Below are 72,089 nucleotides of genomic sequence, written 5' to 3' on the forward strand. Positions count from 1 at the left end.
TATATCTATCAAGCCAAGATAGTCCCAAAATGATAGGACATGAAGGGGTCTTGATAACATTAAACACAATATTGCTCTCATGATTTTCAAGACGTACCTTCAATGGTTTGGTTTCATGGATAACATTGCCCGAAGACAATGGTCGTCCGTCTATGACTTCTATATGGACAGGCTTAAGTTTCTTTACAAGAGAAATATTGTGAAGCTTGACAAACTCTTCATCTATAAAGCAAGTGGATATACCCGAGTCTAATAAAGCATCGACTTGTAGTTCTTGAATACCCAGATGTAAAGGTACCATAAAACAATCTGAAGGTTGAGCTGAGAGAAAGGGACCTTGATTAATTTTGAATGTTGAGATGTCCAGCCGCACGGTCCCTATTGTGGCTGGGCGTCCTTGTTTTCCTGCATGCTTGTACTCCTGAGTCTTGTTGTTTGAGGCTTCTGTTTCTTCCGACAATCTACAGCTTTATGGCCCGCTTCTCCGCAATATAAACACAAGTTTTGTTCAAACCGTCGCTTCCTTTCCTTAGCTGTGAGGGGTTTGAAACGTACCGCATCAATTTGCATGGGTTCAGGATCTGTGGAGTGATTCTCTGGACCTTTTGAAAATGTAGCAAATGCTCCATCATTTCTCCAGCCTGATCGTCTTTCTTGTCGTAATTCAAAGAGGCGGTTGTGACAAATAATTGCTTGAGATATAAGTTCTTCTAAAGTATCCGCCTTAGGCATGGTGATCAATAAGTTCTTGACATCATCTCTCAGTCCATATCGAAATTGTGTCATGAACGTCTTATCATTCCAATCAAGATCACATATAAGCTGTTGAAATTCTGCAGCATAGATTGCAGCAGAACGTGATCCTTGTCGCAGATTTTGTATCTTTCTTTCAGCCACTCTTTCTCGATCGCTATCTCCAAACGCAGCAGTAAGTCTCTCTATGAAAACCTCTAGGTCGTACAATATTGGAGAATCCTTCTCCAATAGTGGAGCAAACCAAGAGCGAGCATTTCCTGATAGAAGAGTATCTATGAAAGCAACCTGGGTAAATCCATTCGGATAACGAGAAGGATATAGGCGTAGGTGAAGCCGTACTTGTTGCACAGAACCTCGGAAGTTGGCTCTTGTTCCGTCAAACTTGTCTGGCATACTCGCTTTTGGTTCTTTCGTACTAATCCTTGAAGTATCTATAGGGGTCGTATGTGACACATGTCTTGCTTCTCTCAGTCGAATAATCTCTTGTTGTAGGCTATGAATTTCGCGTCTAGCTTCTTCGGTCACTAGATCAATTTGAGGTTCTTTACTTGGATTGCGAAGAAATGTAATCTCCTTTCATACACTATTCATAAGAGCTTGAAGATCTGCAAGAGTTGCCACTCTATTGTCTACTTGTGGAGATGCACTGTCTATGACCTGGTCTACTTCCATATTTAGAGAATAGATGGAAAAATTTTGAGAGAAGAAGAAATTGTTAAGTCTCTTGGAGAAAATTGTAGCACTACCTGTCACTAAAACCTACTCGGAGAAAAGAAAAGAAAAAAAACACTAAACGATTTCAGTTTTAGAGGAGGGTAATCCGCAACCTCTAAAAATGCCTCAATGCTTTCGAGAAGAGGAGTAATCCGCACTCTATCAAGAAGGCAAAGCTCTGAAATCGATGTTAACAGTCTTTTTTACTAGCTATGCTAAACAAAAAGAAGGAATTAATATCAGTCCAAGAGAGGGTAATCCGCAACCCTTAGAACGCTCAAGTATCTCCAAGGAAAGGGGTAGTCCACTCTCTGCCTCAAAGAACTAAGCTCTGATATTGTGATTGAGAAAATATCAGTTTAGAGGAGGGTAATCCGCAACCTCTAAAAAATGCTAGTATACCTTCAAGTAGAGGGATAATCCACACTCTACTAAGAAAGAACTAGCTCTGATATCTCAAGTTACTGTAGTCTCGACAAACTGTCACGGACACAAAATACAGACTTGAAATCTAATAAGAAGTTCAAGAAGAAGTGGCAGAACTAGATTAAACAGATGAGTACAAGAACAACACCAAAAAGGTGAGCTAGAACTCCAAGAGATGTGTTGTCGAGACTGAAGAACTCTTCAGCCTCGACTCCTATATATACTACTAGCCTATGGTTCTAAGGAAGCACATCAAGAAGCTTCCCAAGAACTATGAAGCTTCTCGAGCAACTACCCAAGAGCTAGGAAGCTTCTCAAGTAACTTCCTAGAATCTACTAGAATATTCTAAGAATCTTCTAGAGCCTTCTAAGGGAATCTTTAGGGAATCTTCAAAGAATCTTTAGAGAATATTTGAAGAATATTCTAAGAGAATATTCAAGGAATCTTCTGGAAGTTTCTAGAGACTTCTTTCTAGAAGGTTCTAGAAACTTGTCTCTAGAAAGGTCTAAGGACTATGTCCCTAACAGTTTGTAGTTAGATAATATATATGGAAGTAAAAGTGAAGCCTTCTTCAATCTTGTCAATACCTTTCTAGTTCTTAGTCTTATTTCAATAGTTTCTAGTCTTCTTATCTTTGGCAATAGCTATTCTAATTTAATAATATATTATCTTTGAGTAATTATCTATTCTTTTCTAGTAACTTAAGAATATATTGACCTTTTGGTTCTTTGTGGCTAATGTCTTTGGCAATTTTTTTAAGATTTGTAATAATTTTTTAGTTGGATTAAAATAAAATCTGATAGACTAATAGCAAACTTGATTTCCAACAACTATGCAAAATTTGAAAGCAATTGAATAGTCCAAAAGAAAGATATTGGCATAGAAATTAGCATCAAGATTAAAAAAGGATGCCAAGTAATATCCATTCAGATTATGAGCTATTTCTTCCAATTTGTGAGTTTTATCTTCTTCAAATTTATTATGCTTGTTTTTAATTAAAAAATTCAAAAAAAAAAAAGTTAGAATTAATAATTAAATTATTAATTTTTATAATTTGAAATCTATTATATGATTTTATTAAGATTTAATTAGGAATATGAAGGATTTGATTAGAATTTCATTAGGATTTTTGTGAATATTTCTTTAGGATTGATTAAGATTTGATTAGGATTTTTTAAGATTTTATAAATATTTTATCAAAATAACTTTAGAATTTTATTAAAATTTTATTAAAATTCTTTTAAAATTTCATTGAGATTTGATTAGGATTACTTAAAATTTTTTAGAATTTAATTAAGATTTATTAGGATTTATTAAGATTTTATTAGAATTAATTTTAAATTTGATTACAGTTTAGTTATGATTATTTAAGATTGAATAGAATTTGATTAGAATTTGATTAAAGTTTTATTAAAATTTTATTAGAATTTGATAGGATTTGATTAATATTTGATTAAATTTTTTAAATATTTAATTAAATTTATTAATATTTAATTAAATTTATTAATATTTAATTATAATTTAATTAGTACGTAATTAGAATTTATTAAGAATTATTTATGGTTTATTTAAAATTAGTTAGATTAAAATAAGATATATTTAAGATTTTTTTTTAAGATTAAGAAGATGTACTTAGGATAATTAGAAGCTTATTTAAATTGTTTAAGTTTGCTAAATGGTGTTTTTAAATATCTTATGCATTTTTTTTGGTTGTAAATCAAACTTCAAGATAAATTCAAACACTTCGACAACCAAATGCCTAGTGCATTCTTAAGTTAATTTTCACATAATAGGATAAAAAAATTAGATTTTTTTACTAAAACAATTCTATGTCTTTTAATAAATTCTTCATCTAAAAAACTTATTGAAACACTTCAATCAAACAAGATTGAATTTTTATGATTTTTAGGTCTTAAATAAATATCTATAATAAAATAAGATGAAGGTTCTAAAAATATAATAAGAACTTTGTTAGATATCATACAAGTTTCTAACTCTATGGTCTTTATTGTAGCTTAATAAATTTAATATCCAAGACATTGTCTTCTTTCACAATTATACTCCTTATCTTGTAATTGCATTCTTTAGATAATAAAATTATTTTCTTTATCTCATATTATAATCTATACAAAAGTTGATCGATAAGTGCGCCATCATTGAATTAGATATTAGTTATAAGTTTCCAAAATTGTGAAGCATTTAATAATATTCAACAATTTTTTTAATAAAAAATTCAAATCTAATTGATTACAATACAAATTATATAATTTTCTTTATACATGGATCAAAATTTTTCCAACAAAGCCTTTAAATTATTTAGTATTGTGATTGTAGAGTTGGATAACTTTGAGATTGAAGCTCAATCACTAGTTTTACTTAATTGATAAATCCTTAAAACTTTAATCTTATACCATTAAACTTCTTAGGCAAGATTTTTTTTAAAATTTCTAATACTTATGGAGACTCTTGAACTATATTTTCTATAGAAAAAATAATATGATTTGGTATAGATATTGAAGTAGCACCAATCATCTATATATCTTTACTTCTAATTAATCTTATTGTTCTTTGTAGTGGTGAATTGAATTGATGCTTTGCAAGAATTAACTTCTTTATTTGTTTCTACATTTGTGCTATTAAGTCTTTCATTTTAATAAGCTCTATTATAATAATATAATAATAAAAAAAATTAATATGACTTAGGATAAATAGAAAAAAAGATTTAAGAACAAAGAAAATTCTAAGAACAATGTTTATTTAGAAGTCGATAATCTAAAACTTCTAATATGCTTATGTCTTATTGAAAAAAGAGATACTTAACTTTTAATCAAGAAAAGACAAAAAAATATTATTGTAAGTATATTCTTGTCAATATGATAAGAACAAGAACTTAAAGAATGTAATTAAAAAAGAAATAATATTATTAGTTGAATGTAGATGAAAAATTAAATGGATATGTATTTATATTGCAATAATATAAGTACCATTAAACTTGCAAAAAATCTTATTTTCTATCCTAAGTCTAAGCATATTGAATTGCACTACTATTCAATAGGACATCATCTCTCAACTAATCAAATTAGCTAGAAGAATAATGACTTGTTTAGTTTGTGTAGTAATGGGCCATGATGCAATTCAATCTCAACAATCCCTTCTTTTTTGTACTTTATTTGGAACAAGGTTAGAATAGACATCTTTTTTTATACTTCAATCTAGATTCAAGGCCTCTATTTAATAATTAACTTCCTCCACTCTCTAAAATAATTAAAAATATTTCTAAAGAGCAAAATTTTATTATAGAAATGATTAAAAGATTGCAATTCATAGATAGACTATAAGATATAGTAAATATTTATTTCTACAACGTATTTTTTTCAAGGAAATTCATTCTATTGGATGCCTTCTCATTCAACATTTTTTTAATCAACAACTAATACACAATGTATAATGACTCCAGACTGCTAGTACTTTATTTCATGATAATAAGTTTCTTAATTGTTTATATCACATATGAGCATGGTGCAACATTGAAGCTCTCTAAATTAAGATCCAAGCAAAATATAATAGTAATAGATATAAGTGGACGTGCTAAGAGTATTCTTATAGAATACACTTAAATGCAAACAATAAAAGATGTAATATAATTAGAAACATTTGGTGAAGACTAGGACCAAGCTCAAAGCTTGAGCTTCCATTTTCCCTCCTCTATTTATATATACAATTGTTGTGTTAAGTCTAGAGAAAGAAAAAAAGATATTTGTTATTAAGAAAATTTATGTATATAATTTTAATAAGATATTTTCTATTCTTTTTTGAATACAACCACCAATTGCTTTTGTAATTGCAGTGTTAAATCTAGAGAAAGAAAAAAAGGATATTTGTTGTTAACAAAATTTATGTATATAATTTTAATAAGATAGTTTCTATTCTTTTTTGAATACAACCACCAATTGCTTTAGTAATTGCCGCATTAAGTCTAGAGAAAGGAAAAAGAATATTTGTTGTTAACAAAATTTATATATATAATTTTAATAAGATAGTTTCTATTCTTTTTTGAATACAACCACCAATTGCTTTAGTTATGGATATTTGGGATTGATAAAAGCTATCCAATTTGCTATACTTATTTTATTTATTTTATTTTATTTTGTTTTTGTATGTGTGTAGCTGTGTCTTGTTTTCTTTAATTGCAATGCATATAGAGCTTACTAAAGGCTTTTTTGTACAGAGTTGTATCTTGTCTTTGTTTGGATGGATTCTTTGATTTTCATTTGTATGTGGTTGTTGTTATTATTGCAATATATTTATCAATGTGGTCCATGATAATCAATCAAACAATTGATCCAACAAAGATGGCCATGATTACAATAAGAAAATTACAAATTTATTATTAAAATATAAAATTTTAAATAAATAATAAATAATAGAATAATTATAGTCTTTAATATAATTAGATTAAATTTTCTATAATTTTAAGCAAGAATTAAAATCTTACATCTTATTTTATACATACGCTGGGGACCGAGGAATGCCAACCTCCACAGAGCGAACCTCCGCATGCACATCGAACAAATAAATTCCAATGTTTCTGGTGGAGAGGGCGGCTCTCAACATGACCCTTGTAATCAGACTGGATGTTAGGCCCATGTCCTGCAATGGCTCAGCATTTCTTCTTTAAGTCTCTCATAAAAGGGTCTACGGTTTTAAATTATCGTTAATTATCTTTGTTGCGTTGAATTTGGATCCAAAATGTAAAGCCGTTTAGACGCAGGGGCACATCTTCGCTATAGAGACTCGAGGTTTGTGCTCATTCTAAGAAAAATGTTTTTCCCGGGACATCTCAACTCCATTTTCTGATCTCAAGCTGGTGAATCGTCGTGTTCAAAGGTTTCTTTCGGCTTTCTTTGAAATTTCTCACGGTGCCAGGTTATGATGCTTTGAACAGGTCATGAATGTGGTAACGCAAATAAACTCAGCGTCATGAAGTTGTAGCCATTTCTGTTCTTCCCCTTGGAGAACATCTTTCTAGTGATAAAGCAGAATCTCTTCGATTCCAATGTGTAATATCTCAGCAGGTATTGCTAGGATGTGCGGGTTGTAAACAGGGTATAACTTAGCATTCGGACTGATGCACGGATGAAATTGTCATTACGAGCGATTTTCGGATTTTTTGAACGAAGTACAGGATGGTGTGTAATTCGGGCGGGTCCGTGAATAGGTTTGAGATCAGAGCTTGAAAGCCTTATGCAAGGTATTTCAAATTGTGGTGGACCATCATCCACCAACAAACACTACTCGGATTTTGCATGAGCCGTATCTGCACAGACTTGTTGCCTGTTAGTGACGACGGATTCGGAGCTGCTTCAAAAGGAGCAGCGTATAGCCTGCCGTCAATCCTTCATTGTTAGAGACAGACAGGCGAGATACTTCGCTGGACCGAGATTGACCTCACAAGCTCTTTCAACAATCTGTATGAACGATATCCTTACTGGTCTTCTGATGCCGATTGTTGCAGTGAATCTTACCGCGTAGTGATTTCGCGGCAGAGACCAAATGAAAAGTTTGCTTATTAAAATCTTGAAGAAACACTTGGAGATTGTAAAGTACAGAGGGAGAAAGGGAACTTTCTGGTAGTTATCGGCTGATTGCGTATGTCAGGCAATTTTAAATGCACAAGAATCTTTGTAATGCGCTAAACTATTGTGCCATCCACATTGCCCTCTACATTGAAGACCTTTTACAATGACACTGCTGCATCATCAGAGTCCCACCTAGAATTTCGATTCCACATATTGTCATGAATAAATTCTCTTCTTATTCCCTATATCTAGTTCTTGCGTGGCGAACCTCAGCTTTTCTGGCTATGATGAAGAAAGAAATGGTAACCTTATTGCTGTAAGCTACAGACCAAAATCTATGAGACCGTCCATCTAGATTGCCGATTGTTGCAGTGAATCTTACCCCGTGCCTCTGGATTTGATGATGCGAACATCAAGGCGTGGACCCACGTTTCCAGCTAAAACTCATGCCCTCGTTTCCGATCCCCGAGCGGTGGGTGGATAGGGTGATCGAAGCTCTATCTGGTGATCTGTGTGCTCCCGAAATTGTCAGTATGTTTTGCCCTTGAAACGCGTGTCCAGCAAGCGAGAATGAGCGAGTTATGTTAGCGATGGTAGTTGCGCTGGGCCTTCCGAAGACGCAGTCAAAAGGAATTGGAGAAGGCAGGGAGAGAAAAACCCAAAGGACAATGATCATGCATTCAAGGCTCATGCATGATTCTTGGGAGTCGACTCTGCCGCCCTCAACTATTACGAGAATATTCTGACACCACACTTCTTTTCCTGCGCAGATTTGTGGTGTATTAGGTCACCAAGACTTTCGCAACACTCCAGTGCAAAAACGGTACCACGTGGCACTGTGAGTCTCAAGGTTTGAGGTGTGACCTAAGGAAAAATTAGCGATTTCACAACTCTCAGTTAGCAACGACGTTGTTGCATGGGAGCAAGGGAAGAAACCTTCGATTTAGTTGGAGCCTCGAACTGACCCCTCGAAAAAAAAAATCTATCCTGCTTTGTTTTTTGTTGCAACCTGTGGAATGACCCCATTGCAGATTACTTTTTTCTCCAGGCTTATCCGAAAGCTTTTCATTCCTCCAGAGTTGCCAATCGCCTGCCTTCAATCTTGAGCATCATCTTGTAACAAAATGCAGCACCACGGCGTCACGACATCCACGCGTGTTTCTTCCCTATCATTCCAGTTCCGGTGGCTTCAGATTGAGGACCACTCTCAGTCGGATTCCACGTCATGTCCCTGTCCTAGGACATAAAAGAAAAGTAAAGAAATTCTCTTTTAACCGAAGCAAACTAGCAACTGCGTAAAAATATTTCCACAATTCCATACGAGTGGATTCATATCTAGCAGCCTTCATAAGCAATTGTCACTCCATGGGTGTTGGCATGTACTTCTTGTAGCTAGCGTTCATCCTCTTGTGGATTTGGTGACTTATCTCCACGCCCTGCTTGACGAGGTAGGGACTCACCGCTTCTCATGCTATTGTTTAAGTGGCAGCCATCCACATGAAGAGGATGGCGAGGTTATCTCAGTCTGTAGAATGCTGGAATGGAAACGACAGATGCCACTCTTCCTGTTAAAGTAGAAATTGCCAATTTCGGCTGGTGAAGAATGTGCCATTTCGTTGTGTGATACGCCGAGGTGGAATTTCGAATGACGCATCTTCATCAACGGACAGTTTTCGGTAGTTCAGAAATTCATGAATCATCAACCGTTTCAGAAACGTCCTTCAGTTTCGGGAGAAGGGAAAATTTGTGAGGAGGTTTGGTAGTTTTAACATGAGGATATACGAATCATATTCATGCCTCCCTTTCATCGCCTGGAAGTATGCTGTTGTGGTGGGACTCCCTTGCAGCTTTTCTCATAGTGAAGGCTCTGCAACGTTACGGAAGTGATGTCGAGAGCACTTGTGCGTGGGGTTTGAACGTGTTGGGACAATTGCTGCTCATCAATTTTAACCAAGCTCCCCAGCTGAGGTGAGAGAATCGTTCTTTTTCATGCCTCGTGATCAATTCCGGAAACCATGTAGAGTTCCCTGCTAGCTCGTCGCCCTGTTGGATCGTACTTATAATACTCGTTCGGAAGAGAGATTGCTTGAAAGATCTGCTAATGATTGCTCTTCTGAGCGCGGGGTTAGCGATTTTGTGGCTGTACGTAGCCATCAGTCTGTTCAATGGTCACGAGTGCGTGAAGAGGAGTATCCTGAATCTGTGAATTACGCGAGTCTGCTCAATTGCTGTTAACAGAGTTGTTTGCTGATGTGTTTTCACCTTTCATGGTTCAGTGCTCGCAGAGACTATGAATCTTCAGTGACTTACAGCTGCTGTAATTGCAGGGGATTAGGGCAATTCGAGAGAGAGTGGGGACGATGACCTCATACGGGAAGCGGTCGTCCTTCGGGAATGTTTCCAGGCGAACATCCGACGCAGACAGAACCGATGGGTTTCGGTTAATAGAGATACCGTTCTCGCCCTTAGCAAAATGCTATTTCTCGGATGACGAATTTTATATTGCTCCTCGGGATTATGGCAGCCGGCAAGCCTACTTGCGCTCCTATGCCTTCACAAGAGCGGACTCGCCAAAAGCATCCAAAGCATCTCCAGAAAAGATGAAGAAACCTCTGTCACGCTTCAAGGCCGCGGCGTGGGCCGTGGTGGCGTGCAAACACCCGCCCTTCTCGCTGCGAGTTAAGGTGATCAAGGAGAAGATGATGGTCGAAATCTCGCGTTGTTTCAGCAATGGTGTGCACTGTTTACGTCCGTCTTGTCTGCGGATGCCGCACTGTGTCATGGCTAATTGAGACTCATGGCTATGGCCTCTTTGATCGGAAGCTTGACAAAGTTCCTTCACTGAAACAACAATTTCCGTTGTTCTAGCGTCTATTTGGGCCGTCTCCGTCGCCAGTTCCCGGTCGCTGCGGTCGCCTATACCAGTGCTCTTGCTGAAATTTCTTCAATGAAATGGATTGCTAGGCTCCCTTCGGCAATAGACTGCCTCAGAGGACCGGGGCTCCTGTTCAAGAACCCTTAGCTTCCTCGAAGATTGTAAGAAGGCAGTGTTGGTTAATTTCATCGCTGCTTGGACACTAAGACTTGTACATTTGACACTTTTGATTGCAAAGGTGATCTAGATTACCTCAAAGATCATGCTTTTGGATGTAAGTGATGTAAGTTCAGATTTCTTCCTGTTGCATCGAAAGTTTCCTTCCACTCTGCTTATGGTATCTTTACGTAGCTCCGTTGAACACGTCGTGAACATTCCATATTAAGGGACTCTACAGGGTTTGCTGCACATCGGAGATTATGAATAATCGCTTATTCTCCACAAGAGGAGAAATTCGATCACAATTGCCTTGTTTATATGTGGATCTGCTGGCCAATTGTTAACCAAACAGTTCGAATCAACCGAGCGCTTCGTAGCAACGACATTAAAACTCAGATCATATGTTCAGTTCGGAGCCATGAATGCTAATGTAATTTGAAAACAATTTTCACACTTAGTACAATTGGGACTTTGGTTAGTTGGAAAATATTGGGTCCATAAACGGCATGTCACCACTTCCCTGTGGGTAAAACACTATTCCTCAGAATATTCTTCTGAATAAACTTGTGAAATTTAGTTAGACTAATCCTGTCGAATTACCTAAAAGCACATATCGTTACGTAGTAACAACCCCAGACATTAAAGGAGATCGCATGCTTATCCTCTTGAGCATCATCGTAAAATTCACCAGGTGGTCTTGAATGTTCTTCAGGGGAATCAATCTCGAACTTCACATCACTGAGCGAGATGATGAAGTACCCAAGACATGCACTGCGTGAAGAATGGACATTTTTAAGTACAGTTAAATATTATCACTTAAGTAAGCATCGTGAACATTCATCATCACTAATCTTCCACAGATATTTGAACATGATTTCAGATTCAGTATCTAGAACACGCTATCCACGTTATAAATCGTGAACTCCTTGAAACTGGTTGAAAATAAATGAACTCTCTTGACAGGAAAATATATATATATATATATATATATATATATGTACATGACATACTCAAATTCTGTCTCAGATATTGAAAACTTGGTTCCAAGTTGGTGTTGAGAATTATTGAGACTCCTCACCTTTCACTAGTGGTCAGCAGAACATAACACAAAACCCCACAATGTAATAATTATCATGTGGTCCGAGGAGAATTCTACGTAACTTTGATCGTTCTAAGCGTCACTCATCCTGCAAACCACGGCACAAACTGTAAAAAGCTACCTTGTGCACTTCCTTTGAACTCCATATCCGGCCCCGTTTAATGTCACTTGGAATCTTTGACCTCACAAAGGTCTTCATGCTAAGCGTAGTGGCATGATGCTTCAAGAAGATTTGCTTATTTTCGCAAGATTACTGTCGAATCTGATACTTGTTGCACATGTGTACCTTAAGCATGGATCAAAATGTGGGCAAAAGCAGCAAGAAGCAGATAAGTGTTACGTTGCACCATTTATCGCCTCCATAAGCTGTTGATGACATCATTGTTGAAAAGCACTCAGGTATTTTATATTTGCATTGAGTTACATCATCAATTTTTTAAAATAAAAATGAATAAATTTTAAGAGTTCGCATCAATTATCAAGCGCACGCAAATCTAAGGTACAGTCAAGTCTGCTGAAAAATCACAGTAGGACAGGCTAGTCAACATCTGACAAGTGTCATGTTAGGTGTTTTCTTTTTCCCTCAAACATAATCACCAACCATTAATGGTGAAAACAAATAAATCCACCAAAGTTGCAAATCATACATATTGTTACAAAAATTGGATGAATATCATTCTTTTGCAAACAAGAATGTGGCAGAAACCAAACAAGGAGTACCTTGGGGGTCTTTATTGTATATTGGATAAGTCACAACTTTTGGTATATAAAATATAAAATACTCAACACTTCTCTTCCAGAAGTGGAACTTAGTTCTCTACTAAAATAAGACCTAATATATCTTTGAAAGTTAGAAACTTATATCTAGAGAGAGGTTTTGTAAAGATATATGCCACCATTTACTTCGTGGGACAATGCTCCAAACCAATTTGTCCTTTCTCCACACATTGCCTAATAAAATGATGTTTTATATCTCAATACTTTGTATGACCATGGTGTGCTAGATTCTTGGCAATAGCAATGGCATTTTAGTTATCTTCATAAATACAGATCTTTTTTAACTCACGAATGTCATAATCCCTGAATGCTTTGCAAAGCCACAAAATCTTTTTTGCTGCAATAGCCAAAGCTGTATATTCTACATTTGTTGACAAAACAAAAATTAAAGATTGCTTCTTACATAACTAAGTGATGATTGCATTGCCCAATATAAATACATAACCTCCTACTAAAAAGCGCATCTCTACATAATTTGCTCCACCTATTTCATTGTATCGACAAGTTACAAATTTCCTTCCTTTTTTCAATACTACAATACCAAATCTTTTATTCCTTACAAATAATAAAATATTTGTTTAATTCCTTGCAAATGCAAAACATATGGATGTGCCATATATTAATCAAAGTATTGACAATCAAATGCAATGTCATACCTTGTATCGTTTGTAAGGTACAATAATGAATCTAAAGTCTTTTGATAAAGCTTTACACCTTCTATCTCTAAAAGATTATCATTCTCATGCTCAATAAAATAATCTTGTATTATTAGTGTAGCAATTGCCTTTGGATCTTTCATCCCAAATTCTTCCAACTTTTGACCAATGTACTTAGTTTGCCTCAAATTAATAGTATAATTTTTCTTATATTATAAAAAATCAATGCAAAAAAAAATTATTAAGTTCATAAGAGTCTTTTATCTTATAGCAGTCTTACAATTCATCCTTATATTTCACAAGGATCTCAAAGTAATTATCACCAATAAATACGTTATTAATATAGATATTTAGTACAAGGATTAGTCTTTCAATATACATTATGTACATACAAGGATTTGATTTTTAGTGCTTTCAATGAAGATTCAATAAAGATTTATTCAACTTATCATTCCATCCATATTGCTTCAAACTATATAAAGTATTTAGTAATTACAGCACCTTGCTTTTGTATTTTAATGGAACTTTCAATCTTTTTAGAATCTTTATATAGATGTCTTCTTCTTTAAGTTTACCATTTAAATAAGTTGAGATAATATTAAATTGCAACATATTCCAATGAAGAATAGCAACAGTTGTAATAAATATATAAAATATTGGAAGACAAGCAACTAATATAAAAGTTTCTTAGTAATCAAGATCCTTCATTTTAGTAAAATCCTTTGCAATCAATTGTGCTTTAAAATACTCAATAGGTCCATCACTAATAAGTTTTTTCTTAAAAATCTATTTTGAATCCATAACCTTCTTATTATTGGATAAAAATAAAAATTTCCATGTAATATGAACTTTCAAGGAATTAAGTTCTTCTTTAATGGCATGACTCTATTTTTTACAAAAATATGAATTCTTAGTTTATTCAATAATTTATAGCTTTGCATATTCATCAACATAAATCACATCTACTATTTCAATTGGTAAGTCATAATTTCCTCAAATGAAATTATTATCTTTTTTCAAAGTAAGCAATGCATCCTATTACTACTTATAATATTTGTTGGAACAATGTTGAAAATGAGTTACTCTAGCTACAATAGGAACACTATAGTTGGAATCATGTGCAATATCTAGTAAAGATTATATTCTCTCCTTTGTTCCCTCACCTTGTTTTATAATAGAAGTGTGTTTAGGACCAAAAAATCACAAAGTCTTAACATTGTTGGATTCAAGAGTCTCAACTTATTTTATTGATGAAGACTTTGTCAAAAAATAAGATATATCATTAATTAAGAAAATCAAACCCATGTATGTAGAAGTAATAGATGGACATTTATTATCTTCTGAAGATGTTACACATGAAATTATTCATGTAGAAGTAGCAAATAGTGGTCACAATAGTTTAATAATATTTAATGTAATTAATTTTCCTTCTAATCCAATTATTTTAGGATTATCATGGTTAGAAAAATATAACCCTCACATAGATTAGATTTCTTGCAATCTCGATTTTTTCCATAGTTTAGTCCAAGGTTCTATTAGGCAAGTAGAAATCTATAAGTTTAGTATATCCAAACCTTTATTGGTAGGTACAAAAGCTTTTATGCATGCTGCAAATAAAGGGCCATCTTTTGTTATATATGCCATATCTATTCTTGATGGTGAGACAATATTAAGTGATATTCCTAACCAATAGCAAGATTTCCAAGACGTTTTTGAAAAGAAAAATGTAGATATTCTTTTAAAGTATTATTTTTATGATTGTACCATCAATCTTCAAAAAGAAAATCAACCACCATTTGGACCAATCTATAGTCTATCGCAAAATGAGTTGGCTATACTCAAAGATTACATTGATGAAAACTTGATTAAGAATTTTATATGCCATTTTAAATCTCCAGCTACTGCTCCTATCTTATTTGTGAAGAAAAAAGACAGATCTCTACAAATGTGTATGGATTATCAAGGACTTAACAAGATTACCATCAAAAATAAGTATCCTCTATCTTTTATTTCATGATTTCTTGATCAAGTAAATTAAGCAAAGATTTATACAAAAATAGATCTATGAGGAGCATATAATTTGGTCCTCATTAAAGAAAGAGATGAATAAAAAATTATTTTTTAAACTAGATACGGATATTTTGAATATAATGTCATGCCTTTTAGACTGATGAATGTACTAATTACTTTCCAACATCTAATGAATGTTGTCTCTCGTAAATTTCTTGATGATTTTATCATTTGTTATTTGAATGATATTTTATTCTATTCTAAGAATACAAAAGAGCATGAAGTTCATGTTTGTTGTGTATTACAAAAACTAAGAGATATAGGATTACATGCAAAGATAAAAAAAAATGTGTATTCTACGCTACTCAAGTTAATTTTTTGGGATATATTATTTTCAATAAAGGCCTTATAATAGATCCAAAGAAGGTCTAAATTATCATGGATTGAAAGATTCCAAAAATAATAAAAGTTGTATAATTCTTTTTGAGCTTTACCAATTATTACCAAATCTTTATTAAGAACTTTTTTCAAGTTGTAGCTCTACTTACACATTTGACTTGTAAAGACAAACTTAAGTGGATTAAAGAAGCCAAAGCATCATTTATTGCTTTAAAGAAGGAATTTACTTTTGTATCAACTTTATATTGCATCAACTTTTTTAAGGCATTCTTTATCAAAAAAAATGCATCAAACTTTGCTTTACGTGCAGTATTGTCATTAATGGAAATAAATGATAAACTCCATGCAGTAGCTTTCTATTTCAAGAAATTTTCAGCAATCGAGATTAACTATGAGATCCAAGATAAAGAACTTTTTGCAATTGTAGATTCATTTCAAGAATGGCATCATTATCTAGAAGGCGCTTCAAGTCCAATCACAATATATACAAATCACAAGAACCTTGAGTATTTCATGTTGGCACGTGTTTTGAATTGTCACCAAGCCCATTGGAGCATGTTATGAGTCATCAAATTGACTCACTTATTATTTTAGGATTAAAATATGTATTTAAAATTCTTTAAATCATAATATATAATAAGTAGTGTAGAAATCCTTAGAAAAATAGAAAATTAGAATGTTAGTGGTAGAAATGGAGTCTTAGTAAGTCTTGGAGGTAATTATCTTTGTTGGTTTAGTATTTTTATTCATCGTTGAATATTAAGGTTTATTATTAAGATAAATGTTTATATTGGTCTTCTATCTATATGTGCTACTTATAAAAACTATAAATGTTAGTAGTAAGAAGAAGCATGAGAAAGAACCTCATGTCATTTTAGTTATTGATATTAAAAATAAGATTTATGGTGGATTTAAATTAATTTTTATTATTATTAAAAACCACGAAGGTAGGAAAATGTAGCCTTATATGGATATTAGCATTATAGAAATATTATAGAATTTTTCAAAATTTATTTAGAATTTTTTAGGAATTTTTAGAGTAATTTTCAAGATCTTTGTAAAAATAAATTTTATCACTTTGGGAGCCTTTATAAAGAAATGGAGCAAGATTTGAAGGCCACATGAGGTTCTTAGGATAATTGGATGTTTTTGAATACCATGGTGAGGTCAAAATTACAAAAATGTTGGTCCTTCTAGTAGAAAATAGGAGGACTAGTAGCTAATATAGTCCATGTAGAAAGCGAAGTGCACAAGTTCCATATTGGTTGTAGCGCCTTGAAGGTAGTTAGGAGGATAAGACTAATGCCTCGTGGCATCTCTTAGAAACCATTATATACTACATGTGAACCTTGGTGAGGCTCGAATCCTTGATCTATAAGCAAGTTAAGTTTGAGATAAAATATTTTTACTTTACTTTTCAATTATTTACTTCATAACTTTAAAACTTCATAATTTACTCAAAATAATTTGGATTTACATGTTTCTTATGTCATTGGAAAGATATACTTTTTTCATCTAAAATTATATTTTTTATTTTTTAATTTTATTTTATACGAGGTAAAAATATATTGAACAGACTGTAACTTAGTTTTCAATGTTATGATTGCTTCATGTCATTTATTTCAATTGCTTTGTGGTTATTCTTTTTTTTTTTTTTTTTCTTATTTCATTCCACACCACCAATTACAAAAAACTCTCAATTGAGGCCATCTTATAACTTGGGTTGAAGAGTAAAAATTTACACTGATACATGTCATTATCAAGATTTGATTTCAAGATCTCATATCGACATGGAAAATAACAAGGTTTATTAGATACTCTTATTTTATACCAAAAGAAAGAGATGTATCTTTTGATCAATAAAGAAAAACTTCTTGAAGCTAGATCATTTTGATCTTCTAGAAATAAAATTAACAATGATTATTGATTCGATCTTTGTCAAAAAAATTCAATGAAGTATGTCCTATGATCCTCTTATTTATGATATCAAGAATCTTTCTTTTGAATCTTATGATGTTTCAAAGTTCAAGTTAGGGAACAATCTTTTCTATTTCAAAAGACACCTAAATGTTTCAAAAAGAAAAGAATATTGTGACGATATAATATGACTATATAATGAAACTATAATTAAAATTGAATTTTTAATTAATATCTAATTATCTTGATTCAATAATGATTCAAGGTATCTAAACATGGATTTTATAAAAGCCTCTTAGTTTATATTCTTATCTTAATAGATAGTAGGTTGAAGGTTGGTTAATACTTTTACTTTCTAGGCTATAGAGACTTTTTTACTACCTTAGAAAGATCATAACTTAATAAAATTAGATTAGAAGAAATAAATAATTAATATGGTTGATACTAAGATTAAGTTGAGGGTAGGGTTGGGCTAAAAAATCTTTAAGATAGGTTAAATTGATACTTAAGGATCGACCATTTGTGAATTAGGATTGAAATCAAACCTTTGGCTACTAAAATGATTCCTTAGGAAAAAATAGGATTTCATTTGAAGATCAAAGATTAGGATTTGTGAGTTAGGTTGGAGCTTGTTTTAAAAGTATAAGGTTGGTTTTGGTAGGATTTATTTGGGTTTTGCAATTATTATTCAAAATTAGGATTTGTATTGGCAACTTCAGATTTATGCAATGCAATTAAGGCTAGCACTCTCAGCTAGTTCATAAAATTGGAATCACATTTATAGTTCAAATTTTGAAAGTGTTTGTTTCATTAGGTGTGCTAAGTGTATGTAAAATTTTGTGATAATCGAACAATGGAATTAAGAGATATTTGGATTTTGATACAAGAACATATCGAAAGTTGGCAGTTTGGGGTTGGGTAGGGTCTCTATAATATTTGAAGTTTTACTAATTAAATTAAGGTAAAATTTGGCATGGTATTAGAAGATTTAAAGATCAAGCTATTTATTAATTTTGAATTAAAATTAATGGTTGGAAAAAGAGAAATCATTGCTGAAATATTTGCATCAACTTTCAAGTTAGCAGCTAAGTAACATCAATGTGGTTTTTGGGCATTTTTCACAATCTATGACTTGGATTGGAATAAATTCTTACTAAGTGCAGAAAAGACTTATAGTGGCATTTGTGTGCAAAATTTTGCTCTAACTAAACAGTTGGATCCTGAGCTACAATTTGCTAAAGCTTGCTAATTATGATTAAGATTTACAAAAAAAAATTGAAATTATCTAATTATTGAAGTAATAAGGCAATTGGAATTTATGTATAGTTGAGATTACTAAGAAGAATATTTTTGAGCACTTTATATTGAATTTAAGTACTTTTGAATTAAAATTAAAATTAAAATTGCATTCTTCTTATAAGGATAAAATATATTAGGATTTTTTTGGATATTTCTAAAATACAATCCCACCTTCTATAGCCAGATGCTCTGTGCATTCCAAAATAAAAAGATACGTAATACAACAATGTTTGCATGTTCTTCAAGCATATAATGACTTTTCAGCAGCATGATATTTTGATATAACAAGACTTTAGAGCTTATATCTAGAGATTTTTGGTGGCTACAAATATAAAAGGTTATAAAAGACTTTGTTCAATCATGTGAGATTTATTTAAGATCAAAAAATTCTTATCATAAATCCTATGGACTTCTCCAACCATTGTCTATACCCGAACAATCATAGTCTTTCATTTCTATGGATTTTATTATAGATCTTCTAAATTTAAGTTCATATGATTTTACATTTGTAATCATAGATCTCTTCACCAAAATGGCACATTTTATACCATGTACAAAATCTATTTCAAGTGAAAAAATAGCTAAGCTTTTTTTTGACAATATCTATTTCTATTATGGATTGCTAAAGGATATTGTACTGGATAAGGAGACTCAATTTGTATCAAGATTTTAGAGAATTATATTCAAGATTTTAAAGGTGGATATAAAGCTCTCTTTGACTGTTCATCTTCAATCTAATGGGCAAACAAAGCAGGTGAATTAAGTTCTGGAGCAGTATTTATAGTGTACTATTAACTATCATTAAGATGATTGGACAACTCTTTTACCATTGGTAGAGTTTGCATATAATAATTTGGTATATTCTTCTATTTAACAAATATCTTTCTTTGCCAATTATAATTATCATCCATGACTTGATACTTTTGACTTTTTAAAAGTTGATAATCTTGTGTTGGAAGATTTAGCAAATTATTTGTTAGAGCTACAATTAAAGACATAATTAAAGGAAGCTCAAGAACAACAAAAGACTAACGTACATACCTATTACAAAGAGCAATCATAATTCAATGTAAGTGATAAAATATATTTACTTTGTCATAATATTAAGACTACTCATCTTTGTGATAAGTTGGACTATTGTAAGATAAAATCTTTTTCTATTTGTGAATAAATCAATTATATTGTTTATTGATTACATCTACTTGAGTCTATAAAGATCTACCTTGTATTTCACGTGTCCCTTTTTAAGCTGTATAAGACAATGAATACCTCAAAAAGAAGATAAATACAACTTCTTCATATAGAAGTAGATAATAATCAAGAATTTGAGGTAGAAGAAGTCTTAGAATCAAGGCGATACTGCAATAGGTTAGAATATTTTGTTCATTAGCGTGGATATGATACTAGGAAATTCACATAGGAGCCATCAAAGAATCTTGTAAATGTAATAAAGAATATTTAGGTCTTTCATCAACAACATTTTTGAAAACTAAAATAAAGAATTGTAAAGATCCATGAAAGATGATGACTGCTCATCATTCCTAGAAGAGAGGGTAATGTCAAGGACATATACATTTATTCCAATAATTATTTATATGATTAGGTAGAAGTAAGTAAATATAGATTAATTTCATAAAGTCCTCTAGAGAAGCTTCTTAGAAGCTTTATAGACATGATTTTGACTTTAAATATATTTGTAGAATAGTAACTTGGCCAACAAGTTAATCATGTATTAGTAGGTTGTAGAATAAATTAACTTTGTGTAGTAGCTTGTGAAATAAGCTAATTATGTGGCGCATACATAGATAACTTACCTTACAAATTAAGACACATGGATAAAAAAATCAACACATGTTAGAGATCTTATAGAATATCGCCATGTAGCTCCTACTTAGAAAGAATATATGGAGGCAAGAATGAAGCCTTTTTCATTCTTGTCAACGCTGTCGTGTTGTAAAAATATATATGGTATAAAAAATATAAAATAATGTGTTGAAATAAAAGAATCAAGATTAGAAGAAGAAAGAAAGAAGAAAGAAAAGAATTGTGGTTATAACCACAATATCTTGGATTTTTACTGCATCTTGTTACAAGCTCAGGGATGATAGGTAGGCCGAACTGCTAATTTCCTGCTTAAACTCCCATTAGCAGTACCAAGTCATGAAGCCATGGCTTTCTATAGTGAAGTCAAGTGGGTTTGGACCCGCGTCAGCTTCAAAATAGCTAACAACTTATACCACATAAGCTTCTCTGACTTGGTAGTGTAAGTTGTAGTTCCCTTTCTTTTATCCTTAATCTAGTCTAAACTGCTTTATTCTACTTATTAGATTTTCTTCTATGAAGTTTAGATCTAATTTACTTATGTTTTTCTTCTACATTAGGTCTGAACCTAATGGTTGTGGGCTGAAATTAGAAGAGAAGTATAGTAGAAAGTAGATAGTAAAAATGTAGAATGAAAATCTATTTTTAAAATTGGATTTTTCCAAGTTAGTCAAAGGGATAAGGATGAAGAGGTGGAAAGATATGGGATAAGGTTCCTTTTGACCAAAAAGGAAGGAAGACTTGGAGGAAATCACGAAAAATGGACAAAACTCAAGATATAAAGAAGAGGAAGAAGAGCAGAGGAGGGAAGAAGGAGGATTTCAGTAGAACATTTTTGTGTGTAGAATGAGTTAGGAGAGGATTTTGAATGCGAGTATTTGTGGGTTTGTAGTAGACAAAGTGAAAAACAATTAGAGACAAATCTCATGTGATTTGATTAAGTATCAAGGGAGATATGGGTCGTCGAAGTTGCGGGTGTCTAAGACTAGGGCAGTGAGGATTAGTGAATTTCGGGGCCTTGGTTCTTAGTGACCACTTGGACTTTTAAGGCGAAATTTGTTGGGTTTTGTTTCTAATAAAGTTAAGAATACTGTATCCAAATCTCAAGTCCATACAACCTGTGAGCTAGGAGATACGAAGAAATGAGAGAGAAGGGGTGCAGAATTTATAGCTGCAGGGGGGGGGGGAACTTTGAAAGCTTGGTTCTCTTAGAGTACTTAACCTTTTTCAAAATTTCTTTTTGGGTTTGATTTCTTATCTTGTCTACTCTAACATATCCAAAACTGACTTTCATATATACTCTAGTTTAGGAGTTAAGGGGAATAATAAATTCGGAATTTTGAAGGCAGTGGGAGGAAAGAATATGTAGTGGATTTTTAGGGTCTTTAGGGTCTGATTTTAGGATTTGGATATGTTAAACGACGTCAAACTCTTCCTTGGTCATTTAGTTGCAAAAATGACCTGGTGTTTTCTATAGCAAGACCTCTGAACACGACAATGCCTTTTTAGTTCTTAGTCTTGTTTCAAGACTTTTTAGTCTTCTTGTTTTTGGCAATAGCTATTCTAGTTCAATTTTATATCATCTTTGAGTGATTTTCTAATTTCTTTCAATGATACAAGAGTGTATTGAGGATTTTCTTTCTTCGAGATTTATGTCCTTCATAATTGAATGCCTTTAGCTTTGAAGTAAGAACCAAGCTTACTATTCAAGAATTTAGTACTTTGATCAATGAAAAAAAAAAAAAAAAATCTTTCTTCTAATTCTTTTTTATGCCTCTATTTTTCAAGTCTAATGAGTAATATGTATTTGGTCATTAGATTAAGGACATGCAACGCTACAATAGGTAGAATATTCATCAATGTAAATAATTAACCATTTTTTGCCACCAAAGCTAGTTATATTGGAATAATCAAGGTCAAATACTATTACATTTAAAATACCATTAGTATGCTTGTACATATATAAGAAAGGGCTTTAATAATAATTTATAATTTACATATAGTTTTTTTTTTCTTTAATATTATTCATTTATTTTGCCTTATGTATTATATGCATTGAAGCATATACTAATACTTAATGTCATTAAATAAGTATATAATATTGGAGTAGAGAGAATTTGCCTCAAGAAAGAGCTGGGCTTCTAGCTGCCACTAAATGCTCAATCAAGTCTAAGATATAAAAGTACCAAGTTTATATATATAATATTTTCTCTTTTAGGGCAATTATATCAATACATAAGCCCAAGTACCAAGAAAACATCCAAATGTATGATAAAGTATCTTAAAACCTTATATATCCTTATGAGAAATATTTTTCAAATTTCAACAACTCATATCTCACGATCGGACCATCCAAAAAACCTTAAATTTTACATGAAGTACTAATATACTTTCGAAAACCACCACAAAAAAATTCAATTGCAAATTTGATACAGATCTTGAGATATCACCAAAACCCTAAAAGTAGCTTTAAACCTTAGCTTATATACACCAATGTGCTATTTTCTTCATATCTCACAAAATAAGTACTCAAATACCATAAAACTTTAATCTGTAGCTTCTAAACCTAATAAGTCACACTTATGGAAATTTTGAGTCAAAAATTTGTCCAGAAACTCAAGATATGACTCCAACTATTATTATCAACAAAATGACTCACTTATTGCTTTTGAATTACATGTGCTGTCTTAAATGCCGTATAACTCCTTCATCCAGACTTGGAATTCATTAAACAATATATGTAAAGTATAGCGAAAAAAGTGTTTTCTCCAATTCCAGTTGCCGATCTTTCTTTTCTCTCTGTATGCATATATTATGCTTCAAAGAGTGACAATAGGTACAAATTTGACACCTTAATTTTGAACACCTATATCTCTTTCATAAAAACTCGAAATCACACAAACTCTTCACTCAAATTATACCCAAAATCCTGAACTTACTGACCTTAGTCTTCAAAGCTCAAATTACTTTGAAAAAAAAACCCTAATCCCTAATAAGGCCTCAAACAGCCTCCTTGAAGCCATTGGGCATGCCCTTCAATCAATAGGAATGAAGATCCTCATTCCTTGCCTTCATCCAACCATGCCTTGCTTTCATCCCTCCCAATATGCCTCCTACTAGTTAAAATTTTCTTCTTTAGGCTTTAATCTCGTGTCAAGGCTTCATACTAAACATTTAGGTACTATAATTTTTTTTGAAATGCTATAATTAAAAAAAATAAAATTCAAAATAAAGTTTCTGAAATCTACTCTCTTTAAATTAATTTATTAACCATCCTAACATACATCAAGACTTATGAACATATTATATGTTTTAACTAATTTTTACATACTATAAGCAATTACAGTATGACAACGATTCAAAATAGATAAACTAAAAATTATCACAACTTCTTTAATTTCACAAGGTATAAGGTTAGTTTTATCAGTTAGCATACCTTGTACAAGAAAGTCACTTAAAGGCAAAATCTAATTGAATCCATTGACATAAAAATTAAATTTACAACCTTTCTTGCATAAAGTTATAATTGATAATAGAGTATAGCATGTTCCAAAATCCAATGGACATCCTTAACAACCACAAGAATGCATTTTCTTACAGGATCTAAAATTATAAGATGCATCTCACTTGAGCCTTTTGATTAACAATGTCATGCACTATTTGCCTATTTTACCATCAGCTTTAATATATTGATTCCTAGGATTAAAAAAAAAAAAAAAAAAAAAACTCTAAAAAAACTCTAAAAAAACTCTAAAAAAATCTGTAAAAAAAATTCTAAAAAAAATCTCTATAGATTCTCTATCCACGTATCAAAGATTATGTAATTTTTTTATTAAAAATATCTTAGTAATAACTCCTAATGACTTGTGGATTTTAGCCAATACATCTCACATATCTTTTGTAATATTGCATTTGTGTATATGAATTAATTGCAAAAGCTTAACATTTAGTACAATTAATGCTTGTGCTTTTGCTTCTTTTGATTCTCATTTTAATTTTTTGTCAATATCCCTAGGATATTCTAATGTTCCATCTACGTGCATGTAGAGCTTGTGGATGCACATCAAGTGCTTCATAACAAATGCCCATGTGTCATAGTTTTCTTCATCTAATTGATTAATGTGATGATCTATTGAAGAAGATGCCATTGCCAAATACAATCAATGCAATAGCAACAAATAACTTTAAAAAAACAATTAAAAAAATGTTCTATAAAAGGTAATATTTGGAAAGTAGTAATAGTATCAAGCTATATTTGAGCATAAGAAGCTTATTTTCATTGCCATCAACAAATAGAATTTAATTAAATAAATAAAAAAACAATATCAATGGCATTAAACTCCAACAGAAATGAAACTCTAGCAGCTCCAGCATTCCAATAGTGCTCCTTGGCTCCAGCACTGTGGCAGCACTCTTGCACTCCAGCAACACTCTAGCAATGCTCCAACAGCAACAAGGTTCCGGTAGCAAGTGGATCATCTAAAAGAAATATTCATCTAATTTTTTCATCCAAATTTTTGCCAAACGAATTTCATCTGCAGCCAAGGTTCTGAAACCATGTTACCAAAACCGAATGAATGTCACTTTGTTGCAAACTAGAATGTGGCAGAAACCAGAGAGACAGTAACTCTGAGATCTTTGTTATGTGCTGGGTAAGTCATAGCTTTTAGTACATAAAATATGAGATATTCAATATATATATATATATATATATATACATACAAACATAAATACAAACACAGGTTTAGGAAATAATATGTTGACTCTTACAAGTCTTGGCGCATGCACAGATTAAGGTGGTAGTATGCACGTCGAAGTATAACAATAATCCCTAAACGTCTGCCATGATCAACGAGTACTCATTTTCCTGTTGTAAGACCGAAGTTAGTGGTAAGCAGCAAAACTTTCGTACCCATTTTTATTGATTGCCACTGCCTAAACTCGGGCTTGGCCATAAATGCGATAGAGACATCAGCACAGCACTTTTAAGCTCATACAATCAGATTGAATCCCTATTCTCTATTTCACTTGGAATTGACTTTCCTGAAGGTGAGGGTTGACTTGCTGATGGATTTGACTCATTGTTGTACAGGATGGCTGAGTTTTTATAAGGCCCTCCTTCTACTCACTGATCAACTCAAGCTCTCGGCTTCTCGAACCACGGAGGCGCTCAGCGGCGGTGTTTTACGTGCCGTCCTCCACTTTGTAGCAATCTAGCAATGGAATCTACCGTCATCTGTACTAGTGCTCAACGTATAGGTTGTGAACCATGCTGTCTGTCAAGTTGTGAGTGTGTGTAACTGAAGTTGCGTAGAACCAGTCATCGATCTGCAGGTACTTGGACGGATTAATGCGTCAGTTCGCACATCGCCGTTGATCGTTAAAAGCGATTGAATCTCTCTACTCGTCTCTGTACAGCGTCTAGAATTAACGGACGGTGACGATCGAGGTAAGGACTCAGTTCCATTCAGGGTTTGAGTTGAAAATCGAGAAGGTCTGCTTTGCCGGTGCTCAGTTTCACTGGCTTGGAAGTGGCAGTTATACATACAGAGTTTTTTGGACTGTCCACGCAGCGCAGGTGGATTTGAAGAAACACACCGGTTTGGGTGGTGAATCGAAACTTAGTCGAGAGGAACTGGGATGTCAATAGTCTCTCTTTGTCGCTGACGAGTCCGAGAGCACCCTCCTAAGTTGGAGAAATCATGAATTACGGTACCATCTCTGGTTCTGCAGAGGCAGTCGTGAACGACGTGCGAGATAGTTGTAATACATCCGGGTGGTCCTTCCAGAGCTACCATGTCGATGATGATCGCCGAAGCTACGGGCATTCAGCACACTTGCTCACACGTGACCAAGCTCTTCGGTATGATGGCATAAAGTCGTCCACACATGAACTGAGTGCGGTATCGATCGTGATTACACCAGCGACTACGTCGTCAACGACATCGGCGGGTTGCCGTTCTCCACGTCCTCTCGCCACATTAACGTTGCCAGGACGATACCCGAAAGTTGATGCTTGGAGACCTCGATGCTTGCATGTTGCTGGACTCTAACTCACTTATTTCCATGTATCAATCGCATGATTCGCGCTCGGCCATTACTCGGGAATCGAAGTGCGTACATTTCATCAATCCACCTGAAGCGTCGAAGAGCGCGCATCCGCCCCTCGATAATGACCGTGGCGGAGGGGCGTTGCTCCGCCTAGGTACTGACAAAAATGGGGTTGATGACATTTTCCTCTCCAGCCTCGTCAAGAATGGTTGGGGGATAGATTTCTCATCTTGCCGCGAGACAGAAGCAACACCAACGTGCTCGAACGTTTTGGCAGGGAAAGCCGAGAAGCTGTCAGTAACTATTTCTAATCCTGTCTCAACGTCGAATCCTACCCAAAGAAGCGATAGAGTGAACCATGTCACCGCAGACGTTTCAGAGGCTAGCCAAGATATAAGCAGTAAGTCTTCAAGTCGCAGGGGTGGAGCGAGGCAATCGCATCAGCATTTCAGAGGTGGGCGGCAGCGCCCGTGGGGCAAATTTGCAGCTGAAATTCGTGATTCCACCAGACATGGGTCGCGGTTGTGGCTAGGAACGTTCGACACAGCTGAAGAAGCAGCACTGGCTTGCGACGACGCCGCTATCCAACTCCGTGGATCGCGTGCACTTCTCAACTTCCCAGTGCGGGCTGCCAGTGGGCTTAATGTCCGGCTTCTCACCACAAGTAGACCAAAGGCATCAAAGCCACCACCTCAATCTGCGTCAAGCGTCGAAACGCAACTTAAATTCAAAAGCAACAACTCAGGACGGCTCTGTGGAAAGAAGCGGCCACTCGATACCACTGAAATGAAGGCCGAAGAAGACTTCGGTTCTGCTGGCAATCAAGCTTGCGCTTCACTCCCAACGAAGTTAACGGATTCTTCGTACCGTATTTTCTCTCCCCCACAGTCAAGACCTCACCAAACTCGCATTTGTCAAGACATGCCCCTATCTACTTGTTCAGCTGGCCTACCTCCTAATTCTCAATAATCCAGGTCCTTGCTATTCGATCTCGTAATCAGAGTAGGGATGGTTAAGAATATTTTATGTACTGTCTACACCATTCCAGGAAATCACCACCCTTTCTTGCACAAATAGTCTTCAGCGTTGAGAAGCGTCAGGTCCGTTGTACAAATTGGTTGGATTGTCATGCCGCGAATTGTGCATGCAGGGGAGGGCTGCCTATTCTTTCCTCTTGGGTTTTGGGTTGTTGACTGTCCATCAGCTTGTAGGAAAAGGCCTTCGAAAAAATAATACATGTTCATGTTTCCGAACAGTTATATGAGGCCTTGAAGTCCGTCTTGAGAGTTGGAATCCTAAACCACTTCTGTACTTCGTGGGAGTCTCTAATTATGAAGGGTATTTGGTTTAATGCCTTGGGGCAGCTGTAAGCGATGTGACTGAGCCATCGTGTGCCCAGAACGACGCCTTTATGTCACATGACCTGGATTCTGCACTTGTTCATTATTTCAGTTAACTTGAATGCAAAACATTATTTTCTGTTACAAAGTCATCAGCCTCTGAAGATCTTTAATCCAGCTATTGATCGTTGTCCTTGAATTGTGCAGTTCTGTGGATATGTCTTCAAGAATGAACTGCTCAACTCCCTCAACGCTTTTGTTCAGTCGTTTTACAGTCGATCATAGCGATTTAACATGCCGAATATCAAGCATATAGTACATCTGGTTGATAAAATCTAGCACATCGGAAGAAACTATTCCATTTACAACCTTCCAAGTAGAGGCATTTCAAACTATTTCAGTTGTTTCACTTAAGGTCAGGATTCTGCAAGGACTTTTCATGGTCAGAGTTGCTATACCTTCAGCAAGATGTTACGTGTCCTACACATTCATGGAGTAGATTAGAAAATTTCTCAGTGTTGCATCGAATTTCATGAATAATGCAGATCTTGTTATGACAGAAGTTTTATCCGATCAGCAGATACAAGCGATTGTAGAAGCATGTTTTCAGGCTTGCAGCGAATGTCGGTGGTAGGTTTCCGTGTTTGACAATCCGTAGAACATTTCGTAAACATTTTTACACCGTGTCACATGCTCCTTTTCCCATTCCTTTGTTTTTTAATAAATGAGTTTCAAAACAAGCTCCATTAATCCAAATCTAGCAACAATGCACCGAACTCTGTAGTTCGCATTTCATTTTCACTGCTGTATGCATTCATGTATGCAAGACAGTTTCATGTTCTTGCATGATTCCGCAAATCTGAAAATTAAATACATTGTGTTCATTAACTTGATTACTAATAAACACGAGGCAAGGTTTGTGCATCCATAAAGATTTCCAGGTCAGTCATCATCGCCATGCTTGAACACCCATAAAAACTCTTTTCAGTGAGTAAATATGAGTTTAGAAACTTGTGACAGGAGAGTGTCCTTGCAAACCCTGAACTACCAGATCGACCATGACGAACCATCTCTGATTATGGCAGGACAATTGCTTCTGCAGAAGCTCATCACCCAAATGACCATAACGTCTGACCGAAACCATCTTTTTTGCAGCTAGCTGCATCTGCGAAAACATTGATGGTTTACAAGAGAATGTTGAGTACATCTTAATAAATACGCTCGATATTTTCGCCGAATTTATTCACACTGGACCATGCGGCAAAGAGCCTGGAAAAGTTTTGCATTGAGGTGTTTGTCATAGCACTCATCGCAATCCAGTTCGGATCCGGAATGTTGCTTTCAACTGCACTAATAAGATATTACAACATCACCGCTCTCAGTGTGCCAGGTTTCTTTGAAGAGGGACAGTGTAGACTAATAACACTGCCTTTTTGAGCAAAGGCACGCGCATTACTAACGACCCAGCTATGACGAAGCTACCAACATGCCACTCTGTGTAGGCGAGCATCGAATGATGAGGACACCAACAGTTCATTCTGTGTAAACAAGTCTAGATCGACACCTTTAGAGTCAACACTTCACTCGTAGATTTTAACATAGGTTCTTACCAAGAATTTCAGGCATCAGTGGACTCCACGTGCGCCATCCTCTCGATCCTCGTTTTGGCTGCAACCACAAATTTTAACTGCCACTTCTAAATCTTGATTCAGGACTTTTCAAAATTGCATCAATGCTCTGGAGAGTTTTGAAAATACTTGGATTCGTAATGAGAAACTAATGTTGAAGTGATCACGAACAGATATCGCAGAATTTGATCACATACCTTGTGAACTTCGGAACTAAGTGCAATCTAGGCATGGTACAGATGTTTTGATTCTGGTGCTTTCACGCTTGTTTTGCGATCTCGGAGAATGAACCTCGACAACATCTTCCTCAGAGCTCGGCGCATTTTGACCTGTAAAACAGTCCAATTCAAAGTAAGCATTGCATTACTACAACGTGGTTTACAACAATTCACTTCTACAACAGAGCGCTGAACCTTAACCATGTCAAATTCAGAATCCGACAATGCACACTGAATTGCGAAATCGGTAAGCAGGAACACATACGTATATTCCAACTCGCACGCGAGCTTTCATTCGACGCCGTCGACACATTTTTCTGGTCCTTCGGACTGAAGCCTCCCTCTCTAAGTCCTCGAAAAGAAGTTCATGAACTGGTGACAACCTCTCCGGTGGGGCAGAGCAAGACGGATATGGGTTCCTCAAATTCTCTCGTCGAAGTACTGTGGTGATTGAAACAGGGAGACAACTTGCTTCGACGTGGCTATAATCAGCCCTGGAGATCGAGTGGAGACTCAAATCATTGCCCAGACGAGCAGAGAAGCCGGTATGTGCACCATGCTCATAGAGCTTTTCTCTGCTGGGCGAAAGTACCTCAGGGCTACAATTCTTCCTTTGGCTGGAATGTGTTTTCGACTTCACCCATCGCTTTCCGTTCCTGCAGAACTTCCCAAACGCACTTATGCTACGTGGTTTATCTGCCTCCTGCCGGATGTCCGCGCTCAAGTACTTCCGCATAGAATCGAATTCTTGGTTGTAGGATAAGCTGTTGCAACGAGTATTCACATGGAGAGGAGAAGTGGGACTGGATTTGGGGCTCATAATCTCTTCACAGATCACATTTGGAGATATAGGTTTAAAAGAATCAAATGATAAGTAGGAAAGTGTCCTCGAATGAGATAAAGATGGGACTAACGGTCCAGAAACCAGAAAGGCTTCGTACTCTGATATTAGAGATGGATTAGACGATGGCAGACTGAGTCCATCATCCGGACCATATAAAATGCTAGTTGGAGATTTAGGCTTAACATTGCCAGAATGATGGTCGACACATTCCTTTGGATTCCACGCTGCGCGAGAAGGTGACGGAATGTGAGGGACGCTTTGACATGGGACCGGTGAAGTTGCAGAACCTGAATCAACTCCCTGAGACTTCCCACAATCTTTTTCCCACTGGAACGGGATAGGTCCCAATGCCTTGGTGGGAGTACTGGTTACAGGTGAATCACATATTTCCGGAAACCTTGAAGTGACAGCTTCGGGAAAGTGCGAGGTCCCAGTTCGAGCTTGCAGTTCACTTGCTTGGACGGCATACTCATTGAGCATAGCCTCATCTCTGGAAGATAACCTCTCTACACCAGGAAATACCATTGAATGAGAACCTGCATTCGTACTAATCTCCTTCGTAGATCGTCTCGACAATGATCTTTCCACACCTGCAGCGATGGTTTGCGGTGCACTGATTTTGTCCTTCACATTGCACAATTTTATTACAGAAGCAGCCGTCGCCGACATTTCATTAGAAATTCCGGCTTCGACAACTTCCGGATCGCTTGACAAGATCTCCGTCTCAATAGGTAGTTGCACGCAAGATTCCCCGACATTGCTCCCATTCTTTCGCAGTCTGTCCTCATGATATGTGGCCCTCCAGAGTGAGCGCTCCTCTTTGTCGTTGGATTGGATCTTTAGATTCAAACCCACCATCCTTGGAGCAGATGAAGACTTGTCGGATTGACTCTCGCAACAGTCTTCACGGCGAAAAGGAGTAAGCTCTGAGTTGAGACTTGAGAGGGTCTCCATTTCGATGTTTCTATCAAATCCCTTACTGTGGCGTGATTTCGGCGAACTGAGCATGATCGTCTCATTGTCCTTCATGGATGAAGAGCTCATAATCTTGAAATCCCGCCATGGTGACCGCCCGCCCGCTTTCTTGCGCTCTACTGAAGAGCGGGGAGGGTCGACAAGCGTTGCAACTGCTTTGGGATGATTTGGCGAGATCCGTCCCCATGCATGAGATAGGCTCTCGATTTTCTTCACTGCATTCGAGACCGATCCTCGCCACGGTGACTGTGATTCCGCAGGTGGCTTCTGCCAAGCCAAGTTGGCCGACATCTTTTCCGACTGCTCCTCCCAAAGCGCAAGAACTTCACTGTCATCTGACCGGAAACTACAATCCACAAACCCGAAATTGGCCGTCACAAGATCACTTCTCTTCTGCAAGGTCGACCACTTGGCATACTTGAGCTCCCCAGGCTCAACACCAGGGCGACATGTGCCATGTCTAAGGCAAGCTGGATTCCAGACGCGCGCCTCATCAAACTTCAAGTCCATGGTATTCGAAACATAACAAGCATCTGCTGATACCACTTCTGTGTACGCATCACACAAATTCAAACTATAAGAATCCCGCGAATCTTTACTGCCGCCGCAACCAGATGTCTCTAAACACATGTCCAAGGATGGAGTTGTTGGAGATGGCGCCTGAGCGAGGCGATCTTCCATTGTGGGTATCAACTGTGTTGTTGAACTACGCCACTTACTCACGCATATCCACAACGCCCTGCACAAGCCGCTGAACTAAACACCACAAGCACCGAGAGAAAGAAACGAGGAATCGGAGACATGCATCAATCAAATGCGACTCCACATCTGCTTCCAGGGGGCATCGAGCCAGAACCTAAGATACTAAAGCGTATCGAATGCAGCTCAGTATACCCGAAGACCAATGATCACGTATCAAACGCAAAACGGGAATCACCTAAACCCCTTCTCAGTCACATTCACGTAAGCCCATGCTAGTACTGCCGTCAACGCTATCATCACAACATGAAACCTCTAATTCCTCGTTCCAACTTCTCATTACTAAATTGACCACCAAAAACACAACCCACACTAACCGATGGCTTAGTGAAACACATCATCCAGAGAGGAAGAGGTAGACAAAGCTCGAAAGAATCTCGGTGGCTGGGCAAAAAATAAAGTTTTAAAGTGCTGGGAAAGACAGGTGACGGTCTTCACTTCACTGTACTCTCTCTTCTTTTCTATCCTAGATTTCATAATTTCTCGGCCTCCTTTATGAAGAAGCCAGTCACCAAGCTCACAAGTAACTGTTCAAAGCCAACACTGCTCAACACATGCCCTACTCCTACAGAGCCATGAAAGACTTGTGTGCTCCGGCAACTTTCCCATCGTCCCTTGAATGCCTTCACTGTAACGCAAGCATTGAGCTTAACCGTCTTGGCAGGAAGGTTTTTCTTTTTGGCTGTATCTAGCATTGAAGTCGGAAGGCTGTAGTGGCATGCTCCTGAGCAGCTTCTTGTAAAGCATAAAACGGCTTTCCAAGCTCCTTATTCACACTCAGAAGTTGGATCATATCATATAAAATGTTATGACGACCCGGAATAAAGGTGCCAAATTGGCATAATCATCCCCATCACGCACATTTTTTTTGGTTCTGTAGTCATAATCCCATGCATTAAATGGCACCATACTCTTAATTAAAAGGATGCCATTTCGGGATAGTTCCGCCTCCACCGCGCAGGGTACTTTTTTTTCTTTTTTTCAGGGTTTTCTTTTCGACTTACGTTTTCGTTTTAGATTCTGTGTTTCAATTTATTTATTTTTGTATTGTATTACAAGGAAGGAGAACTACTTACTGGCTAAAAGAATATCATCAGGCAGCAGAAATCATTACTGTAGATGGACTAAGATATAACAATATCATTGCAGATACTGCGGAAATATAAAACGTTATTATCTGAATTTCATCTGTAGTTCTCTAAATTCTGATTTTTGCTAAACATTTCCAAAAAATTGCAAAATTTAACATGCTGGTTGGAACATATTTGGAAAAATCACGAATAGAAACATTTCAAAAATTATCCTACCAAATATCAGGTAGAACTTAGTCAATCAAGGAATTGACTGAAGTTAATAGTCACTCTTTATCGGTTAGGATTCAGTTTTTGTCAGTTAGAATTCAGCCAATCAGAGAATATTGACAACAGACACAAGTGTTACATATATCTACATATATAATAGGCATTTTATGATTTATTTATCCGTCCATTTGGAACTTGACAAAAAAAGAAGAAAATCAACATACTGCACCACCACCCTCAGCATGAGCAGGGAGCTGTGTATTGCTGAGTGTAACAACCCTAATGGATTTGTGTGCATTGATGGGTATGGTTTCATCCATTTTACTGTGGTGTTTTCAACTGCTTGGAAGGGTTGAATGATAGTATAACCCTAAAAAGAGAGCGAGAGGGTGATGAGAGGAGGGGAAAGGGAAAAGCAGGAGAACCACTCATTTTGGGTCTGTGCTTTGTATGAACGCATTGAATTTTGCATTGAATTTTGCATTGAGATGGGTTAACCACAACTTGTTTGGATTCCCGTCCCCACCCAACCAATTGAGATAAATAAAGCCCCATTTCCCAATCTCATGGACCTAGATAATCACTCTTTCCACTTGAGGCTAGCAATTGGAATAAATTTTTTGTGATGTGTGAATCTGCATGCACATTGTACTCCAACAATTAAGACATAAATATGCTTTTGCATGGTTTAGTAACGGAGAAGTACCCAACTTAGAAGAAAAATTTGAAGAAGGTAGTGTATTCACAATAAGCTCGTAAACTGTTGCTTAGACAAGTTTTGTGTGGTGGTGTTAATTAGGTCAGTCCAAGCACTTTCCATTCAATGGTGTTGGTCAAGATAGAAAATTTGATTCCTTTAACGAATCTATAAATAGCCCCAACAATCACAATAATGGGTGTTTGATTGGTGTTGTCTGCATATGTAAAAACATGTGAAGCAGAGTGATTGAGAATGGTTCGGAAGGTGCGCTTTTTTTTAATTAAATAGATAAAACTGAACAACGACGTTAATTTGACTTTTGCGAATAGTAATGAAAAGTGTTCACGAGAGATCGCAGAAGAATCGACTCCAAAAAAATGAAGTTCTAAGTGATGGGAAGGACGAGCCGCTTTTACTATTCCAAAACCATCGACTAAATTCCAAGTTGCAAATGCGTGAAGCTCGAGAATAGCAAAGTCAATGTCCACCCCCATTGACTCCTCCTCCGACACTAAAACAAGGGGCTCCAAACGGAGCAACTTACTCAAAAGAGGATATATCACCACTGCCCATTTATCCTTTAGGACAAAGAGAGGAGCCGAAAGGGAGATCCCTCCAGCTGTGTAGCTAGCTGGATTTCACTCCCCACCTCGTTTCGCATTCAAGACTCTTTTCTGCATGAAATATTATTTTTTTAATTTTTTTTAATTTTTCGTGTGTTTTTTGTTTCCCTCCACGAGAATTGTCCGAAATATACGATCGTGTCCTGTGTACGGACTGGGAGTTGCAAGAAGGATTGATAGAGAGATCACGCACTGAACGAAGGGGTTTTACTTGAGTCTGGGTCCGTTTTTCTGCAGTGCCGTGCTGCGTGCGGCACTGTTCCATCCCTCCATCCCACCATTGGCAAGAAGACCAGAGGAGGCATCGTGAACGTGTGTGCGACGGAACGGATTCTCTGACTAGCGGCGTCGGTCTTTCCAATGCTCTGCAGTGTAGGTTAACAACTTTCCATCCTGCTCTGCCTTTCCTTCGTTTCCCGAAAGAAATCAGCGCCTGGGTGCTATGACTGCCGCTGCTGCTGCTCGTCCTCGTCCTCGTCCTCCACCACTTCGCTTCTCTCACGTGAGGGGAGGCGTCCGTGTCGGCCACCTCTTATGCGCACCAAGCAGAGTGAGGAGCCTGCACCATGTCCATTTCGCCCCATCAGGTTGCAAACTTCGAGAATTTCCCGCAGAAAATGCCAGCATGATGGCTGCTAACTCCTCCTCTGTTGTTAGTGTGCACCTCTTCTATCTAATTCAAGGGCTTGAGAATGTTGGATGTTCTAATTTAAGGGTTTGAGAATGTTGGATGTTGAGTTTGCAGTAATGAAATCCTTGAACTGCAAATCTATAGAGTACCCAAAAAAGAATTTGTTCATTTGCCTCAATTTCTGAATACTATTATCAAAATAATCAACTGCTATCGTTGAAAATGTTTTTACCACTTCACTATTCCAAAACCCAAATTACTGGATGAGGTCCATTAATTTCTAAATTAATGTATAATCCAATTTTCAGAAAACACACGTTCAATTAAAAAGAAGCTCCAATGGGGAACACAACCCTTCCCGTATCAAAAGTGAGCCATATTGATTGATACCAGATGACAATTGCACAATTTAAAACATGCTGTACACTTTTCGTACAATATAAACATGATTAATATGTTGAAGTCCAAAGTTAGTTGATTAGTAAACAAAACAATAGTGCAACAACTTTACAACTCGGTTATTACAATGTCACCACCAATGTTACAAAAATGAATAAAATAATAAGTGGTCACCACACAAACACACATATCAGTATTTCTCTTCGACTTAATGTCAACATTAACCCAGCGAAACAATCTGTTCATTGTGCAGAAAGGCACGACTCAAAGCTCAACAAACATCATCAACGTGGAAGCTTAAACACCATCCCCTCCCTCCCTCTCCAACGTTCTGCACGGCAGCGCTCATGTCAACGGATGCGACGCGGTGATGAGTGCCGATAAGTGAGCACCGGAGACCACCCATGTAGTAGTACTGGGGTTAGCACGCACCACGAAATGGAGTCCACCACAGGGAAGCGGAATTCTTCACAATGGGGACGAAAAAAGCCAAATGCCATGCACATGAATTCCACCACCGTCACGTCTCGTCTCGTCTCGTCTCGTCTGCAGGATGCTTGTGTCATGAACAATGCATTTCCACCTCCCCGATCGTCACAACCAGCCCTTCATCTGCCCTCCCTTCGTGCCATCCATTGGATTGTGCGAAGCTGACCTGCCTGAATTCCAAAACCCACCACAACCACGTCCATGTTGACTTGCGTGCTCGGGGCTGTCACAGATTCTCAAATCCTTTCACCGCCTGTAGCTGCGTTTCACTGAAGCCCCTGCACTCCTCGGTTCGTGGCAATCCAACACTCTCATCGTCGTGCGAAACTAGACCTCGTCTGTTTGTTTTTTTGAATATTTTTTTGTTTATTGTTTTTTTGTCAGTGTACAGGCGCGGCTCCCCTTAGATGCCTGCTTGGTCCCCCCTGGGAGCATCCGCCACGAGTTTTCTTCTCCGGTCTTGGGCGACCAGGAGTCAGTGGATGGGCTGCTCGCCTAGAAGCAATGGCAACAGTCAGAGCTGGACTTACATCCTCCCCCGCGAACTGTCATGGTTGCAGAATACTGACCACTAGCTCCACACCACGCGGGCAACGAACCCTTCTGACTTGGTTGGGTGCCCCACCTCCAACACGAAATGATGATCTGCTGTGGATGCTCGAATGACGAGAGCAGAAATGCAGAAATGTGTGGGTTTTGCATCGCCAAGTTCTGCTTGGATTTTGGTTTGCTTGAGTCTGCTTTGGTACAGAATGCTCACTGTGACGACCCAACTTCGTTCATTCCTTATCCACTTTAGTTCCTAACTTTCGTCCCCCGCCCCCCCGCTCTACTTTGGTTCTATTTTTCACTTTTCAGGTGTTTATCCGAAAGTCTGATCGAGCCAAGGCATCTTCTTCATCGTCTTCTGGGGAGTTCCCCTAAGTTTCCATGGGTTACAATTCGAGGACAAGAATTTTCCATGATTCAAAGGATTAACATGTCTGTTGAGGAGCCCCACGGTTTGACACAATCATCATTCAACCCCAGGGCACAACGTCAGCGGGACATGTGACGAGGAAAGCCTCGCAAATCCCACAGCACAGCAGCAGCAGCAGCAGATCCTCTTGCACAACACATGGCTTCATGCAGGCTCTCAGTTTCATTGATATGATTTACACATTGCTTAGAATGGGTGGATGAATCATCCCACTGCTCCTACTGCGTTACACCTTGTGCTGAGTCCATAAATATCAAAAAATCCTTTCGGAGGTTTTGACTACTGACAGACACGTCTTAGGAAGTGCCACTTTCCACAAGGATCTTCAATGCTCCAGAATTTAAGAGGTCCGAGAATGGCATAAACTCGGCCTGCAGCTGCACGCGTTGTCGAGTTCAGATGTGGTAGGAGAGGAATTGCTGAGCAACTCCTTTGTTGCTTTCGACTCCTCCATCCCCAACAACATCATGGGGGTGACGAATCCACCGCCTCTGTCAAGGGCTGCACAGGAGTTTCTTCACGAGGCTTCGAACGCCGTCAGCATCAACAGTCATTCCGACATCAATGAGGGGTACGCCAGTCCAGTGGTTCTTCCCCACCCAACTGCTAAGCATAGGCAAACACACATCCCGGAGTGAGGTTCCTCAGATGTTAACTTCAAACTCCAACGTTTGATTTGCACACATCACTGGAAGGACGAATTGCGCTGGAGGGATAAATGCGCTTTTCATGACATCTTTAATTACATGAACAAGCTACGTTGGCAGCAAAGACAGGAGAGCCGAGTCAGAGTCACATAGGTTGTGCATATCGACGTACTTTTTCAGTCCCATATCAAGGAGAGTATAGCCCACGCAAAGCCCTTCAGTTTCAACTCGCACTGCTCCCTTTCTGTAAGTGAAAAGAGAGGGGTCGAGCAGTGCTGCCATACATGTAGGATCGTGTAAGAAGATTCCTGTAATATGAGTGAGAAATTAAGTTAGGTTCACATTTGTATCCAGCGTTTATCGGCAACTCGCTATTCACCTAAAAGCGAAGGATGGGAAGAGCATACAGTGAAGATTTGGGTAAAAATTTAAACACGAATTTCTCAGCATGGCACCATGAACATGCTTCCAAGTATGGAGCTTCAAGATGCAAAAAACTAAAACACAAATTTAGGAAGGAAAGTGTTCTTTCGTGCTTAAGCGGAACAAAAGGAAGGCATACCGTCAAAATGATCAGACTCTAAATGAAAGTCGTGATAAAAACGACAACAATCGTAGATATATTTTCCGTATTTTCCGCCTGAATCTCTTATTTCACTCAAGTCTTGATCTGCAGGTGGCCACAGAAAATGAAATAAAACAAAACAGAGCTGCTTTGCGAACTAGATTCTCTAAAATTTGCAAAGCTGTCTGCCTCAAAAGCAAATGAAACGAGTAAAGCAAGACACCTAGCTGGACCAGAGGAGAGAGACAGCGAGTTTACCATTAAAAATCACCTGAGTGGTCAGGCTTATGCCTATTACAAGAGTATCCATACCACTAGTAAACACAAGATCTGCAGCTTCCGGGTCACCAAATATCTGCCATCCAGCTACGTGTAAGCATCCAAGATGACCAACATAAAGAATATTTCCATTGGCAGAGAGTATTAAGTTTTAAATAATTGATCCGCATAAATGGTGAAGACCTCACAGAGACCAAAAATCACACCAATATGTGTAATGGAGCTTAAACACCATTCAACCTACGGTTCTGGAATAAGGCTTATGTCATTCGAACTTACATTGGCCTCTGCAGCGGGATTCACATTTCCACTTGCATTGAACGCACCCCCAAGGACAACCAATTGCCCAATGTTCTTGACAAAGTTTGGATCCTTTTGGATGGCCTGTAAAAGATACCCATGAGATCTTAGTGTTTGAAAAAGTGACGAGCTACAACCCGATCAACAAGCAGCTGTAACGAACTCTAAATCCCACGTTTTTAGAACACCAATAATCTCAAATGCAATGTCTTACATCTAAGAGCAAACGTGTAAAGCAAAAAAAAAGAAAAAAAAAAGAAAAAAAGAAAAGAAAAGACAAAAACTAACCAGTGCAATATTGGTGAGGGGACCTAGAGCAACTACAGTTACTTCGCCTGGAAACTCTGCTACTTTCTCCAGAAGAAAGTCTGCGGCACTCTTGGATGACTTTTGGCCTTTGGGATTGGCTTGGAATGTATTCCCAAGGCCATCCGAACCATGCACAAAATACGCAATTCGAGGTTTGACCCGCTGTTCAAGAATCAAAATGCGGTGAGTTCAATGTTAGTAGGAATAAATGCGTGTTTATCGAGTTAGCAATCATGTAGTCAAAGGTTGTATTTTGCACAGGAAAAACAACTCAAGAAAGTCGCCAATACGGTTGAAATCAAGATTTCTAAATACTATGACGTGACAAATCGACTTGTGTATATGTCACGTCATAATTTGAACATGACGGTACTCTGCATCTAGTGGGATTGAGATAGAGTAATATTGCCTTGAAAGCATCCTTTGATTTGTACTTGAGCAATACAGAACGGAAAACAAACCCTCGATAAGAACTGCTGATAGAAGCAAAGACAAGAACTCGAAACTTACATTTTCTTAATCATCTTAAACAGCAAGGCGGCTCTAAAATGTCCATGAAATACAAGTTCACAACAATATTGGAAATGGGAATGGAAATGGTAAAAGGAATCATGCGAAAACCTTCAACGGTTCAGAGGGTCCTTCCGCAACTGGTATCTCTGGATGACCTGTCATCTCACACTACGAACGCAAACTTGTTGTCAGCTTTAGAAAAGAAATTTGCGAGGTAGTTGGCATAGCCTACGGAAAGCCTGATTCCAGGTCTTCCTTAGATAAACTTGAGAATTCTAGATTTTCAAAGCTGAATGTGCAAGGGAAGTTATAAGCAAAAGCATTGATTTTAGAACCAAATGTACGAGGCAACACTCATTCTGGATACGAAAAAAACAAACGACTATACCATCATCGTAACGTCTCCCTAGGACCAAAGACAAAGCAGAAAAAGGTAAAGAGAGAGACAGAGAGAGGAAATCAAAAAAAAAAAAAAAAAAAAAAAAAAAAAAAATCACCAGATGGAGAGCATTCTTAGTGGCCAAATCGATATCTACATTCCCAAAAATGGTGGTAAGTCCTATCACTTCAATACCAGGAGCTTCAAAAGCCATAAAAATTGCCATCATGTCATCTGCACATCAGAACATTTCTATGTCATACACCAAAATACTTCTATGTCATACATCAAAATTCTGCAAGCATATTTTCTCAACCAAAAATTCCTGCAATGAAACAGCGAACACATTAATCACTGGCTAAATCTATGTCTGCAGCACGTCCTGTCCGTTACTATAACGCAACCACAACGTTGGACCCAACACCATCTGAAAACTCAGATGTCGATCTCTACAGCATAATGTAGCAGCAGGTGGTAAAGTTCCTAATATAATCAAAAGCAGCAGTACGTCTTGCACAACCATCAGAAATCTCTACTTGTCATCTTTCAGACTTCGTATCTACATTATATATCCTGAGAAGACTAAGTGCAGGATACATAACCTGAATTTTTTTTCAAGATCATAAACGTTTCATGCAGTCAGAAGCACATGAATTAATCCTACATTTCACTAACGGTCAACTTTTTTACAAAATAATTTCGCGCTGACGGTGCTAGCGCGATAGAGATCTTAGGGACTATTCACAAGGTCCACAATATGAGTATGTAGAGTCTGTGTAATGATTTTCACCCTTCACTAAAGGTTAAAAGTGCTAATTCTCCAACCCAACTCATTGATCAGATGGGTGAAGTGACACACCAAGTATGCTCACTTAAAAGACCAAAACGGTATAAGATAATCTACCATGGAAGAGAAATTGAAGCTAGATACGGAGATTGACAGAAACCAGTTGACGGGGACCCAAAATCCCGTCGAAAAACGCAGAAGGATAAAGCACTATCATCTCGCCTTGCCAAAATGACTACTCAAAACAATCCATGGGAGATACAAAATTGCAACTATTTTAGTAAAGCAATTCGTACCCCTGAATACCCCTCCCAAAGCTAGACGAAAGAACCAATGGCAAGCATATCATTCAGGAGATCCGAAAAACGGATAACATTCAGTTTTCGACAAAAACGAAATTACAGAGCCACACTCTCGTAACCCCTCCAGCGGCAGCATTGTGGGAGAGAATTACAGAAAACAGAGAAACCGCATGCTGCCAGCTTTAGCGAGAATACAATATTTACCCAATCGCTCTAACCGGCACATAGAAAAATGAACGCAAACCCAACAAATTATACGTCCCCTCAAGGCGGCAGTGCACCCGAAGATTTAGATAACAAAACGACGCACCTAGAGCGAGTATTAAGGAAAATCACTCTTGAAGGGCACATCCTTGAGACTATAATCGATCTTATCTGGATCGGCAGAAGCTGCTCAACAAACAAGACGCACACTCTTCACGAACTGAATCACACGACGCCGGGAAAGAAAAACCACAATGAACACCATGGACACCCGCACGAGGAACGACGACGACTCACCATTTGGGATTCAAAACCTCAACCAAGCAACAAAACCACGGCTGTATGCTCCGAACCAATAATTCTGTTATGTCCATATGATGGTGCAATCACGTACCAATCCCGGGATCCGTGTCGATAATGACTCTCTTCCGAGCTGGATTCTTGGATACCTCAACATACTCCGCCATCAAATCCGCACTCCTGTCCATCGTCTCCTCTCCCACCATCGCCTCCTCCCCCGCCCTCTTCAACTCACAACCTTCTGAAAGATCTCAACCCTTGGAAGAAATTAAAACCAACACAAGTGCCGCAAAATCTAAAGCTCCGCCACTCTCTTCGCCTCCCTTCACCACCGAGAATGTGTAATCCGCTGCCTCCGTTGCCTCCGCCGCTCTGCAGCAATTCCACCACCACGAGCGAGCATCAAAAGAAACAATCCATTCCTGCATCGCCCTTCTTCCATCAAAACGCCGGAAAACAGAGAAAAACGAAAGCTCCCTCCGAAGCATATCCGGCCATCCATCCGATGAACATAGAATATCCTCATCCAAGTTTCTGAAAGGGCTGGTTTATCAGCCCCCGGACCAGAAAAGGTTTCATTCGTTAACTGCCAGTTCGATTCCCTCGACGGAGTTTTCACATGACACGGGATGTCTTGTGGTTTGCGAAGATGAACGACGCTTTTGCTTGGAATCTGTGACGGAATATGTCGAACTGTCCACGTAGGCCACGGTCCTCGTGGTGTGGTTGAAGGGAGGATGTTATAATTTTATTTTATTTATTTCTCAGTGCTTCTAGTTTGAGCTCCAACACATTAATACTTTAAATCTCTAAAACTTAATCATCTGTAAAGAATTGTTTTACAGATGTTGAAGTAAATACTATATATTATTTTTTATTTTATTTTATTTTTGTGAATAAATATGAAAAATTATATTGTTAAGATAGAAGCTTAATTATGTGAATATATTATTTGTGCAAAAACTCTAATACATTACAATATTAGAATATATATATATATATATGTATTTCTAATAGCAATAGTGAAATGTACAAGTTAAAAGATAGATGAAATAGATTTTTGAACTCAAAGAGCTGCAACCTAAAAGCATGCATGTAATTAGACTTCTGTAAATTAGCAAAGGAAGTTACACATGCTTATGATTTAATATTTTTGTATTTTCAAGGCCTTATAGTCAACTTAAACTTTTCCAATAAAAGATTGGTGCTTCTACCTTATTATCTTGGCTTTTACAATAATTTAGAGGATCTAGCACGTGCCATAGTTTTGGTAGAAAGAATTAAATTTTAATATTAATAAAGGTTGAATAAACTATTAAAAAGATGCTAGAATGGCTATTGCAATGTTTGAATAAAAAACCTTTAAATAATAATAATATTTTTTTTTCCAATGAATCCTTATGCTATATAGATTATAATTCCAGAACCATTTAGAGATTTAGAAATGATTATGTTTTTCTATTCTTAACATTTACTCTACATGCATCACATAAGTAGTTAATATTGCAATGCAATATACATATCAATTTAGATTGGATTATATCTTTCAGACACAAAAATTAGTAAGTGTAATATTTATAAGATGGAATTTCTTAGTGGAGAATCACACTCTAATTTTATTGTGGTTGATTAGCTTTTTTATCAAACTTATATACCTTTAAGTTTACTTTGTAATTGTTGTTAAAAGTATGGTTAACAACTTAACCAAAGTAGTTTCTATTTAAAGCAAGAATTATATTACACACAAATTATATGTTGTCTTTTAGTTTTTTGTAAAGATTCAAACCAATTGTTTAATCTGCAAAAAAATCTCTTTCTATATATTACATAATTTTTTTTTTACTTGTATCATATTTTTTTTATTTAACCAAAATTGTAATTACTTCATAAATTATTAATTTAAAGATTTAAAATTCTCAAAATTATTTTTTGATATTAAATTTCATAAAAAGGTAAATTTATTGTATAATTACGATAAATTGTCTTTGATAATTAATATATAATTGTAGGGATATATTGTATTCTTTTTAATAAAAACAATACTATGGTCTTTAATCTCATTATTCATAAATAGCTAAAAATAAAAATAAAATATTGTATCTAATAAATAACAAAATAAACTAAAGTGTAAGTATAAAATTAAATAAAATATGATTTTGATAAATATACTTATGTATCAAATAAAATTACAAATTAAGTTAATTTCATATTAATTAATTATTTATAAGTATAAAAAAGATAAAACACAAACACAATATTATAAAATTAAAAAATTGAATTTATAGAACTGATTATTTTATTTTAGATAAAAATTATACTTTTATCTTATATATTTTGAGATTACACTTTTTATAAGATCATTAATTTGATTATAAAATATCATAAAATATTTCATAAATAAATTATAATTATATTTTTAAAATTAAATTTTGTCATACAAAATAAATATGTAGAATAAAAATTTATACATAGAACTAAGTTTTAAGTAGAAAACAACAAAAAAATCTTAAAAAACTATAAATTTTTCTTACTATTTATTTATTTATTTATTTATTATTTTTAATTAATTAATATAAAAATAATATTAACTTATAATTTAATATTTTACTTAAATAATTACAAATAAAAGAATCTAAAGATTAGAACATAAGGTATTTGAAATAATTAAAAAAAAAGTATATTTTTTTAATTTAATCAAATTCATTTGGCATGTTATTTTTTTGATAACTTTTAGCAAAAATAATCTAATGACTTAACTTGAATTTATTTTCGTAATTTACCAAAAAATATCTTTAAAAATTTTTAATTGAAGAACATCAAAGAAAAAATTGTTTATAAATTTTTAAAATTTTCAAAAATATATTTTCATTGTATGTTATAATAAATCAAAGATAATTTAAAGTAATTAAAAAACCTGATTGAAAATAGATTAAAACTAAGTTAATACAACTTTTAAATATTTAAATGGAATATATATATATATATGAAAAAATATTATGATTTCTTAAAAAATATGATATAAATATTTTGTAAATATTCAATAAAATATAATATTTTATTTTAAATAGATTTCTTTAAAATAAAATATCAACTTTAAGATATGACATAAGTATAATATGTAATATGTTTCAAAAATTATAAATTATAAATTTTAAAGATAAATATTTCTTAAAGATTCTATAAAATCTCTAATTTTAATTATTTTTTTATATTTTTTTTACAAAATTCATATGGACTTCAATGGATGTATGTGTTATGAAAAAGATTTATAAGAAAAATCATTTTTTTGAGTTGACCATCTAAATTACTATGGTACTTATTTCATTTCTTTATGTTGAGAATTTTGACTTAGAATGGTTTAAACTTGAAAAATTCAAGATGAATGAGTTTTAGTTTATATTTTTTTTTAAGATCAAAGATGACAAATTAATTTTCATGCAATTTTTTATTTCCAAGCCTATTAGAAAGATTCCACATCATTGATTATATACCAATTGATGGCACCATTTGATATCTTCATTGAACAAATAAAATATCATCTAATAGATAGATGATAATTTTTAGACTTTTTAACTATAGTAGAAAATCATTCATCCAAAATATGGATAGTATCTTCAAAAACATAGCCTACTTAAGAATCATCCTTTGTAGTGAGCATTTACATTGACATCAAGTGACAAAATATATCTTCATTTTTTCTATTCAAGTCAAAAAGCCTATAAAGACATTTGATGCTAAAAGAACTATATTCACTTAAATTTAGTGAAGAGTAAATATAAAAAAAAATTATAGTAGATTTATGAAATTTCTATTTAACTTGTTATTTACAAAAAAAAATTATTTGATGAAAAATTTATAGAAGTTGTACTTTAAAATCTCCAATCTATTTTTTTAAATTTCTAAAAAAATATAATCAATAAAATTAGAGGCAAGTTGTCAAATATGGTAGATTTAGAAGCTATATTTTTACAAAAAGATGTATGCTCCTCCTCAATTTAAAAAAAAATAGATAAGGTTTTCATGACTTACTTCAACTTCTAATGCCATAATTTCAAACCTTAACAATATGGCAATAGATACTATCAATAACATCCATTACATGTCATAAATATACATATTTATTCTAATAATTACCTAGATAATATGAATAGATAGAAGTAGATTAAAGTAATTAATTTGATCATATCTTGTAAAAAAACTTCTTAGAAGCTTCATAGATATCATTTTGACTTTATATGTATTTGTAATTGAAACTTAGCTAAAAAGTTAGCCACATGTTGTACTTGTTGTTAGCTTGTGGTACAAACTTACTATATGGCATACATATAAAAAACTTGCCTTACAAGTTAAGTCACATGTCTTGTAAGTTGAATATGTATTGGAGGTTTTATAGAACGTTGTCATATAATAATACAAATATATGGTGAAAAATAAAAACATAACTGTTTTTATAAAAGAACTTAATAGAAAGATGTAAAAAAGCAAGGATAAATGATAGGAAGGAAATAAAAAAGTTTAGTCTTAATACTACTTTTTTAAAAAGAGGCTTCTATTTACTTTATAGGGACAAAAATTCCTCAAATTAAAATAAATGAGATAAGTGATTAATATAGATATATTTAGAAAGAAATTATTAATAGGTTCAAGTAAAAAATATCTCAAATTACCAAATATTGATATCCAAAGAGTACCAATTGTCAACCTAGGTTGAAATCAGACCTTGAGGCATAAAACCATATACCTATGGCAACTCTTAGGTTCTTTGGTAGATTAAAGAGTAGGATTTAAGAAAAACTAGAAAAAATATTTTTGAGCATTGATTATATATTAGTCAAGTTGATATTCAATTTTTGGGAGATTTTCAAAATTAATAATGTTCTTGGTTGGATTGGATTTAAAAAATTAAATTTATGTTTACAAAATTGAGGATTTCTTAAGTTTTGTGGTGTATTTGCAAGTGAATTTTGGGCAATGTATTGGTGCTTTGGTTGTTAGTATGTATGCAAATTTTGGAGTCAATAAAATTATTAGATCAAAGTGTCTGAAGGTTTTTGTAGGTTGAGGTTTTAGAAATTGGAATCTATAAATCAGTGAATAATTTTAAGATCTTTAGTAATCTGTTAATTGGATTGAAGTGATTTTTTTTTTGTATAAAGAATAGACTTGATTTCCAAAAATTCAAGTATATTTTGGAGGCAATTCAATAGTACAAGAAAGAAATTTTGGCATTGGAATTTCAACATTTAGATTAGAATAGGAGGCTGACTAATATCCAAGCAGAGTTTAGATTTGATCTTCTATTTGGTAAATTCGATCTTCTTCAAATTTTATATATTTATTTCCAACTTAATTTTTGAGAAGTGTATAAATTCTTAAATAAAATCAATAATATAATTGATAGATATTGATGTTTTCAACTACCCTAGGATAAGATTTATTTGATTAAGATTTGATTTAGAGTTTAAGAATTGATTAGGATTTAGAATTTTTTTAGGATTTACTTAGGATTTAAATAATAATTATTAGAATTTTAATTAAGATTATATTAAGATTCAATTAGAATTTATTTAAGATATCTTTAAGATTTTATTTTAATATTTCATTTAAATTTCTTTAGGATTTCTTTATACTTCTTTTGTAATTTCTTTGAGGTTCTTTTAGATATTATTAAAGATTGATTACTATTATTAAGGTTTATATGGAATTATATAGGATTTTATTAGAATTCGAATCTTATTATTACAATTTTCCTTCTATCTTCGACAGTTAGGTGCTCCGTGCATTCTCAAGTAAGGCTTTTCATAATATGATAATGTTACTTTGTAGCTTCTAGTTAAATAATATATATGGAGGCAAGAATAAAGCCTTCTTCATTCTTATCAATGCCTTTCTTGTCCTTAATCTTATTTTGAAACTATTTAATCTTGTCTTTAGCAATAGCCATTTTAATTTAATATTATATCATTTTGAATGATTTTTTAGTCTTTTTAAGTGACGTATGAGTATATTGATCTTTTAGTCCTTTGAGATTTATGTCCTTGAGAGTTTGACAAGAATGCTAATTCATTGTTTTTATTTTATATTTAAAAATGAATGGATTATCTTACTTCTATTGTTGTACTTTGATAAGATAGTTTTGCAAATTTATTCTCTGCTTAGAAGATTTGCAACTATTGTAAATCTTCACAAACTTATCAATATTCTTAGAATCAAAATCTCATGTATTTCTAATGTAAACCATGGAGACACTATTGCTATATCTATGTATAATTAAAAAAAGTAAGTAGATTAAATTTACAATTGAATGCAATAAACCTTCCTTCTACAAATATAAAAGAGATGAATATAAGTATAGTAGATAAGTTTGATGGAATAAGATCAAAATTTTGAAGATTTCTATAACAAGTGAAGCTCTATCTAAAATTACATCCTTTTCAATATCTTGATGGATTTATTCAAGTTGAATTCATATATGAACTTCTAACTAGAAGTACTTTTTATTGGTTTGTACCTTTGATGGAAAAGAATTTATGACTCATTTATGATCTAAATTCATTCTTAAAATTTCTTACAACTATATTTGAAAAAAATGATTAAAATAGAGTAGTATAAACTAAATTCCTATTTTTATAATAAAGGTCATATTCAACTATAATATATGCTATAGAATCTCAAAATCTTGCATCAATGTAGATTAAAATGACAAAGCTTTTATCAATCAATTTTAATATAGATTAAAAGATAATATTAATAATTTATCATTGATAATATTAAGAATAGATTCATTAAAATAATTTATTACTTAAGCTATTGTATGCAATAATCAATTCTTTGAAAGATGCTAAGAACAAAGATTTGATTGGAGATGTATAAATCAAGTCATGGCAACAACTTCTAAGTTTTCAAAAGCTTATTCATTAAGGCCAAAACTTATGCAAATAAAAATGGTACATTATAAATCTCTTATTAATCAAGAAAAGACTAGACATTGTTGTATGTTGTGAAGTTTATAATTCTAATAGAATCCTAAATAAGATCTTTATAATTCTAATAGAATCCTAAATAAACTCCAATTAAATTTTAATAATTCTAATCAATCTTTTATCAAGTTCCAGAAGAAGTTTCAAAAAACTTTCAAAAGAAATATAAAGATATTATAAATTAATCTTAAAAAATATATATATATATATATATATATATATATAATGCCTCAAAAAACCGTTTCAAACTTGACATATTTTGAAACGAATGGTATGTTATACATGAATTGTAGTGAATAATGACACGTGGTTTATATAGAAAATAAAGTATTTTTTTGAAACTATCAAATGAGTCCAAGTTGAAAAGAATCCATTAAATAAATGTAGAATTATGACTAATTCAATTTAGAACAATATTGAAATATTTTTTTGAGTGTAGTATCCAATTACATATGAGTACTTTGTAAGACCTCCTTTGGCCTTGGTAACTTCTTCCAACCTCCTAGACATACTTTCTATTAACTTTTGGTACAAAACTACTTTAATATTATTCCATTCCATAATTTTTTTTTTTTTATAATTTCCAAGCTCTCTTTGATTTTATCTTCTAGGTGTTGAATTGGCGTTTGAAGTGCTCCCAAACATATGTAATGGGATAAAGATCAAGAGATTGAGTAGGCCAATCAATTACTTTAATCCCATGATGATCAAACCACTGCTATACTAGTTTTGAATTATGCTTGAGATCATTATCTTGTTAAAAAATCACCCCCTTTTCAGAAATGCTAGATTTTTCAATGCTAGAGAGTTAGTTTTTTTCAAAAATTTCCATGAATTACTTGGCATCCATCCTTCCCTCAACCTCTACCATCCTCTCAACTCTATTCTATCCCATATAATCCTATACCATTATATTTCCACCTCCATACTTAATTATTTTTTGGATGTTCTTATCAAGCGTGGATTGACTTTTTTGCTTCCAAATCCATTTTTTGCCATCTGATCCAAATCTATTGATTTTTATCTCATCTAAAAAAATAATCCACTTTCAATCCTCAACAATCTATTTCTTGTATTTTAGAAAAAAAATCCAAGTATTATTTCTAATGGCAAGTAGATAGTAGAGTTTTTTTTTTTTTTTTTTTTTTTTTTTTTACCACTATTTTTATATTTCATTTTTTAAAAATATTTCGAATGGTTTGAGTTGAAATAAGATTATTGATAATATTAATAAGGTTTTTAGCAACCTCAAGAGCATTTTCAGCCTTTTCAAAGTTGATTTGGTAAATGATTGCTCTTTCTTCTACTACAGTGAGCTTCTTTGGTCTACCTAATTTAAGATTCTTCCTATTAAAAGTGATCTTTTTTACTAACCTAGAGATAGTAGCTTTATTGCAACCAAGTTCAGAAGCAATTTGGGCATAAGATTTTTGAAAATGAAGAAGAATAGAGATAATATTGTCTTAGAGAGAATGAAGACTGGGTCTCATAGTTGTTTAAAGAATTGTCAAAGATACAAAAATTTGATAAAGAAATATGTTAAGATTAAAGACAAAGAATGAAATTGATAGCAAAAAAAGGTTCCAAAAATTCCTATTTATACTATAATGAAAATTATAAAAGTCTATGGTACTTTCTATAGAAGTTTTTAGAAGTCTAAAGAAGCTTCTAGAAGCTTATGGAACTTTCTCAAAGATTGAAGAAGATTCTATAAGTATCTAGAAGGTTCTAAAAATTTACAAAAGATTCTAAAAGTTTCTAAAATGTGGTAATTTGGAATACATCCATGCGAAGAATTGTAATTAAGAATGGTATTTTATAGCTGCTAATAAGCATTAATGATGTCATTAGATTAGTAATAATATTTTCATAGTAAATTTGATGATGATAGAATGTTTTAATTTTGAATAATTGATAGAATCCAAAAATTAGACACCACATTCAAAAAATTAAAAAGTACTTTATTTGCTATACAAACCACGTGTCATTATTCACTCAATTCATTTATAATACACCATTCTTTCCAAAATATATCAACATTGAAATAGTTTTTTGAGTTACTGTATATACTAAAAAATCCTAATAAAATATCAAAAAAATCTTTAAAAAATATTAAAAATAAAATTTTTAAATAAATTATAATCAAATTTTAATATAACTGTCAAAAAATCTTAATGAAATTCTAAATCAATCCTAACCAAATCTTAATCAATTCCTAATGAAATCTTCAACAAATCTTAAATTTTAATCAAACTTTAAATCAATCTTAACCAAATTCTAATAAAATCTTAATAAAATTTTGAATAAATTCTAATTAAATTCTAAACCAATCTTAATTAAATCCTAAATAAATTTTAATCAAATCTTATTTAAATCTTATACCAATTTTAATCAAATCTTAATTAAATCTTATATCAATTTTAATCAAATTTTTAATAAATTTCAAATCTTAATGAAATCTTAAATCAATTCTAATTAAAATTTAAATTCAAGACCAAATTCTAATAAAATCTTAATGAAATCTTAAAAAATCTTAATTAAATCCTACTAAATTCCTAAATTGATCCTAAATTCTAATTCTTAATCAAATCCTAATCAAATCTTACATCTAAGACCAAATTCTAATGATATTTTAAAAAAAACCCTCAATAAATTTTATTTAATTACTATAGTTGTTTAAAAACCTCAATAAGTATTAATTGAATTATTGATCTTTCCTAAAATTTTACTTATATTTTAATCTACAAAAAATTAAGAAGTAGAAAAAATTTGAAGAAAATCAACTCATCAATTTGAAAAAAAAATTCCTAAATTGATCAAATATTGACCATTTTCTTTCTTCAATCTAGAAGTTGATATATTGATAGTGATTTTTCTTTTTTAAACCATTTAATTTCTTAAAAAATTGGCTGGTATATGGAATTCTAAATCTAAATAGCTATTATTAATTTTTTCTTCAATCAAATTGATAAATATTATAAGATTGCAAAAACCACCACTGATCCTAAATTTCAATTATTTGAAATCATAACCTACAAAAAATCTCATAACCATCAATTCAATTATTAGATAAATATCAAATTTTTTAAATACATCTTGTCCATGTACAAAACTTGCCTTGTGAGTTAAGATATGTCTTGTATAAAGTCAATGTGTTTTGAAGGTCCTATAAAATATTGCCATATAGCTCTTAGATAGCTAGTATATATAGAGGCAAGAATGAAGCCGTTTTTATTCTTCTCAATTCTTTTCTTACTTTTACTTTAATTTTAAGAATTTCTGATCTTTTGGAAATAGCCATTCTAGTTTTTTTTTAACATATATACTTCTTTATTTCTATTTTTTCATACTTCTTTGAAAAAGTCTCACTTATTTATTTGCTTTCATATAATTCTTGTCCTTGATAGATTGACAAGAGTACACTTACAATATTAGAGCTTTGTCTTTTCTTGATTAAGAGTAGATTATTCCTTTCTCTTGATAAGACATATATTAGAAGTTGTAGATTATCTTCTTTTAAATTGATATTATTTTTAATATTATTTTTTTCTTTTATTTTTTTCTTTTTTATTTATTTATCTTCAATAATATTACATATTCTTTTTTTTTAAGTGTTATAATAGTGAAGCTTATCAAAATAAAAAATGGAGTGGTACAAATATAAGAACAATTAAGAGAGTTAATGCTTGCAATGCATCAATTCAATTTACCACCACAAAAAAGAACAAGAATGGCAAAAAGTAGAAATATAGAAATAATTGGAGTTGCTTCAATATCTATACCAAATCATATTTCTTTTCTAATAATAGAGTACTATTCAACCATTAGAGAACCAAAAATTATCTTATTTAAGAAATTTGATGGTATAAGATTAAAGTTTTAAAGATTCATCAATCAAGTATAACTAGTAAGTGAACTTCAATCCCAAAGCTATTCAACTCTAAGATTACAAGTGAAGTTTTTTAGAACACTACTTTTTAGTTCTATGTTATCATGGTTTTTATCTTTTTTTAAATGATGTGACTCAAGATTGAATAATTTAAAAGCTTTTTTAATAGACTTATGATCTATGTATAGAAAATATGATGCAATTTGTGTTGCAACAAACAAGATCTATATTTTGCAATAAGAAATTCAATCTATAACATTCTATGCTTTACAATTTTGATAACTTGTAATTAATATCAAGTGGAATAATGTTGTACTCATTAGCCAATTTTTTTATGGATTAAAATATGAGGTAAAGAAATTATTGCTTAATTTATTTGAACTTCAAATATTGAATCAAACAATTGATTTTGCTGTAAAGTATGACAATCAGTTTTTTTAATTTCAGTTTGAGAATCATATAAGTAGGCCTCAATGTTATTACAATTCAATGGCAATATCAATGTCTTCTTAGTACATACTTTTGAAAATAGAGGATATACTAATTAATGCAATATATTTCAAATTTCTTATTGAGCAAGAAAAGATGCATCATCATCAAAGAAAATTATGTTAATATTATAGAGAATTAAAGCATACTATTCAATATTTTCTAAAAAATTAATGCAATCATAAAATGAGAAGTATAACTATCAAAGAAGATAGTATGTCAAAAAATGAGTTTGTTTAGCTACAATAGGAACCATTAATATATTATGTGAATTCTTGCTCAAGAATGCATGAGGCACCTAACTGTGGAAGATAAAGTTATATTTTACAAATATTTAAGAAGTCTAATAGGTTTCAACTATTTAAATACATAATAATTAGAATTTTAATTTTAAATTATTTTAAGTCAATACAAAGAACTCAAAAATACTCTTTTTAGTAACCTCAACCATATACAAATTCCAATTGCCTTATTATTTTTATAATTAGGCTATTTTGATCTTAATCAATGAGTTTCAGTAAGCTGTAACTTCTAATTTGATTGTCTACTTCATGAAAAATTTTGAATGCAAATACCATTATAATTCTTTTATGTGATTAGAAAAATTCAGACCAATCCAACTTATAGATTGTGAAAAAAAGTCCAAAAACTGCACTAATGTAACTTGATTGTTGGCTTGAAAGTTGATACAAATATTTCAAAAGAAATTTCTACTTTTTTAAATATTAATTTCAATTAAAAATCAATGTGTAGCTTGATCTTGAAGTCTTCTACAACCATGCCAAATTTCGCCTTAATCCAATTAATGAATCTTTAGATATCATAGAAATCTTATCCAATTTCAAATTGCGAACTTTTAATACCTTCTTGTATCAAAATCCAAATACCTCTCAATTACACCGTTAGATTAATACAAAATTTTACATATACTTAGTACTACCAATTAATCAAATACTACCAAATTTTTTTATTGTAGATATGACATTAATTAAAGAAAATAAGTGAGAATGCTAGCCTTAATTATATTATATAAATCCCAAATCACCAATACAAATCTTAACTTTGAACAACAATTGCAAAGTCATCCCAAATCCTCTAAAAACAAGCCTTATACCTTTAGAATTAATTTAAAGCTTGTTCATCAATCCTAATTACCAATCTTCAAATACTCTCTTACTTTGTCTTAGATAATTGTTTTACTAGCTAGACATCTAGTTTTGATCTTCTTTCACAAATGATTGATCTCTAGGTATCAATGTAACCTATCATAGGAATTTTTTAGGCCAATTATATCCTCAATTAAATCCTAGTATCAACCATGTTAATTATTTATCTCTTTTAATTTGATTTTATTAATTTATGGCCTTTCTAAGATAATAAAAGAAATTTTATAGTATAGAAGTGTAGAATAAGTTTTCAGAATGTAGATACCTAGTGTATAGTGTAAACAGGGATAGATAACTGCTGAAAAGGTGGTTCAGTAGGTAGAATGGATGAATAGTCAGGAAAAGTAGTTATCATCTGTAGTATATGAGTTGGTATCTCGAGGTAGTGTAAGGAGGATGGGAGAGGGGAAGAAAATGCCAGATTGTGAGAGTTGTAAGCCGAGGGCCAGACTGTGAGAGTTGTGAGCCGAGGGCCAGATTGTAAGAGTTGTGAGCCGGAGGCCAGACTGCGATAGTACTGAGCCGGAGGCTAGACTGCGATAGTGCTAAGCCGAGGGCCAGACTGTGAGAGTCGTGAGTCGGGGTAAGCTTGGTGCTACCTCTTTTCTTTTGTTTGTTATTTTCTTTAAATAAGAAGATTGAAAGTTTCTGAATATTGTGAAGTGAATTATGGAATAGAAATGTGATTGGTATTATTTGAGAAGAAGAAAGATTAAATGCTGAAATCTGATTGTAGTTCAGTAGAAAGAATGAGTCTGTGTTTGTGTGAAACACTGTAATGTGAATGGCAGTTTTGTATGAAGAATTCCAGTGATTGGAACGAGGATAATTGTGTGTTGAAAGCTATGAAGGTGCAGTATTACAGTTGGAGATTATGAGGGTGAATATATTGGTAGAAATAGTAGTTATTGGTATGATTGAATTGTTGTAAGGAAGAGACCGATAAGGTGAAGGAGGAGATTGTAGTTTCTTTGTGTATTCAGATATTGGAAATAGAGATGATACATTCAGGAGGTAATTGATTGTGTGACCCTAACGTGAATGCTTAAGCAACTAGTCATTCTCCGTGTTCAAATCCCCCTATACGGATTTATGCTGGGAGGTTTCTTCCAGAATAAGTAAAACGAGTAATCACATTTTGGCACCGCTGTCGGAGAGTGATAATAGCTTTGAGTGTTAGGAATTAATTACCAAACGTGTGAAAAAATTCGCAATGGAAGATAATTTGAGTAGTATTTGAAGCAAGAATATGGTTATTAAGAATGAGAATATAATAGCAAAGAAAATAAAGCAATCAAAGAAAAGAACAGAGAAATCGCAAGCAAGAAATTTGTTGTGTAATGAGCGAGATCACAAATTAAAAAAGAAGCATCGACAAAGTTGAATTAAGCCGTGGTTGCATGCCTGTTGGCATATTTCATCGTACCTAGAAGATGATCAACCTCTAATATTTTAAAAGTACATACCGTTAAAGAAATTGTCAAGAGCACTCGCAGAGAGCGCTGCTAATAGTCCAGCAAACCTCTCGAAGCCATTAACAAAAAACAAGGAAGACACAAAGGAATTAGGTACTCCACTAGGTATCTTCTCAATTGTAAATACGTCCGATCCTAACAAGACTGGTTCTAAAGATCACCATAAATTACTTGTCAATAAAGACCAATTCAGAGTATATCAAAACCTATCGTTTTCACCTCATATTCAACCAGTAAAATTATTTGGGGATAATAATAGTCAATCGGGAAGGCCTGGAAGTCCGAAAAAGACTTTTGCAAGAGACAGTTTTTATTTTAATAAGAAATTGAGCAGAACACTAGCATCTTTAATGACGTCTGGACGACGAATAGTTTCGATTGCAGTTCAAATGGGTGCAGTGGGTGATCGAACGACTAGCATCGCGTCATTACCTATTTTTCGGGGTTTGCCAGGTGCGGATCCAGATCAACATTTGTCTCAATTCTTGATGGTGTGTGTAGCCAATAATGGAAGAACAGAAGACATTTGGCTGAGATAGCTATTAGTGACATTGAAAGATACAACGTTTGAGTGGTATAACCACCAACGTGTGGGACAATTTATCAATTGGGAGGCATTGAAAAATGCATTTTTAGCCCATTTTCGACCAATTGTTAGGGACATAGTCCTTAGACCTTTCTAGAGACAAGTTTCTAGAACCTTCTAGAAAGAAGTCTCTAGAAACTTCCAGAAAATTCCTTGAATATTCTCTTAGAATATTCTTTAAAGATTCTCTAAAGATTCTTTGAAGATTTTCTAAGAAGGCTCTAGAAGATTCTTAGAATATTCTAGTAGATTCTAGGAAGTTACTTGAGAAGCTTCCTAGCTCTTGGGTAGTTGCTCGAGAAGCTTCATAGTTCTTGAGAAGCTTCTTGATGCGCTTCCTTAGAACCATAGGCCAGTAGTATATATAAGAGTCGAGGCTGAAGAGTTCTTCAGTCTCGACAACACATCTCTTGAAGCTCTAGCTCAATTCTCTTGGCGTTGCTCTTGTACTCATTTGATAATCTAGTTCTTGTCATTTCTTCTTGAACTTCTTGTTTAGATTTCTTGTTTGTATTTTTGGTCCGTGACAGTTTATCGAGACTACCTTTATCTTAATATCAGAGCTGAATCCTTCTTGTTTGAGAGCGGATTACCCCTCTTCTTGAAGGTATTCTAGCGCTTTAGGGGTTGCGGATTACCCCTCTTCTTGAAGGTATTCTAGCGCTTTAGGGGTTGCGGATTACCTTCCTCTAAACTGATATTTTCTCAATCACAATATCAGAGCTTAGTTCTTTGAGGCAGAGAGTGGACTACCCCTTTCCTTGGAGATACTTAAGCGTTCTAAGGGTTGCGGATTACCCTCTCTTGGACTGATATTAATTCCTTCTTTTTGTTTAGCATAGCTAGTAAAAAAGACTATTAACATTGATTTCAGAGCTTTGCCTTCTTGATAGAGTGCGGATTACCCCTCTTCTCGAAAGCATTGAGGCATTTTTAGAGGTTGCGGATTACCCTCCTCTAAAACTGAAATCGTTTAGTGTTTTTTTTCTTTTCTCCGAGTAGGTTTTAGTGACAAATAGTGCTACAATTTTCTCCAAGAGACTTAGCAATTTTTTCTTCTCTCAAAATTTTAATCCATCTATTCTCTAAATATGGAAGTAGACCAGGTCATAGATAGTGCATCTCCACAAGTAGACAATAGAGTGGCAACTCTTGCAGATCTTCAAGCTCTTATGAATAGTGTATGAAAGGAGATTGCATTTCTTCGCAATCCAAGTAAAGAACCTCAAATTGTTCTAGTGACCGAAGAAGCTAGACACGAAATTCATAGCCTACAACAAGAGATTATTCGACTGAGAGAAGCAAGACATGTGTCACATACGACCCCTATGGATACTTCAAGGATTAGTACGAAAGAACCAAAAGCGAGTATGCCAGATAAGTTTGACGGAACAAGAGCCAACTTCCGAGGTTTTGTGCAACAAGTACGGCTTTACCTACGCCTATACCCTTCTCGTTATCCGAATGGATTTACCTAGGTTGCTTTCATAGGTACTCTTCTATCAGAAAATGCTCGCTTTTGGTTTGCTCCACTATTGGAGAAGGATTCTCCAATATTGTACGACCTAGAGGCTTTCATAGAGAGACTTACTGCTGCGTTTGGAGATAGCGATCGAGAAAGAGTGGCTGAAAGAAAGATACAAAATCTGCGACAAGGATCACGTTCTGCTGCAATCTATGCTGCAGAATTTCAACAGCTTACATGTGATCTTGATTGGAATGATAAGGCATTCATGACACGATTTCAATATGGACTGAGAGATGATGTCAAGAACTTATTGATCACCATGCATAAGGCGGATACTTTAGAAGAACTTATATCTCAAGCAATTATTTGTGACAACCGCCTCTTTGAATTACGACAAGAAAGACAATCACGCTGGAGAAATGATGGAGCATTTGTTACATTTTCAAAAGGTCCAGAGAATCACTCCACAGATCCTGAACCCATACAAATTGATGAGGTACGTTTCAAACCCCTCACAGCTGAGGAAAGGAAGCGACGGTTTGAACAAAACTTGTGTTTATATTGCGGAGAAGCAGGCCATAAAGCTGTAGATTGTCGGAAGAAACAGAAGCCTCAAACAACAAGACTCAAGAGTACAAGCATGCAGGAAAACAAGGACGCCCAGCCACAATAGGGACCGTGCGGCTGGACATCTCAACATCCCAAATTAATCAAGGTTCCTTTCTCTCAGCTCAACCTTCAGATTGTTTTATGGTACTGTGATTGTCGTTTTACTTACTCTAACTTATCTAATCAGAGTAAACCTGTATAGGGGAATTCGAACACAGGGAAAGAATACCGCATGAGCTTACACGTTAGGGTCACACAATTAACTGTATTCCGCACTACTTAAAACATCCAGGAAACACTACAATGCTTTCCACTTCCTAATAATACTCCACCATCACTGATAACAAACAACATGTAATCCCGCACTATCCTAAATGACAGGACATAATCATACTATAATCCAAATTCTGGAGTTCTTCACCATTAACTGCCTTCACATTACAGTGTTTCACACAAACACAGACTCATTCTCTCTGCTGAACTACATTCAGATTTCAGCATTCAATCTCTCTTCTTCTCATTCAATAACATATAATTCCATTCACACTTTCATTCCATGATTCACTTCACAATATTCAGAAACTCTCAATACTCTTATTTCAAAGAACATAACAACAAAAGAAAAGAGGTAGCACCAAGCTTACCCCGGCTCACACTATCACAGTAATGGCCCCTACTTCCTCTCTCCCATCCTCCTTATGCTACCACGAGATACCAACTGCTACATCTCTAATGAAAACTGCTTTTCCTAACTATTCATCCATTTTACCTACTGAACTACCTTTTCAACAGTCATCTATCCCTGTTTACACTATGAACTAAGTATCTACAATTCAACAAATAACTACTTATTCTACATAGCCCCACTCCCATCTGTGCAGCGTCCTCGCAAACATAGAATCGATACATAACTAAAAAAAAACTTCTCCAAAATTTCTATTTATTTGATATATCCAATTGATCAATTACTACATTATCCATTATTGGTTCCACCGATTCTGGCTGTAGTGGTACGTCTTCATCCTCTTCCAATATTTCAAGCGACTCCTTTCTCAACTGGGCTGAAAGATCTTCATTGTATTCTCCCAATTCACGGATCTGAGCTTCCAGTTTCAGGATCTGGGCATCGCGAAGTTCCAACTGATGTTGCTGCGAACTCATCCCTTCTGGGACATCTTTAATCGACACTTGAGATTGGCTCCTCACAGTTAACTCTTCCGTCAGTTTTGACACCTCATTTTGTAAAACTTCAATTTCAGACCTCATTTTCCCCGTTTCACATCTCAATTGGTCACACAATAACGCTTTCTCTGTCGCCAATAACTCTGTCTTGTCCACTTCCGCTTGCAACTGGCATTTGAACTTCTCCCGTTCCAAATCCCATGACTTCCTATTCTGAATCAATTCGTCCCGTTGTCCTTCCACAATCCGTGAAATCTGTTCTTTTTCCTTTGTCCAAGCCTCATATTGGAGAACCAATTTCCGCTCCAGGACCAACTTGGCTTCTTCAATTTCTTGAATCCTCAGTTCTTGCTCCCTGATTTTTTTATTTTGATCCGATATCCTTTTTTTACTGTCCTCCCAATCCCGTTTACTTCTGTCTTCGACATCCAATGCTCGTACCATACAATGTATTTGCGAAATGTGCTTCAATACGGCATTTTTAAGAGATACTCCTTCAGAGAATCGACCCTCTGGAAACGCCAACTGGTTGATATCTATCAATAATGGGACTTGATTCTCCTCTTCCACCGCAAGACCACTTGGAACCCGTCTCGCTTCGATAACCGGAGCTACCCCTTGAACCACTGTACGACTTGATTCTCCAATTTCGTGTATTACATCCCCTACATTGTGATTCTGTGCCAACAAATTTCGTTCTCTCTGCAAAGGTGCTCACACTGGTATAAGGTTTTCCTCTTCTGACGGTGGTTGACGCAATGTGTGCGCGATGACAGCATACACATAATTTGAACAAAGCAAGGATGTGAACTTCCCCAATTTGAACTTGGCTCCTATCTCCGCATGAATACGAGTAGCTACGTAAGCCGCCCAGTTGAACACCATCCCCTCAAACGCCCCTACTGCTGCATACAATAATCGTTTTGACACATATGTGGGGTGTCGGTACAATCCTAACCGCCTCAGCACGAACCGCAACCATTCCACATATTCTGGTGTAATCGCCTCCTGAGTCCGCCATCCTTGGCTCCTTTCAAAGGATGACATTCCTCCCTTGAAATATCTACCTGGGCTGAAATCGCCTGACTCATCAGTCCCAACTGCCATCTCTCCAATGGGAAGAAACAACACCTTTTCCAGGATTGTTTCATCAATCCCAATAATTCGCCCTTGAACGACACTCGATCCATCCTCGGGGTCGTAATTCTCAATGTATTCCTCCACTAATGACACATTGATTGATGGTAAACGCTCTGAATGGTGCAAAAACTGGAACAGCTTCGCAGTCCGAAAATCCCTTATTTTTCTCTGCGTCCAACAGATTTCTAACTTCATCGGCTCCATATTGGTAACGATTATCACAGCCGGTGGTTTTGCTGTGCGTTTAGCTCTCACATTCCGGCCACTTTCATCTCTGTCTACAGCTCTCTTGGTACTTTCAATCGCCATGACTCAAACGCTTACAGGTCCTAACCGTCAATGCCACTCTCCAGTCTGCCCGAAACACTAAAATGAGACACAAATAAGCAACAACATAATATAACACCACAGAATAACCCTTAGTAGGAGCCCCACTCCTATTCTATTACCTAGTGATGAGAGCGACAACATGGTACCCATACTGTCCATTTCTCACTTCCTTCGCATCTGACACAATAGTGATTACTACATATCCTTGCAGCCGCCTCTACGTCTTATACCATAATTAGGTCCCTCCTGAGTCCATTCGAAGTCCCCTCCCCTCAAATGAAATAAAACCCGTCCCGGGTTTTAGGTATTATATAACCGTAAACGATTTCCATTAATGCGGGTACTGAAACGATGGCCCGTGAAATCCTCCAATTGAACAGACCCATTGGAAAATCCTTCAATTACGCGATATGGCCCATGCCAGCGAACTTGAAATTTTCTTGGAAAATGGTTGAATCGGCTGTCATACAGCAATACCAAATCATTGGGCATAAAACACTTCGGCCGCAGTTTACTATCATAGTAACTCTTCCTCCGTTTTTGAGTGGCTTCCATGTGGAATAGAGCGACAGCCCGTATTTCATCCAATTCCTCCAATTTCATCAACCGAGAGTGTAATGACTCAGTGTCACTGAGGCGTTCGTCTAAGGCAATTCGTAAACTGGGAACCTCCAATTCGATAGGTAAAATTGTCTCTTGACCGTAAACTAATTGGAACGAAGTAGAGTGGGTAGTTACCTTATAGGCGGTACGATAAGCCCACAAAGCTGCAAAGAGTTTGGTCTCCCAATCAGTACCGGCCCCTGAAATTGTCTTAGTCAAGACTTTGCACAAAATGCCGTTGGTCTTTTCCGTTTGCCCATTGGCACGAGGATGGTAGGGAGTGGTCTTACGATGCTTGATCTCATATGTGGTCGTCAAGGCGGCGATGGTAGCATTGATGAAATGGGTGCCTCGATCGCTGACCAATTCCTTGGGACACCCAAAGCGAGTGATAATATTCTCATACAGAAAAGTTGCCACCGTACTGGCATTATCGGTGCGGGTAGCAATCGCCTCTGCCCATTTGGTGACATAATCGGTGGCGACTAAGATATACCGCTTTTGACCAGGTTTTGACGCTGGTGCAATGGGACCAACAAAATCAATACCCCATTTTTCAAACGGAACCTGGGCCAAGATTGGGACTAACGGCATGGCGGAAGTACCCGTAGGTCGACCAATTCGTTGACAAGGATCACAACGGCGAACGAACTGGTGGGCATCAGAAAACATTGTGGGCCACCAATATCCGGCCATTAAAGCCTTGCGGGCAGTGCTGTCTCCCACGAAATGACCACCACAACTATCCAAATGACAACCTGTAAGTATCGACTGTACTTCACTGGGAAAGATACAGCGCCGTAAAAGACCATCGCGTCCTTGTTTATACAAAGCATCACGAATCATCGTGTATGGGGCACTCTTCAGAATAAGGCGCTTCTTAAGCTTGTCCGTGAAAGTCGGCGGAAAAGTATGGAAGGTCAGAAACTGAATAATTTCGCTATACTCGGGGGATATCACATCCACCACAAATAATGCGGCGTCGGGAAGATCATCGGGAACAAGCTCGTTGCCGAGAATATTAGACAACCGGGATAAATGATCTGCGTTCGCATGTTGCTTCCCAGGTCTGACAACCACCGTAAAATTGAACTCCTGGAGGAGTAAGACCCAGCGAGCAATGCGCCCACTCAATTGAGGCTTATTAATCAGATATTTGAGGGCATCATGATCCACATAAAATACAAACGGATACCCAAGCAAATAGTGCCGAAATTTTTTAACCGAGTATATCATACCCAACGCCTCTCGTTCAGTAGTAGTATAGTTGCGTTCGGCAGCCACCAATTGTCGACTGGCATAATATATTGGATGATCGAATCCCTTATCATCCTTCTGGCTTAACACCGAGCCAATAGCAGCATTGGATGCATCAACATATACATGAAATGGCTTTGTCCAACAAGGAGCCACCAATATTGGTGCAGAGACCAATTTTGACTTTAAGACCTCGAAGGCTACGGTACACTCCTTGGTCCAGAGGGGACTAGTACCATCGGACGGAGGTTTCTTCAGTAAGTTCGTTAAAGGTTGACAAATAACCGCAAACGAACTTATAAATCATCGATAATAACTGACATGACCAACGAACCCTCGAACACCGGAGACTGTCTCCGGTCTGGGCAAGTTCATGATATGCTGCACTTTGTCAGGATCTGTAGCAATACCACGACTGGAAACAATATGGCCCAATAATTTTCCGGACGGAACACCAAATTGGCACTTCTCCGAATTCAACGATATTCCAAATTTGGCACACTGAGCCAAACATTTGCCTAAACAATGAAGATGATCTTGTTTGGTACTGAATGTACAAAAGTCATCTAAAAAGATCTCCATAAACAGTCGGAGATAATCTTGAAAAGCCTGAGTCATCACGCGTTGGAACGTGGCTGGGGCGTTACATAACCCGAAAGGCATCACGCGATAAGCAAATGTGCCCCAATCCGTAGTAAAGGTTGTCTTGAGCTGGTCTTCTTTTGCAATTTGAACTTGATTATACCCGGAGAAACCATCGAGAAACGAATAGCATTCGTGACCGGCGACGGCGTCCAATATACTATCCGTGAATGGTAACGGAAAGTAATCTTTCTTGGTGGCTGCATTAAGTTTTCGGAAATCTTGACAAATTCGGATTTTTCCGTTCTTTTTCGGCACCATCACAATTGGAGAAACCCACTCACTATTCGGTACCGGGTAAATGAAACCCACCACAAGAAGCTTGTCCAATTCTTCCTTCACCATAAGGGAATATTTAGGATTAAGGCGATGTTGCCTCTGGCGTACCGGTTTAGCGTTTTCTTCCAATATGATACGATGTTCACAAACATCAGCGGGGATACCTTGTAGATCATTATAAGTCCAAGCAAAAGCGGATTTATGATGTAAGAAAAAGTCTGTCCAACAGGTCAACTCTTGTTCCTTAATACCTTCGTAGACCTTAATTAGCCGAGGTTCGGCCGTGGTCGCTAAGTTAATAGTTTGACATACAGGGTCAGCAACAATACTCTGTTTCAATTCCCGCAGTGATTTAAAGTTACTCGGTATGTCCGACATATGCGAAGTAACGAATCCCGTCTCGAGGGCACTAACATGGTGCACATCGTACCCAGGTTTCCAGTCAATACTTACATAAGCAGAGTTTTCCGAATCCTTCGGGTATATCAAGTACTCCCCCGGACCTCCACATTGGTACACCACCTCAGGGTGCTGTGCTGCCTCCACATTGGCCTCCGTACTCGGTACTTCTGTGTCATCATCGGAGCTAAGCCCTTCGTCCGACGTCAATTCAGATACTGGCAACTGAGACTCCCCGTGATAGCGTACTGGGTACATTTGTAACACCATTTTATCTACGCCCTTACCAATTGTCAAAGTACCTCGACCCCAATCGTTCTTGGCCTTCGCTTGATACAGCCAGGGTCGTCCCAATAAAATAGGGTACGATAAAGTCGAACGTTGTAAGCGAAAGACAATGTAGTCAATTTTATAGGCAATACCTGCAATTATAGTTTGAACACTCCGTAAAATACCCATTGGCTTAACTCGGCTATGATCTGCCATCCGTAATACCAATGTCGTGGGGACTAATTGTTCCAGACCTAAAGCATCCATTGTATCAGCGTTCATTAAATTGACGCTGGAACCTCCATCTACCTGGACGCCAGAGATCCGAACACCATCAATCGAAACATCAATGGTTGGTGCACCTGGATCAGGGTTCAAACTAACTTCACAAACTTCCATATTACGATGCCGATGTCTTGTTAGGGATGAATTCAAGGTGGAACGACACTCTGGTGCGACTGCTAGAAGTTGCTTCATAGAGATTGAAGGCCGAATAGCGTCCAAATCCTTTAAAATGTCATAGGATTCCATATTTAGGGTAATTCCCAATGCCCTCTTCCGTTTCATGGGTTTGAGCTTAACTCCGTGAGGTAATTTATTCTGCCGCCCTGGACTTGGAATTGGAACAGCAGATTGAGCTTCCTTGGGACTTCCTTTCCCAAGGGGATCTTTCAACGGGTATGATGCTTCTTGGAACTGCGGTGGGAACAGACCGGTTCGAGACGGAACTGAAGACTCCGTAATTGGGACCTCATTGGGCTTCGCAACCAAATCAGGGCTCAAGACTTTCCCAGTTTCCGGGCCTGAATGGGATTGGTCCGTAATTGGGTGTGATTGGCCCTTCGCTTTAGGATCTTCCAAATGTTTAATTGGGCCTTTCCCTTTTTGCTGGCTCCTAGTAAGAACGGTATGGACACATTCCACCCGATTTACTGGAGAGTCTTGAGGTCCTCGATTTATTCCCTCCATTTTTCCTGGACTCTGGATCTGCTGATCCCGATTATTGAAATTGAATGGAGCATTACATTGCTGATACGTATGCCCTGACTGCTTGCAATTCCCACAAACTGGGGCATAATCGTCACTGGCTCTTGGATTGGGACATTCATTGGCATAATGACCAATCTGTCTACAACGGAAACAACGCAATGGCCTTTTTGCACCCCCATCAGGCATATTGGGTGTCTCCACCGGTATATACCTACTAGGTTTGTTCCATGTAGGTTGAGAAAACGATCCTGGTTGTCCCGGTTGTACTTGGTTCAATGGCATCGATGGAGCATATGGCTGATACCCATGCTGCTCCTTACCATAGTTCCGAGGATTTGATACAAACCCCTCACTATAAGTGGAATTCTGAAAATGATTGACTGCTCGATTTTGTCGGTTAGATCGATTTCCATGCCATCCAAACGTATTTCCTGTTTGAACTTGATTGACATCCCATGGAGTTGGTGGAATCATGGTCGGATTACTGAATTGTTGTTGTCTTTGCAAATTCCAACAATTAGCGGTTAAGTGCTTGCCTCCACAAAATGTACATTTACCCAACACTTGTGAAGGTGACGGGCATTCCGTTACCAAATGACCGTGGCCTTGACAATTACTGCACCATACATTGGTCCTAGTATTAGTTGGCTTTTGCCTCTTCTCCTTATCTTTGGCCATATTAACGGCCATTTCCTCCATTTTCTTCGTTAAGTTCAATAACAAGGCTTCATTGGAATCTTTTGAAGCTGATATTATTTGTTTTTCCGCCAAAGTTGACTCGTGTGTTTGATATGGAAAATATGGGGCATACGCTGTTGTTACTTGCGGTGGTAAAGCTTGCAATGGGGTAACATTAACTGGCCCCTGAGTATTGGCACTTGACTGGGCAACTGTTTCGATCATCTATGGATAACTACCCACTGATCCGTTCAAAGCCGGATATTGATAATTGCTTTGAACTGGTATCATCGTGGCACACGCAGTTAAAAACTGATCATAATGGCATTCCTCCCAAACCTTGGCTCTATCAAGGGATGCAGATATCGTAACTGGTTGAGCTTCTTTTACAAACATTTTTAGCTCTGGTGGGTGCAAACCATTTATTAATATAGATAATATAAATGCCTCCGGCATTTGGTGGTTCGGCCACTTACTAAGTATATCAGCCACTCGGCCATAGAACGATTCCACCGCCTCTCCTAGGATCATTTTGCTGTTCATTAACCTTCCTCGAAGACGGTCTTCAAAACCAATTGGTCGAAAACGGGTCAAAAATGCATTCTTCAATGCTTCCCAGTTCGAAAATTGACCAACTGGTTGACGGTTATACCATTCAAACGCCGTATCCTTTAAGGTTGCTGGCAACCATCGTAACCAAATATCCTCGGTTCTCCCATTATTGGCGACACATGCTGTCAAAAACTGCGACAAATGTTGATCTGGATCCGCACCCGGAAAACCCCTAAAGGTAGGTAATGGAGCCACGCTAGTTGTGCGATCACTCACAGTACCCATTTGTACTGCTATGGGAACCGCTGGACCTCCCGTCGTCATTGAATTTGACAATGTGACACTTAATCGTTTGTTAATATAGTCTGCGTCTCTCCTAAATATATTTTCCGAACTTTCCACCCTGCTCAATTTGCTATTATTGTCCTTGAACAAGTTTATTGGTTGAATAGGAGGTGAGAATGACGGATTTTGAAACACACTGAATTGGCCCTTATTGACCAATAATTTATGCCACTCTATGGAACCAGTTTTGACGGAATCGGCAGTTTCCGCTATTGGAAACGTACCCAATGGAGTACCCAACTCTTCTGTGATTCCCCCACTCTCAGTTAACGGTCTCAGAAGAAACCCTGGCCTATTGATCAAATTTTCAGCAAGTGCTCTTGGCAATTTCTCTAACGGTATATACTTCTGAAATATTAGATGTCGATTAGCTTCTGGGTATGCTCGAATATGACGACAGGCATGCAACCATGGCTTAATCCAGCTTTGTCTATGATTCCTTTTTAACTTTCTTTGTTGCTCGTTTCGCAACAAATTTCTTGCTTGCGATCTCTCTATTCTTTCTCTTGACTGCCGTATTTTCTTTACTGTTAAGTTCTCATTCTTAATAACTATACTCTTTCATTATATTCTTCTGCGACTGCTACCTATTTCCCATCTACTTCAACCGGCAGTTAAAACCTAACACTCCATGCTATTATCAATTTCCCCGGCAGCGGCGCCAAAATGTGATTGTCGTTTTACTTACTCTAACTTATCTAATCAGAGTAAACCTGTATAGGGGAATTCGAACACAGGGAAAGAATACCGCATGAGCTTACACGTTAGGGTCACACAATTAACTGTATTCCGCACTACTTAAAACATCCAGGAAACACTACAATGCTTTCCACTTCCTAATAATACTCCACCATCACTGATAACAAACAACATGTAATCCCGCACTATCCTAAATGACAGGACATAATCATACTATAATCCAAATTCTGGAGTTCTTCACCATTAACTGCCTTCACATTACAGTGTTTCACACAAACACAGACTCATTCTCTCTGCTGAACTACATTCAGATTTCAGCATTCAATCTCTCTTCTTCTCATTCAATAACATATAATTCCATTCACACTTTCATTCCATGATTCACTTCACAATATTCAGAAACTCTCAATACTCTTATTTCAAAGAACATAACAACAAAAGAAAAGAGGTAGCACCAAGCTTACCCCGGCTCACACTATCACAGTAATGGCCCCTACTTCCTCTCTCCCATCCTCCTTATGCTACCACGAGATACCAACTGCTACATCTCTAATGAAAACTGCTTTTCCTAACTATTCATCCATTTTACCTACTGAACTACCTTTTCAACAGTCATCTATCCCTGTTTACACTATGAACTAAGTATCTACAATTCAACAAATAACTACTTATTCTACAGCATGCAGGAAAACAAGGACGCCCAGCCACAATAGGGACCGTGCGGCTGGACATCTCAACATCCCAAATTAATCAAGGTTCCTTTCTCTCAGCTCAACCTTCAGATTGTTTTATGGTACCTTTACATCTGGGTATTCAAGAACTACAAGTCGATGCTTTATTAGACTCGGGTGCATCCGCTTGCTTTATAGATGAAGAGTTTGCCAAGCTTCACAATATTTTTTTTGTAAAGAAACTTAAGCCTGTCCATGTAGAAGTCATAGACGGACGACCATTGTCTTCGGGCAATGTTATCCATGAAACTAAACCATTGAAGGTACGTCTTGAAAACCATGAGAGCAATATTGTGTTTAATGTTATCAAGACCCCTTCATGTCCTATCATTTTGGGACTATCTTGGCTTGATAGATATAATCCATTGATAGATTGGAAGTTGCGGAAAGTGACATTTCCAACAAACTCCTTGAAGGTGGAATCTGCCAAGACAATGTCTAGAAACAAATCCTTGTTTATAGGTGCAAGGGCTTTCATGAAGGAAGCCAAGCAAAATACACCTCTTGTCATCTTTGCAACTCCGACTCGAGAAGATGCAACTCCGACTTTGGTTATTCCAAAGCAGTATGAAGAATTCAAAGATGTCTTTGAAAAGAAGAATGCTGATATGCTGCCAGAGCATCAATCCTATGACTGTGCCATTGAATTGCAAGAAGGAGCATAACCACCTTTTGGACCAATCTACAATTTGTCGCAGACGGAGTCGACTGAGTTGCGGAAGTATATTGACGAGAATCTAGTCAAGAACTTCATCCGTCATTCGAAGTCGCCAGTTGGGGCACCAATCTTATTTGTGAAGAAGAAGGATGGCTCACTACGGATGTGCGTGGACTATCGAGGTCTCAACAAGGTGACAAAAAAGAATCGCTACCCACTGCCTTTGATCTCTGGTCTTCTAGAACAACTTGGGCGTGCAAGGATCTTTACAAAGATTGACCTAAGGAGAGCTTACAACCTTGTGCGAATTAAGGAAGGAGATGAATGGAAGACAGCGTTCCGAACAAGGTATGGCCATTTTGAATACAATGTCATGCCATTTGGTCTTACTAATGCTCCAGCGGTCTTTCAACACATGATGAATGACATCTTTCGAGAGCATCTAGATGATTTTGTTGTCATCTATCTAGATGATATTTTGATATTTTCTAAGAACGAGGAAGAACATGAGAAGCACGTTCGTCTGGTACTCAAAAAACTACGGGAGCGAGGACTCTATGCCAAATTAGAGAAGTGCTTATTTCACCAAACTGAGATGGAGTTTTTGGGATTCATCGCGACTACGGAAGGCTTGAAGATGGATCCAAAGAAGGTGGAAGCAATCATGACTTGGGAAGTTTCGAAGACAGTTAAGGACGTACAATGTTTTCTTGGATTTGCTAATTACTATCGGATCTTCATCAAGAATTATTCTCAAGTTGCTGCCCCCCTCACTCGGTTAACGTGTAAGGACAAGCTCGAATGGGGACCTATCGCAGAAAAAGCATTTCAAGATTTGAAGATGGTATTTACTACAGCTCCAATCTTGGTACATCCGGACTTTACAAAGGCCTTTTATTTGGAGACAGATGCTTTAGATTTTGCTTTGGGAGCTGTACTTTCACAGATGGGCGTAGATGAGAAGCTCCATCTAGTTGCATTCTATTCTCGAAAATTCTCTGCTGCTGAGATCAACTATGAGATCCACGATAAGGAACTCCTTGCTATAGTAGATTCTTTCCAAGAGTGGCACTACTTTCTCGAAGGAACTGCACATCCAGTGACCGTATATACGGATCACAAGAATTTGGAGTATTTTATGTCGGCTCGGGTTTTGAATCGGCGTCAAGCTCGGTGGAGTATATCGCTATCTAGGTTCGACTTTGTTATTACTTATCGGTCTAGGAAGCAACAAGGGTTGTCCGATGCATTATCAAAGAGATCATATCTCGCGCCAAAGGTTGGAGATGCAGCATTTGATCAACAGTGCACGACATTGTTGAAGCTAGAGAAATTTCGGCTCAACGCAGCTATTGTACCAATTGATGCTGACTTCCTCGACCAAGTACGGGCCGCAACCATTGAAGATTCTCTAGCCCTTGATATCAAGCAACATGCTAGTGATGATAAATTCAAGATGGAAGGAAATCTAGTATATTTCGAAGAGCGGTTGTATATCCCAAAAGGGCCAACACGACTCCGAGTTCTTCAATCTCGTCATGACTTTCCAGCTGCGGGACATTTTGGATTCAATAAGACCTTGGAACTTATTTCCCGTGATTTCTGGTAGCCTCAAATGTGGAAGGATGTGAAAGATTTTGTTGTATCTTGTGACATTTGTTCAAGATCCAAAAACCCTCGACATCGGCCTTATGGACTTCTACAGCCATTGCTTATTTCGCGCCGACCATGGTCTTCGGTTTCCATGGACTTTATTACGGATCTACCACCATCGAATTTATTTGAAAGCATTTTTGTTGTCGTAGACCGGCTTACAAAGATGGCGCATTTTATCCCTTGCAAGAAGACATCGTCAAGCGAAGACACAGCAAGACTCTTTCTTGATAATGTGTATCGATATCATGGTCTACCAAATGATATCGTATCGGATCGAGGAACCCAGTTTGTGTCAAAGTTTTGGAAATCTCTTTTTGAAATATTGAAGGTAGATATCAAGCTTTCTTCGACATTTCATCCTCAAACGAACGGCCAAATAAAACGGGTGAATCAAGTTTTAGAGCAATATTTACGTTGCACCATAAACTATCAACAAGATGATTGGGTTGCATATCTACCGCTAGCCAAGTTCGCATATAACAACACCCTTCATGCGTCAACTCAACAAACGCCATTCTTTTCCAATTATGGATACCATCCGAAGCTTGACTTATGGAGTTCGTCAACGATTAACAATTCGGCAGCTGAAGGATTGGTGAAGGAGCTTTCACAGCTTCAAACTACATTGAAGCTTCAATTGCAAACTGCCCAAGAATCTTACAAGGCGTCCGTGGACAAATTTCGAAATCAGGCACCTAAATTCACGATTAGAGACAAAGTTTGGCTGCTTCGACGAAATATTAAGACCAAGCGGCCATGTGACAAATTGGACTATCGGAGATTGGGACCATTTGTTATCCAGAAGTAGATCAATCCTGTAGCGTATCGTCTGGAGTTACCAGCTACTATGAAGGTACATCCTGTCTTTCATGTTTCTTTGTTGGAGCCTTATCGAGAATCGTCTTTTCTTGGAAGAGTACAATGTCCACCACCTAGCATAGAAATAGAGAACCACGAAGAATACGAGGTGGAAAAGGTCCTGGATTCACGGCAAAGATGGGATAAA

The 72,089-nt window shown here is 36.0% G+C and overlaps 4 protein-coding genes and 1 long non-coding RNA gene across 10 annotated transcripts; 2 read left to right on the top strand and 3 right to left on the bottom strand.

The window, feature by feature from the left end:
- Positions 1-8,814: 8,814 nt before the first annotated feature.
- On the top strand, positions 8,815-10,629 carry LOC112279668 (uncharacterized). 3 transcript variants are annotated; one of them, XM_024514311.3, is made up of 2 exons: positions 8,815-9,444; positions 9,804-10,629. In XM_024514311.3, exon 2 carries the CDS (start codon positions 9,837-9,839, stop codon positions 10,266-10,268), a length of 432 nt encoding a protein of 143 aa, XP_024370079.1. In that variant the 5' UTR covers positions 8,815-9,444; positions 9,804-9,836; the 3' UTR covers positions 10,269-10,629. The 3 variants fall into 3 exon arrangements, with proteins under 3 accessions (XP_024370079.1, XP_024370080.1, XP_024370081.1); XM_024514312.3 differs by lacking the exon at positions 8,815-9,444 and adding an exon at positions 9,459-9,651; XM_024514313.3 differs by lacking the exon at positions 8,815-9,444 and adding an exon at positions 9,459-9,618.
- Positions 10,630-25,544: 14,915 nt separating this feature from the next.
- Positions 25,545-28,027, top strand: LOC112279779 (uncharacterized). Its single transcript, XM_024514450.2, has one exon. It carries the CDS (start codon positions 26,501-26,503, stop codon positions 27,506-27,508), a length of 1,008 nt encoding a protein of 335 aa, XP_024370218.1. The 5' UTR covers positions 25,545-26,500; the 3' UTR covers positions 27,509-28,027.
- Positions 28,028-29,081: 1,054 nt separating this feature from the next.
- On the bottom strand, positions 29,082-32,914 carry LOC112279329 (uncharacterized). The gene is made up of 3 exons (XM_024513675.3): positions 29,991-32,914; positions 29,705-29,836; positions 29,082-29,547 (listed from the first exon to the last, which is right to left on the bottom strand). Exons 1-2 carry the CDS (start codon positions 32,223-32,225, stop codon positions 29,732-29,734), a joined length of 2,340 nt encoding a protein of 779 aa, XP_024369443.1. The 5' UTR covers positions 32,226-32,914; the 3' UTR covers positions 29,082-29,547; positions 29,705-29,731.
- Positions 32,915-35,286: 2,372 nt separating this feature from the next.
- LOC149989488 (uncharacterized) lies at positions 35,287-36,659 on the bottom strand. The gene is made up of 2 exons (XR_016502042.1): positions 36,390-36,659; positions 35,287-35,486 (listed from the first exon to the last, which is right to left on the bottom strand). It is a non-coding gene; the product is annotated as an uncharacterized LOC149989488 (long non-coding RNA).
- An 893-nt stretch (positions 36,660-37,552) lies between these two features.
- On the bottom strand, positions 37,553-42,486 carry LOC112280662 (putative uridine nucleosidase 1). 4 transcript variants are annotated; one of them, XM_024516407.3, is made up of 9 exons: positions 42,105-42,486; positions 40,536-40,651; positions 40,147-40,206; positions 39,505-39,687; positions 39,196-39,300; positions 38,896-38,992; positions 38,635-38,742; positions 38,245-38,380; positions 37,553-38,028 (listed from the first exon to the last, which is right to left on the bottom strand). In XM_024516407.3, exons 1-9 carry the CDS (start codon positions 42,214-42,216, stop codon positions 37,920-37,922), a joined length of 1,026 nt encoding a protein of 341 aa, XP_024372175.1. In that variant the 5' UTR covers positions 42,217-42,486; the 3' UTR covers positions 37,553-37,919. The 4 variants fall into 4 exon arrangements, with proteins under 4 accessions (XP_024372175.1, XP_024372174.1, XP_090104746.1 ...); XM_024516406.3 differs by having other exon boundaries at positions 37,553-38,031; positions 42,105-42,420; XM_090248620.1 differs by lacking the exon at positions 40,536-40,651 and having other exon boundaries at positions 42,105-42,416.
- Positions 42,487-72,089: the final 29,603 nt, after the last annotated feature.

This window comes from Physcomitrium patens, chromosome 3 (genome assembly GCF_059467195.1).
Source record: "Physcomitrium patens ecotype Gransden chromosome 3, ASM5946719v1, whole genome shotgun sequence".
Lineage (NCBI taxonomy): Eukaryota > Viridiplantae > Streptophyta > Bryopsida > Funariales > Funariaceae > Physcomitrium > Physcomitrium patens.

Excerpts from the sequence above, each read along its gene's own strand:
- LOC112279668 (XM_024514311.3), top strand. The coding sequence starts at position 9,837 with ATGACCTCATACGGGAAGCGGTCGTCCTTCGGGAATGTTTCCAGGCGA.
- LOC112279779 (XM_024514450.2), top strand. The coding sequence starts at position 26,501 with ATGCTTGGAGACCTCGATGCTTGCATGTTGCTGGACTCTAACTCACTT.
- LOC112279329 (XM_024513675.3), bottom strand. The coding sequence starts at position 32,225 with ATGGAAGATCGCCTCGCTCAGGCGCCATCTCCAACAACTCCATCCTTG. Across the intron at positions 29,837-29,990 it reads GCGTGCGAGTTGGAATATAC|GTCAAAATGCGCCGAGCTCT; the intron begins GTATGTGTTCCT and ends ACTGTTTTACAG.
- LOC112280662 (XM_024516406.3), bottom strand. The coding sequence starts at position 42,216 with ATGGTGGGAGAGGAGACGATGGACAGGAGTGCGGATTTGATGGCGGAG. Across the intron at positions 39,688-40,146 it reads GACCCTCTGAACCGTTGAAG|CGGGTCAAACCTCGAATTGC; the intron begins GTTTTCGCATGA and ends ATTCTTGAACAG. Across the intron at positions 38,032-38,244 it reads CTTGATATGGGACTGAAAAA|CAGTTGGGTGGGGAAGAACC; the intron begins GTACGTCGATAT and ends GCCTATGCTTAG.